Below are 70,578 nucleotides of genomic sequence, written 5' to 3'. Positions count from 1 at the left end.
TGAAAGCGATCTAGGCCCCTAAGTGGGTTTTGGTGGTTAATGACATAACACATGTGCGTTTAATCATGTAATTGAGCATGTGTGCAGGTGGTGAACATGTATAGGTGAATCAAGTGACGATATACGACCCTCAAAAAGGAAATGAAAAAGCGGAGTTCAGGACCAGGCCTTATGGATGACAACTACAGCGTTGGTGTACGATGTTTACATTGAGGCTCACTGCCCGGACAGAGTCAGGAGACAGTTCGGTCAAAGGCAGTTGTATCCTGTGCCGTCAGCATTGGATCGGGTCGAACGCCATGACCACAGGTAACAATTCATATACTATTTCAGTGACTATGCATTGTATGGTTAACTAATCATATTTGACTAAATTGTTTTCAATATTTAGTTTATCGAGGACTGGGCAACCCTTCTCCAACATGTGGGTGACAAGGGTGCAGCCTTGGGTCGATGCCTGGGACCAGGCAGAGGAGAACGTGGCGCTTGCGACCCCTGCACACACGGAGGCTTCGTACAGGGCGTACCTGAGCTAGTACCAGCCTCAGACTCGTTGCCGCTTGATATATGCTGACATGCAACCACAGCCGCATGTTGCGACAGCACAGGATGGGTACGCACGACATAGGGATGAAGCATTAGCTGGGGCGGTGAGTCAAAGTTATCATCGCTTTTCAAATACTTTGGATTACAGTGTTAATGTCTTTTTTTTTCTTGCTTGCAGTTTGAAATGTGCAGGTTGATGGACTTAGATGCCAGGGCGAATTTGATGAGGATTCGAGGGGGATCTATGATGGATAGGAATGAGCAAGAGTCGGCCTGGACCCGAGTTTCACAAAGAGCCCATTCCATGCTTGAAGCCTTTGGTAGCCGGACATCGTACGATGACTCGTACGGTTCGTCTCAAGCCTCGACCTCGTTTCCTTGTGGTCCCACACAGCAGCAGTCTTCCCAAGCACCTTATTGGTCTCAGCAGCATTATCCAGGTACGTGAGGATACTTACTAACTTCCTACTTCGAAGCCAACAATTAACTCTCAGTGCATACATGTGATGCACACCCACCTTACCAACCTCACGGAGGGACTCAGTTTAGTACCATGGTGAAAGCGATCTAGGCCCCTAAGTGGGTTTTGGTGGTTAATGACATAACACATGTGCGTTTAATCGTGTAATTGAGCATGTGTGCAGGTGGTGAACTTGTATAGGTGAATCAAGTGACGATATACGACCCTCAAAAAGGAAATGAAAAAGCGGAGTTCAAGTTTACTCGAGAAATTAGATTTTGAATTTGAAATTTGAGTATAGGAACGCCGTACTATCAAGAGGGACTTGGTTCAAGGGTTTTGATTTAGATCTTGTGCTCAAGAGAACCTATACAAACATTTGTGAGCCACAAAACAACTCAAAGGAGCCATAAACCGAAGTTTTTCCCTGCCTTACCCGGATACTCCGGGTATAGGGCCAGATACTCCGGACCCCATTGCCCGGAGTGTCCGGGTGCTGTTTCTGGGCTGAAAAATCAGGGTTGCCCGGAGTCTCCGGGCATATACCCGGAGTCTCCGGGTACCCTTTCGCCCAACGGCTACTTTTGGGCTGAAGACTATAAATACTCTCTCCATACCCCTTCAGCCCTCTCTCTTGCCCCTTTGGACGAACAGAACTAAAACCTAAGCCAAAGAGAGCTCCTTCACTCTCCCTTCTCCATTCTTGAGTGATTCCCTTGAGGGATTTGAGTGAGAAGCAAGCAAGAGCAAGGATTCAAGCGAGTGAGCCTCATTCCCATCTCTTGAGCGCTTGGTTTTGGTCAAGCCCGCGGATTCAAGTTTGCTACTCTTGGAGCCTTGTGCTCCTAGACGGCTAGGTGTGCTTGTGATTGCTCAACCAAGATTGTGAGCTGCACAAGAAGTTTGTAATCTTCATTCCTCGCCGAGGAATCCATAGGTTTGAGCTCGATCTACTCACTCACGAGTTTCTAGTGAACTTCGTTTGTTGGAAATCAACCTTAAGGAATCCCTGGTACTTTTTATCTAGCTCGATCTACTTTTCCTGCAGAGATAGTTGCTGTTTCGTTTCAGGTTGTTCAAACCCGGAGACTCCGGATATAGCTCCGGATACTCCGGACCACCAAACCCGGAGTATCCGGGCACATACCCGGAGTATCCGGGCTAGTCTGTGTCTGACTCTTTTGTTAAGTGTTTTTAAATTGCAGATTGCCTATTCACCCCCCTCTAGGCATCTTAAGATCCTTTCACATGGCACCAGCTGCAGGGATGTCATTTCAACCAACGTCGACAGCAGAAGGAACGCAAGGTAAATACCTAATCTGTAGCCCGAATTTATAATGTGCTTCTTATCTGTATGAATATTTTAAATAATTTGAACGGTTTACAGGATCGCACCACCAGCTTCCTGATATGGGTCATTCATCGTATCCACCACCACCAGGTACGTATGATGAATATATACCAAAATATATGACTTATAAGACGATGATTAAGATGTCTTAATTACTACTGTATAGGGCCCACACAGGATACCTTTGAGGCGAACTTCGAAGATTGGAGTCGGTTATTTTCTACACCTAACCCGCAGGCCGATACTATCTTCCAGACACCTGTGCCCACCGGACGTCCAGGTAGAGACGTAGGGCCTCCAGAGCGACACACCTACTCTACAGACCACGTCCACGCTGAGCGTAAAAGAGGTCGACATGGCCGGGGTGGCCGGGGTGGTTAGGATGTGCTTCTAGCTGTTTCTGTATTTTTGTTATGGATATGTCATCATGTTATACTTATTTCGTTCTCATACATCACCTATTTCGTTCTCATTTGCGTATGTGTGTGAATTGCTAGCTTATACTTTTCATATTCATATTCTTTACTAATGGTTTTTTATTTGTATCCATATCTAAAACACATTTAATGGGCACAGCGGGCAGGGCAATATGTCGGGGAGCCTGCCGCCCAGTGGAGTGGCGGCAGGGGGCCTGCCGCCCGGCAGGGGGGCGGCAGGCTCCCGCCAAGGGCGTCCGCGCAAATAAACTTTTTTTATTTACAAATAAGTCCCTACCGCCCTCCTGGGGGGCGGCAGGCCCCCTGCCGCCCCCAGGAGGGCGGTAGGGGTACAAAACTGTAAATTGTTATATTGAAAATATATTTTTGTAAAAAACGAAAATAAAAAATAAAAAAATAAAAAAAGCGCCCACCAGCGAACCCACTCGAGGCTACCACTCCGGCGACGGGCCCGAGGCCACCGGCTACGCGTCGACCGACATGGGCCGCGGCACGTACGAAGCGGGCCCTCGCGCGGTTGTTGTTTGTAGGTAGGCAGGCTAAGGCCTCGGCTGGCCCATTCGAATTACCTGCATGCTCGACGAATTAAACCGCGGGGGGGCCCGGCGGCGAGGCGCGACGGCGTCACGTGCCCGGCCGGCCGGCCGGCGCGCGCGCCAGCCGCCAGCACGGCGGCTGCTCCCCTCCCCCTGTCTGGGGCTGCAAGGGCGGCTGGACGTACAGGGCCGGATGAGCGCCACATGATCCGTCGCCAGAGTACCAATCATCCCTGGCTCCCGATCCAGAAATAAAAGGCGAGATCACTCGTGGCCTCGATGATCCAATGCGCGCAGTGAGTGGCGCCTGCTGCTCCGTCCATGATTCAAAAATGCATTAATGATGCGACGGGACGGAGGCACGCGTTGCAGTATATAGTATAGTCCTACAATAATCAAACAAACATACTAGCATAGGCAGCAGCAGCAGCAGCAGCTTGGCACCCAGTCGTCGGCGGCCGTGGTGACTTGGATCTGCGCGCGCATGGACGCGGCGTGCGCCGGCATGGCGCCTCGGCGCGGCACGTCGTCCGGCTACACTACTACACCTGGCGCCGGTCGGGCCGGGGACACGCCTCGTGTATGTGGTTAATTGGCTGGCGCATGGCTCCTCCCTGACATGCAGCTCCTGATCGATCGGTTCGTTCGTCCGTCGCCTGTACCTTGAATGCAACCCGAGTCCGGTGCAGACCAAGTGCAGATCCGATCTCTGAAATCTTAGACCCTGGAACAGTATTGCAGCTGGGCAGGCCGTTCCCGGGAGAGCCGCGCGCCGTCCGATCGATCTTCACCTCTACATCTTCCCGTCGACATGACTAAGGATTTCAGCAACCTGCTCCAAAGCTACGATCTGCAGAATGCGATTCAGATTCAAGATTGCAACGAACGCGGACACTCGCTCCCATTCTTGTCCTTTCGCAACGGCCAACTTCCACGGACATCCTACGATTAATAGCTACCGCACTCCTAGCTAGATCGGTGCACCAGCAGCACGTACGGTCATGACATACCATCCCTGACGCATACGTGCTACCAAACATGCTCTCCGTCCCCATCATCCATCAGGTCCACGCCAACCTTCGTGGTCACATCACTCTCATCAACCTTCGTCTCCTCTAACGACCAACAGGCAACAGTACACTGCTAAGCGCTGATAGGAGTGTATATATGGCAAAAAAAATGTGAGGTCAAGCAGTGGTATCAAAGAAACATATTGGGGTCAGGGAGGAGTGATTCGCCGAATGGCTTGGGCTAAACACGGAATTAAAGGTCCATCTACCTCGTCTTAATTCGGGCACACTGTGCGTCCTGCCTGTCCGATGCAAGTTCCAATCATGCAGTTCAGCTTGAGGGAGCCAGAACTCACTGGTCCACCGAAAACTGCCCATCTATCAATCTGCATCTGTACCATTCTCCAATAACTTGTAATGTTTTTCTTTTTCTGAAATTTTTCTTTATTCAGTAGTAATAAACTAAGGATAAAGTTGTTCTTGCGTGAATCTCAAACCCCATGACAGGATTTGTGGATAAGTAGTGCTCCCCCTCTAGGCACACACAAGTAGTGATCTTAATTTGTTGGGTTGTTGTTGAGCACAGACAAGTGGTGTTAACTTGTCGGATTGTTTGGACAAATATGTGATGTTAATTTATCTAGGCACATACATAGTTTTTTATTTATGTATCTAAATATAGCGTATATCTAGGTGCATAGCAAAAAAAAATGCATAGCAAAATTAAAATGACCTATAATTTGGGATGAAGCGAGCATAATTGTGACACCCTAGGTGTCTGCACAATAGAATTGCATTTATTTTATGCATCATGTGCTTATTTTACTTGATCAAGGACCTTATTGCAAAATTATAAGGTCAAATGTGTAATTACGATTTAATGTAAGGTCCTTTCTATAACTTAATTTGAATAGGATGGGTGAATATTGCTTTTGTGGAGGGTTTATTTGAAAAATTCAAGGTAATCATTACATGGCAGCAAACTTTACTTTTTAGTCCAGATTTAAAGTGAATTTGCCTCGAAAAAGACAAAAGTCCTTTGAATTCAAATCCTCTTTATGTTTTCAAAAATAACTCTTTAACCTTTGATCAAATAAATTTTTGCACAACATCAAAATTGTAGATCTTGAAAAAGTGAGCAACTTTCATGTTGGTCACTTTTCCATCTGAGCCCTAGATTAAAAGTTATCTTTGTGTTTACAGTAGAGTCCCTGGAATTTCTGAAATTGCAAACTAGTCCTCTGTCTTCCACCTCCTGCCTGCCTCTCTGTTCCTCTCATCGTCGGCGCTGAACCACGCCGCTCACCGCCGAAGGAGGGCCCCCGAGCCACCTCCTGCTTGCTGTGGACGCCCACGCGTCGCACCCGAGCCCTCACCGCCGCTTTTGCCTCGCGCCGTGTCCTCTCCTCTCCTTACCACGCAGCACCGAGCGCCCGCCGGCCGCCACCTCATCGCCGCCGTGCACAGCTCGGGGAAGAGCCCCAAAGCTCTTTCTTTCGCGCGCATCAAAACCAGGAGGACCCCTCCTTCTTTTCCCTTCGTTCGTTTGCCGATTCCCCAACCCCAGACCCCAGAACACCACCACCGCCATCCGCAGAACGCCGACGTGCTCAGACCGCCGTCGATCCGCCTCTCCAAGGTCAGTCTGCCCGCGCTGACCCCGCCATTAGCACCGCTCGAGCCTCGCGCAGCTCACTGGCCTCTTCTGGTCGCTTATCCTCCACCAGAACCCCCTCGCCGTCGAGCTCCACCGTTCTTCTCCGCTGCCGACCCTCCTGCTCGCGTCGCGCCACCGCTACAGCTCACCCCGACATCAATACCAGCCACCAGCAGGTGCGCACGGACTTGGTGAACCTCCCCAGCCCCTTCACCCTCGCCGCCGGCGAACCTAGCCGCCGATAAAGGCCGGCCATCCTTCCTCTGTCCTCCCCTGCGACCAAGGGCTTAGTTGTTAGAATTTAAAGAAACCCAAGGGGTTATCTGCATAGCCCGTGACTCAAGTGAATAGTGACACTAGGGACATTTTTGTTATTTTAGTTGCAAACTTTGAAATTCCATAGAAATTCGTAGAAAAATCAGAAAAATGCAAATCTAGATGTTTTGGAATCCTTGAGAGTAGCTCTATGCATTAGAATCATAATATGTTGGGTGTTAGTTGAGGGATTTTGCTGTAAAAATAGATTTGTGTTACTAGTGCTTAAATACTAGTTGTTTTTATCTTTTCCATAACTGATGTTTGATGTAATGTTATGCTGTAAAATTTTTATGGTAGAGTAATCATGTGATTTCAGGGTTACTATAAAAATTTCGTGGTCAGTTCTCATGTGTAGCTATAGCTATGATTTAATGCTTGTTAAGTGAGCTTTAATCATGATAAATAGTTCCCCAGCTTAGAAAATTCTGATAATTTCTGTAGAACACTCTGTTAGTTGTGTTTTCATGTCTGTAAAATTTAGGATCCATAATATTTATAGAACTTTCTGTATTAATTAGTTTTACCCTATGTGGTTTATTTTTGCCTAATTATTACTTTGTTTTTATGCCTAGATAAATTCTGAAAAATTTATGAGGTATTTATAAGCATATGAGGTCTGTTCTAAAAAATTTTGAGCTTCATAAGTATTGTAGTTTGTTCTGAAGAATTCAATCTTGTTCTAGGTGTTGTCTGAATAAATGAATTGTTCTAAATAAATGGCTGTATAGTTTGGTATGAAATTTGCAGGATAGATTACTATGTTTACCTTCTGTTTAATGTATTTTTTGCTGAATTTACTACTGAATGTGTGCTGAGTTAGGTATTTATTAGCAAACCATGAATTGCAAGCTATAGGAATCAACTACAACTTGTTTATGAAGTTAGTGAGCTTCTTTTGTGCTGTTGATCATGATGCCTTGTGTAGTTAGAAATGTTAGTTATCTACTCCATAAATGACTGCCCATGTGTGTGTTAATTTCGTTTGCTTTGTGTTAACCGCAGCTTCACCACATCGTGTGTATGTTTATAATACTGTTCTTGCATCACATATAGATACTACGGTGTTAGCTGACGGGACATACGAGTTGATCCCGGAGCCCGAAGAAGGTGATCCCGAAGCCCAGGTGAACACCGCTATATTGACTGAAGCCCCGGACCAAAGTCCGGAAGAGCCCAAGGCTAACCTAGCTAGCGACTACCGAGAAGACAAGCCCCGGACATAACCTATATTTCAAATTATTATAATTTATCGTTATTACTTACTTGTGCATTTATAGTTCTTAGGATTTGAATTGAAACCCTAGATGCATGATCCTAGGAACCTATGTACTGAACACTAGACCTGAGTTCGAATAATTACTAAGCTTATTGTCACAGAACAGTCCAAATAATACCAATCAAGTGCAATAATTAATATTTAAACTCAAACCAGAATTACTACACTCAACCAGTACACTCAGACCACCTGCTATAACCAGGATCGATTACACAGGAACTCTCGCCAAAAGACGAGCACAGATGATTACCGGCAACAAAAGCGTTCAAAGTCATTTACAACCTGAGTTTAGCAGAAGCACCAACTTAAACTACAATAAGTGTTTACAAGTCAGTTTTACACTTCAAACCTTATAGTTCAAACGCAGCGGAAAGTAAAATAGAGTTTAAAACAAGCTTCAAATACAATACGATAGATAACGTCGCAGACAAAGACGAGCTTCACACCTTGCCCACTGATGTGAGGCTCACCTGCTCGAACTTCATGGAGAAGATGGGACCCACTCGACCGAGCAACCCGGAGGAAGTGGTTGACCGATCCACGAGGCGTAGATCTCCTCGGAGTCCTCCGGAACGCATCCTGCTAAAAAATATATGGCAACAACAAGCCTGAGTATTTTAATACTCAGCAAGACTTACCCATCCATGGGTATACTTAACCCATTAACTAGACATGAAAGGCTTTTTGGCTTTGGAGTTTGTTTTGCTGAAAAGATACAAATGCTGGATCCTTACTTGCAATATTTTAGCTCAATTTAAGTTTATCAAGTACCAACTAGATTTGCCTAAACACCTAGAGCACGCATGGTTGATTGCATTATCCTTTCAGATTACCACAACCAAACATTCTCAGTTCAAACTCATTCCACTTCTTTACTACGATGTGACAGAGAGATCAAGGTTCTCATATCCGTGAGTCACGGCGAATCGATTCGATTTAACCTTGCAAGGTGGACCTAACACACACGTCACATATAGGCCCCGTCGTACCCTACGTGGCAACCCTTCACATATGCACACCGAGTAACCGAACTACCGTGCGACCCGGGACTGCTAGCCCCACCGATACCATCGAAGGGTCAGCCATGAGTTTGTATACTAGCTCCACTGGTGAAGACAGTATCAAGTCCGGCTACCGGTGCACATATAGTACTGAGCTTACCGGTTTCGACTACCTCCTACTTCCGGCATGTGGTTAGTACTGTTCAATCCTCGATCAGTAGTGCCAACAACGGTACGGTCCTCAATCGACACAGACGGAGGCTCACTTTCCAAAAACTTCCATATCCATAACCAATCCATCTCCGCCCGGTCTCCATTTTTCCTTTCTTTTTCTCAAAGATTCATTCTCCAGCAACTTTTCATAAGTAACAAGACCTAACTCTCGCGAGTGACAGGAATCACTCGGCTTCTACCGGGTTCCTAATTAGCAAAGCAGTTCTAACGGTGCCTGTATACTAGTAGAGACCCAGAGGTACTTAGGGAGAAACATGCATACTAGGGTTTCATTCAACTCCTAGAAAACTTAATGCACAATATTTAATTAATAAAATTGAATACTGAAAATAGAGGTTATGCTCCGGGGCTTGCCTTGGTTAGCGGGGTTAGCGACTTCTGGATCCGGCTCGACGGCTGCTTCGGTTTGCGGTTCTCCTGCTTGCGGCTCCTGGATCGGCTCAACGGCCAACTCGTAGACGGCTTCGCTCGTGACGTCTACACGTATGAAAAAGGATGCCATGCAATAATTAAACTAGTGCAATGAAATGACACAAGTGTTCATGATGCAACGATAACACCGAAAGAAAGATTATTTGGCAGCGCAAAAAGAAAAGATTGCGGCTAGGAGCGAAACACGTGCAAGAACTCAACTTGCCGACATGAATAAATCACAAAACTTTACTAGCATGAAAATACATTGATAACACATGCAAGAAAAATTTATTAACAATTATTAAGAAAGAAAACATTTACTTTGCTACTAACTACAATAAATCGAGCATAAATGGATTTTCAACACACACAAAGCTTTTACCCATGGAAATTTTTCAGTGAAATACACATACAAAAAGTAATTTACTGAACTAATTTCATAATTTTCAGAGCAATAGAACAACCGGTATTAAATAAACTAGGTTAAACACAAACTGAATTTTTATCAGGGGCAAAAGTGACATTTCCCAAGCACAAGTATTTTTCTTCTGAAGATCTCGATTTTAGAAATCTAACAAAATTTATTTTGCATTTTTAGGATTTCTCTGCATTTTTCTTACAATTTTTCCTTGCTTTCAGCTAATATATAGGAAAACAAAACAAAACAAAACACTTAAAGGGGGCTGACAGCCGGGCCCCACATGTAAGGGAGCCCAGGCTCGCCCCCCCCCTCCTCTGCTTTGCCCGCTCGGAACGTGGCCGGCACGCGGCCAGGCCTACCGCGGCGGCGGCGTGCCTCGCCGGCGGTGGCCGGCCAGCGGCTGGGCCGAGCCGCGGCCAAGGCGGCCCGAGGGTGCGGGGGCGCGCGCGCAGGGCTGGGGCGCAGGGGTGCGCACGGCGTCGGCGGCGGCGCACGCGGGCCGGAGCGATGGCACGGCGTCGGCGGCGGCGTTCCGCCAGCGCCGGAGCCTTTTGGCGGGACAGGCGGCGGGGTCATGGTCCGCGGGGGCTGGCGGCTGCAGTGCGCGCGGCAGCAGCTCGCGGGCCAGCGCAGGGCGGCCCCGCGGCGTGCGCGCAGTGGGGGCAGCGCGACCATGGCGGCGCGGCGGTGCTGCGGCGGCGGTGGCGCGAGATTCGGCCGGGGAAGGGGTCGGGAAGGGAGAGGAGAGCGCGACCGAGCTCACCAAGGGCTTGATTTGGGCGGAGATGGGGGTTCGACAGAGAGGGGCGGAGCTCGGGGATGACGGCAATGGCGGCACGGCTGTCGGGAGCTTGATTCGGCCGGCGTGCGGCACGAACGGGCTCAGGGAGGGGTGGTGGAGGTGGAGGGCGAGGTGGTGCGGCTTGGGGCGCGGAGAATCGAGCGGGGTGGCGAGGATGGCCGGCGTGGACGCCGGCGGAGGCCTGCACGGCTCTGCTCGGCACGGCTCGAGGACGAAGGAGAAGGAGGAGGAGAAAACGGACACGGCTTCGTGGGAGATAAGGACGGTGCGTGAGCACGGCGGACGAGGTTCGCCGACGGCCGACGCGTGGCGTTGCCGGCGACGACGCGGGGTCGCGGTATGGGCGCGCGTACGGCTTCACTGGAGAGCCCAGTAACCGAATTGAATTCGTTTGAAATGATTTTTGAGCCAAGTTTGACCACCCAAAACTCCAAACTTGATATGGGAACATGAAATTTGGCCAAAATAAAAGTTGTAGAGGGATAGAATGTCTACAAGTTTGCTTTTGGGCGAAAATTGATTCGAAGCTCGGATTAAGGTGAAAAACGAGATCGAACACGGCTAAACAATGTTTTACCACGCGAACTCGATTAACGCTAACGATGAGCTTAACTCCATCATTAGTGGGTTAAGCACATGATTAGCATCGCAATTAACACTGGGGTGTTACACTTATAGGCCCGGTAAAAGTCGAGTGATTTCCTGTCACTCGCGAGCTCTGTAGGAATTGCTTGTTTACTTTCTGCTATCAATATAAGGATGACGGACGGGGTCGTGTTCGATATCATGACCTTGTGTGAGACCCATCTGTGTTGATGAACTTGCTAAGGTCGCGGTGTGTGGTAGTGCTGGTTAAGTTTTTGAACGTACTAGTCACATGCCGTAAATATGGTACGCGGTAAGCCTAGTAGCCGATTAGACCGGGGAGTGGATATACCTTTCACTCTCTCTTAGAGATAGGTTTTATTTATGTTTATGTTGCGCAACACCGCGGCTACAAGGGACGAGGATGGTGCCCTGTAGACGGGGAGAGTGACCCTATCCACAAGACGGAAAGAAAGGTAAACGGTTGTTTGGGAATGACCCGACGGTGTTTCAAATGTGTGTGTTAGGTCTGCCTGGCCAGGTTAACAAATTCGATTTGAATCGTCCGGTTCTCACGGTTTGGGACTGATTGATCTCTTTGCCACACAGAGTAACAAGAGCAACATTATTATGATCAATCTTTATGTTTGCTTAAAGTTCTACCATGGTTGAATAGTAGTTGCTTACATAGAATGGTTAATCAACTAGAATCTTGGAAGCTAAAATTTGAAAGTAAGGACATACTCTTTATTGCTTTTCAGCAAAAGGAAAACCAGAGCCTCACAGAACCCTGCATAGTCTAGTTAGGTGGGCTATATATACCCGTTGACGGTTAAGTCTTGCTGAGTATTAGAATACTCAGCCTTGCTGTTGAAACCTTTTTCAGGTATGAGTTTTGAGGACCAGATCGCTAGTCTGTCTTGGCCCTGCTCTTTGCCTCCTGGCTGGTCTGTAGAATGGGATCCGTCTTCGGCCGGCAATGACCCTAACGAGTGATATCTTGCTTGGGCTGGCTTGGTATACTTTTGCGACGTGTTGTAGCCGCCGTGTTCTCTTTCCGCTGCTTTTCAAACTCTGAACTTAAAGTTATGGCTTGTATTACTGTTTTACTAAGTTTGGTTCTGTAATAATGCTTTGAACTGGTTTGTAATAATTAATGTGCTTGTGTTGTAAAATATGTGGTTGTAATATCTCTGGACTCGCCTTCGTGTGGGGTATGCTTGTTCGATCCGAGAACCGGTGGTTGTATCGGGACGTTATCCGACAGACCAAGAATTGTTCCGTTTGAAGTGAGTTTGTGTCGGTGTTGCCTTTATGGTGATGACCAGCGCATTTGAGCCGGGATAATTCAGGTGGTTCTGCCACAATAATACTATTTGAATCTTGGATCTTAATTCGTGGACCGGGTGTAGAATAGTGAGGCATTGTTCATACTGACCGCACATCAAAGCACCTTGCGCCCTATATGTCTATATACATTGTTGTCATAATAAAGAAAAAATACTGACTATAGTTTCTTTTCCACAACATACAATGTTTTTTTTGTTTTTTGTTTTTTTTGGAGGGGGTGGGGTGCAACAATTCAAATTCATTGCTTCACAGCAAAACATTGGATGATGGTCATGCCATATATATTTGCAGAACTGTATCCCAAAAATGATTATATTCATCTGATGAAAATGATGTGACAAGTTCATGGGAAATAGTACCATAATGTATTGCAACAAATAATGATATATAGTTTTTTCTTCTTTATTTATGACAAAATATGGCCCTAGTACTTGTAGGAATACCCTCGCTATTCCGAAAGCGACCCGCTAAATTATTCAAGCATTGAAGGGCACGTCCTTACGTATGGGCCATCTGATCCAATCATACATACAAATAAGCTAAGTCCTCTAGAGCTCTATCTAGCTAGCTGCTGGATCAAAGTGTGTGTACGCGTATAGGAGTATAATTTCCCATGAACTTGTCACCGTTTTAACTTTAAACAGACAGAAATACATGCATACTGACTGTCCTATATGGGTGCATGTGCAATGTGCATGCTTAGGAACTTTACAAGGCTAAGCTAGCTGGAACGCGGAAGCATATGGCCGGCCTACGCATAAGCACGCACCTCGTACATGCGCTTTGGGGTAAAGCACTGACGACGACTCTGCCTGGCTGCAGCGTGATCGATCTCGCCCTGTAAGAGTGAGAATCTTTCCTAGCTTGCTTGTGCAGTTTCTTTATAATTTGATATACATCATCACTACTTCGATCAGCATTGCAAATGTAGGTCACCTAAATTTTGAAAGGACTCTTTAGAGTAATTTACTGCTAACTTTTTCACATCTCTTAGACCTTGAGTATGTTTGGGTCCGCCAGCTAATTGGTATGTAATTAATTTTAGCTGGGATGGATCCAAACGGTACTAGCTAATGTACAGCTAGAACCCTTTCTACTCTCTCCATTTCAAATTGTGTATCATTTTAGCAAATCTAGATATATAAACATTATGTCTAGATATATAATAAAAGTTATGTATCTAAATTTGATAAAATGACCTACAATTTGAAACCGAAGGAGTAACTAGCTGGATACGGTAACTATCTAGCTAACTGGTCCAACCCAGCTAGTAATTTCAACCAGCTAGCTAGCTAATGGATTAGCCGGATGTACAAGTAGGTCCTTCATTTGCCTAAAATCTTGGAAAAATTCAATTGACGACAGAAGAAAAACCAACAATCACGAGTAGCAGTGAGGAATTATTGTTAGTGTTTTAGTGTTTAGGGTGGGCGGAGAGGGTGCGTGCTACCTGCCGGATTAGAAAGAGGATAATGGGAAGATTGCTGTACTAGCGGAAAAACCGGTCGGCGCTGGGAGGACAGGAAAACGAGATGGTCCTTTTTTACTGGCGGGCATTTCCCCCTCTTCTTTCGTTCCTAATAACTTGGATCATGCATGAATGCAATGCGACCCTTTCTTTTCGAAAGAAACGCAATGCAACCCGCTTTACATAGTAATAGTGTCGGTGTCTGAATAGCTTTCTATATATAAGCTAGCTAGGTCACCAAGAGACTCTCTGGTCAGTGGTAGCTGAGTCCTGTTCCTCCAGGTTGATAAGTTGTTGATCGGTTCCGATCCGACGCTAGCTCTATTCAAGGAGGAAGCATGGACTTGAATCAATCGTCGTGCCTGTAGGAGTCTAGCAGCAGGTGCATGCCTCGCCCATGTCGTCGTCGCCGTCGCAAATGACGTATGTGCTTAGTGCTTGCAACACAGAGTACTATCTATATGATTGCTCTCAACACGGTTGCTAGCTACTGGGTGCTGGCAGTATAGGCTCACAGCTGGTGTATGGTAGTAGGCAAGAAACTAAATGGGGAAAAAAATAAAAATCTCAGCAGGGTTAACATTCTAAACTAATCGGTTTGAGCCATGTGGTGATCACTATCCCTCGTTTGCGCGCTTGTCCTCATCGCATTTACCGGGGCATGATTAGCCCCCACGCCGACGTGTCCGGCCAGGCAGATCCGAAGCGTGCTCGCGACTGGTCGCCGTGCAGCACTAACTAGCTAAGCTTTGCTTGCCGCGAGGCCACCGGCGGCCGCAAATGGATCGGAACTGGAAGCGACGGGGCGCGTGGAGGGACGTGCGTGCGTGCCAGTCAATCAACGCGCTGTGTCCAGAGAGAGGTCGGTAGATTGACAGAGAAGGCACGCACTCGCGCCAACGCTGGAAAGCTTTCCATTTCGATCGCGCGCGAGGGACGACGACACGTACGAGAGGCGGAGCTCGGAAACGGCGGCGGCGGTCATGGCACTGCCGGGCGGTGATGGCGTGGTCCCCGGTCGACGACGGGCGTAGCAGTTGTCGCGCTAGTGGAGCCGGATCGAGACGTATGTACGTGATCATCATCATCGCCGGCTACGCGCATCGGTCGGGTCGCCGTGCACGTACGCGGCCACGTCGCGCGCCGCCACCGCCACCACCACCGCGCGCGCGCGACCAGCTGGGCCTGGATCACCATCGGCGCTAGCTCGCCCCGTATCTATCCGTCCGTCCGTCCGTGCGCGCGCGCGGCGGTGGGGCTGACGGTGGCGTAGACGTCACTACTGGAGAATGGAGAGATAGCTAGCTTCGCGTCGTGGTCTCGCCGCCGCCGCCGCCGCTATACCCGGCCGGCCGCTTCCGCGGGGAATGCGGGCACGGCGGCGAAGCTAGATAAGCAGCCGCAGGCAGGTTAGCGTACGCACGTGCAAACGGTGCAAGCTGTTGGCTGTTGCATGTTGCGATAGCGGCCGCTGTCGCATTCCATCCCTTCTTCGTCCGCTTCCGCTCGTCGGTGAATCTGCAGAGGAGCCTTCTTATTCGGTCGCACGTCTTCAACGCGGGGATGTCGCCTGAATCCTGATATGGATATACGCAGCTAGCTAGCTAGTAGGCGTTTACAGATATACTCATTGTCGCGAGCAGCAGCACGCGCCATCTGTCGAGGTTGGGTTGATGTTGATCACTGGATACATACGGAGTACCACGCGAGGCGGACGTCACGAACGACGAAGCTCATCGGAACAGGCTGCGCCGCCGCTGCCGCTGCGGGCGCGCCGGTCCAGCCAAACCCGCGCCGGCCCTCCGACCACCGTCGTGCCGCGACGCGATTCAAGTCAATCCCCGCCGTCCTCCTCCCCACCTGACACGGACAAATTGCTGCTCAGCTCGGTCCCCCGAGAATTTCACAGCGGCGGCCGGCGGCGGCAGGGTGGACGCCGGCCGGCCGGCCGCGTGGCCTCGGGTTCGTACGCTGGGCCAGTCAAACCCACTGCACCCCTCGTCCCCTCCTCGCTGATTCAATCCTCGCCACACTAGCATTTAAGTCCCGCCACCAGCAAGCCGACGCCCCCGATCGGTCAGACGGTCACCCATAGGTCATCACTCATCAGGGCAGCGCGCGCGCCCCGCCGATCCGGCCGCCCGCGCCGCCCAACCACCCGCCGCCGCCCGCAGATTTTCACCGCCTCGTCTCGCCCAACCGGCCGCCGGCCGGCGGAGGCGGAGGGGGGCCGAGACGCGCGCGAGGTCCCTCGCGCTCCGGAACACGCGGTTTCGGGACGGGCTGTCACCGGCGTAGGAGTACGTGTCGCGGGGCGGGCAGCGGAGTGTGCGCCGCATGCGCGGCCGCTGGCGTTCGTGCGCGGGGCCCGCCGGTCATTTCTCGCCCACCTGGAAAGCAGAGGTCGCGAGAGACGACCCCGCGCAGCCTCGCCTCGCCTGCCTGCGCGCGCAGATCGCCAGTGGCTGACCGGCCAGACGCAACGCCACGCAAGAATAAAGAGGACAGAGAGAGAGAGAGAGTCCTCCCCGGCCCAAGGAAGAGAGACAGCGAGACCGAGTCCCCCAAACACTTGTACGCGCGGCGCGCGCCAGGCACTGGAAAATCGCAGCAGAGAGGGAGGGGGCGGCGCGCGCGCGCGCTCTGGCGCTGGCCATGAGCCGGGGCTGCGCCCGGCCGGCACCCGACAGCCGCCGCGCCGCCGGTCTGCTCCTCCTCCTCCTCCTGCTGGGAGTCTCCGTCGGCGGGCGCGGGAGCGGCGCCGCCGCGGAGGTTGAGGAGGAGGAGGCGGCGGTGGACTACGGCGCGGCGCTGTCCAAGAGCCTGCTCTACTTCGAGGCGCAGCGGTCGGGGCGGCTGCCGCACAACCAGCGGGTGCGGTGGCGGGGCCACTCGGGCCTCACCGACGGGCTGCAGCAGGGGGTGGACCTCGTCGGCGGCTACTACGACGCGGGCGACCACGTCAAGTTCGGCCTGCCCATGGCCTTCACCGTCACCATGCTCTCCTGGGGCGCCATCGAGTTCGGGGACGACGTCGCGGCCGCCGGCGAGTGGGGCCACGCGCTCGAGGCCATCAAGTGGGGCACCGACTACTTCGTCAAGGCGCACACCGAGCCCTTCGTCTACTGGGCAGAGGTACCTCCTCTCCTCCTGCTGCTCCCGCTGCTTCCACTCTCTTGCCACTTCGAGGCACGATCCATGGATCGGTCGAAAGGGATTTACTGCTGACCGCTGCCGGGACATGCAGCAGCCAGTCATTGACCTCCTTCCTGACTGCTGGAATTTACTGCTGCTTGCTGCCGGGACCGGGACGCGATCCATGGCGGCCATTAATAGCTAGCATAGCATGACCCGAGCCGTGTCTTTGCTTGCGGCTGACAGGTGGGCGACGGCGACACGGACCACTACTGCTGGCAGCGCCCCGAGGACATGACGACGTCGCGGCAGGCGTACCGCATCGACAGGGACAACCCCGGCTCCGACCTCGCCGGCGAGACCGCCGCGGCGCTCGCCGCCGCCTCCATCGTCTTCCGCCGCTCCAACCCGCATTACTCCCACCTCCTCCTGCACCACGCCCAGCAGGTGAGCTGATCGACCGCTCAATTGGTTGGGTTGCCCTGTCTCGACCAGCCAGCCCTGGTATCTCACGTACGTGCTGCGCCTGTATCTGTACGGCGGCGTTACGGTGGCAGCTCTTCGAGTTCGGCGACCGGTACCGGGGCACGTACGACAGCAGCATCGCGGAGGTGCGGAGCTACTACGCGTCCGTGAGCGGGTACCGCGACGAGCTGCTGTGGGCGGCGCTGTGGCTGCACCGCGCCACGGGGCGCGCCGAGTACCTCCGCTACGCCGCCGACCGGGCCGACGACTTCGGCGGCGTCGGCTGGGCCATGACCGAGTTAAGCTGGGACGTCAAGTACGCCGGCGTCCAGGTGCTCGCCGCCAAGGTACGCGCGACCGACTAGTCTCTCCGATCACGAGCTGGCTGCTGATTTGAAATCGATCGAAACCTTCTGCGAGCGCGCGCCCATAACTAGTTTTTTTTTACTGATGATGATTTCTCACTGACACGGTGGCATGACGGTAGAATTCGGCCATTGCGTGCACCGGCTGGTGTCCGGGCGGGCCTGTCGGCCCTCTTTTCCACGCCGTTCGAAAAGTTGGAGCACGTAAGGCAGAGGCAGAGGATCCGACGTCCGGTTCTCTCTCTCTCTCTCCCCTACGTCAAGCCCCCCTGCTTTTTCCAATTGTTAATCATCATCGCTGGTGCCCTCAAAAGACTAGAGAATTTTCCTTTCAATTTGAAAAGAATACTTTTTAAAAAACAAAGCCCGCGTTTAGATCGTGGGTTACGACACTGTAGCATGTTTCGTTTTTATTTGGTAATTAATGTCCAATCATGGATTAATTAACGTCGTTAGATTCATCTCGTGGTAATCAGTCAGACTGTGTAATTAGTTATTTTTTTAACTACATTTAATACTTCATGCATGTGTTGAAAAATTCGATGTGACGGAAAAGTTTGGGAATTTTTTGGGAACTAAACGCGGCCAAAGGGTTTAAGTTTCGTGTCGGGCAACCCACGGAACAATTCTTCCTTGAGGACTCGGTATGTTTCGAATCGCTATTAGAAAATGTGCTGAGTAGTTGTAGTAAACAAGGTTCTAAATAGCGGGTTAAAGGGTTTAGCGGCTGGATTCTAAAAATAGTTAATAGCAGGCTAAATGAGGCTATAGTGGGCTATAGCGGTTAAATTACACGTAAGTTCAAATAGCGGCACCATACATAAATAGCTACAGCGATCTATAGCGGAAGTTATAGCGAGAGATTTAAAACTTTGATAGTAAATTGCGTTGGGTGCCGGTGGGTGAGCCGCGCAACCAAGCGTCAGTATGCCCGGCCGTGCGGAGCAGAACCTGTTCATCCCCGTGCCCGTCCTAGGTGAACCAGCACCTAGACTGATCTGGAACTCCTAGGTAACTTCCCACGAGGATCCACGCACCTTTTTTTTAGTTACCACGACAGGGCACGGTTAGCCGCCTCCGCCGCCGCTGAGCGAGCAGCACGCACATCTCAGTTCCGGCGACGGATCATGGGTGGGGTGCTCTTGCTTAACAGCGAGGGGAGTTAATGCCGCCACATGGCGTTATACTTTCCTGTCCCCTGAAAGAAACCCCAGTAGGATCCACACTCCGGTTCCGCTCAGCTATCACACCTCCCTTGGCCCTTGCAGCAGCAGCAGCTGCGAGTTCTCATATCCAAAAAGAAGAAGAAAGAACTCCGAATTAGCTTAGCCCGGCGATCAGGGAGGCGAAGCCATGCCCGTCCACGAAAACTGTTGGGGCTGACGGCGACACGGGGGGAGAGAGAGGGGCGAGATGGGTCCACGAACGGAACGCATCGTCTCGACCGACGGATGCTCTGGACCAAGCCCGCTTTCCCCATCGGCTGACCTACCTTCCTGCTGCAATGATGCGGGCGGAGAAGCCTTGTGTGTGTACTGTGTCCCCGATGCTCCTGGCTCCTGATCCTGAGAGCGGCGTAGGTAGCTGCTGATCCGGCTCCGGCCGGCCACATGGCCGGGCATCTGATCAGGGGGTGGGAGCCTTTCGCGCTGAAAGCTGCGGCCGAGTGCTAATTCAGACGAGGCCTTTCTCAATCCCGTCCGCGTCAGGGTTCCCCTGCTGCTGTAGCGCTGGCCAGCGCACAAAGTCCTCAAACTAGCAGCTGTTTACCCAGCGAGATAAAACTCCCGGCAGAGGGGTGAAGGTGCAGACTTAGCTTCTAAGACATGGCGGCACCGATCCCCTTTTGACGAAGTTCAGTTAGTAAAGACATGGCTCCGATCCCTTTTGACAAAGTTCAGTCAGTAAAAGGAGTACGTCGTCAGAGCCACAGAACCCAATCATCTCGCTTTACACGAGCTACTCGGACCGCGAAGTTGCAAACGCAGATGATCAAGATCAACCACCCCGAAAGCAACGTCGCGAGAGATGCGAAGCAGGACGAGCAGCACGCAGCAAGTAGCTCCCCCTGCCTCAGCGACCCGCCGACCCGGCCCCAACCGGGGAATCCCGGCTCTCTTTTTTAGGCACATGTCATGTCATGTGCCCCCCCGGACATCCGTTCTACGGGTTCCAGATCATCAGTACGTCATGGCCGTGGTGTTTGTATAATACCTGACCCTGGTGACCAGCGAGCCGTTGAGCGCTTCGCTTGGACGACCGACCTGCCCACGCCACGCCAGCTGCGAAAATTCTTCCGGGGTGAGCTGATCGAGCGCGCAATGCCCCCCAACCCAAGAACCACGGGACGGCCAGCCTCGCTGACACCTCACGGCCTCTCGCCCAGTTGTAAACCACTAGGACTAGCGGCAGTTGGTCGAGCGGCGTACGGGGTGGCCCCGCGCGGCACGTGGCCGCGCGCCTCGTCGACGTGTCCGCCGCGGTAGCCGCCGCCGGGCACCGGCCGCGGCCGAGGTCGTCACGTCACGCGCGTCCTTCCTCCTCCTCGATGGCAATAAAGGTCAGGAGCGACCGAGCGCGGTCGCTGCATGCGTCCATCCGAGCTAGCCGCGCTTCAGACTGTTCCGGCGATGGGCGCGACACGGAGGGGGCCCGGTTGCGGTTTTTCCTCCGCGCCGGGACAAAACGGGCACGAGAAAATCGGGAACCCCTCCTCCTCCCGCAAACTACTAGCTGCTACTACCTTGTTTTGTTCCCTTTCGTGGATGGAGGGGTTGCCCGTCCCGGCTAGCGCGCCTGCTGCTGTGGCTGTCTGCCGGTCGAGGCCGAAATAGGCGGCCGGAGACACTCCCGGGAACATGCCGGCCAAAATGGCACGTCCAGTCCATACACTGGCCGGGGGGTGGGTGGGGATCGGAGCTCGCTTCGAGCATCGTCACCTAGCTTAAGGATCCGGCGAAACTTGGCCGCGCGCGCATGGTCTGGTCCGGCGTGACGTGCGGTCTGCTGGTCGGCTCGGCCCGGCGTGCCTGCCCGTTTTCGCGTTTAAGGGTTGTGCTCGGCCTTTCTCCCTCCATGGACTACACGGCTCCATCTTCCTGTACGCGTACGTGACGCGCGCGGGCTCGGCGCGACGTGCACGTACGGTGTGGTATGTAGATGGAGCGGCGCCGCTTGCTGCGCCCCGATCGAGGACGACGTGCGCGCGTCGTGCTCGTCGCAGACTCGCAGCTCCGGTTGCGCGGCCTTGGCGTAGAGCGAGCAAGGTCGTGGGCCGATCGCCTTCTCATCACTGTCCCGAGAGGAGATCGTGGAGCAGTAGTGGAGGGGAGCTGGGAGAGAGTGATGCGCTGGCACTCCCGCTCCATGAGCTAGCTCTGCTGCTGGGTCCACACTCCGGAATCAATAAAATAATATATAGGCTATATAGCCACCACTAATTTTCCGTTATATATATATATATGTATATATATATATGGAAACCGTAGGGGAAAGGGAGCTTTGAAATGCTGCTTTCTCGGGAGGTTCCAATTCACGGCCCACCTGTGTGTTCTAGATAGATATTGACACACCAGATGTTGTTGACGTTTTAGTTTGGACTTGATGGGCAATATATGCTTAAAAATACACCAGTTTCTGAGTCCTGAGTACCGGTACCGTATCAGAAAAAATTTTGTCGGAAAAAGCTTTTCAAATGCGGGTTTATAGGAATAATGTTTTCACCAATGGCCAACTTGTGTTCTAGACATTGACATTTGAAAAGAATCTGCATAGACCAGAGATGTTGATTTTTAGTCTGGACTTGATCGACAACATGCACAAATACACACCAGTTTCGTGTTTCATCCCCCCCTCTTCTTGTATATTTCTGAGAAATTGGGTGCTCATGTAGGAGCCATTCCTTGCACACTTAGCTTGCTCTGACAGCTGCGCATCTATAGTTGAATTTTTGCTGCACAAATAAATAAATGCCGTGAAGAAACAAAACAAGAGGCGTGTAAATAATTTATTTATCTGTTATTAGTTCCACAACTTATACGTACAGCAGGCAACTAAAGTTTTTTTTAGTAGGACTCATTTTGCAAGCAATTAGTGATGCCTCGTAGGAGCAGTACGATTAACCGCAATTAATAATCCGACCCGTCCACGGATCGGATGGATGGTCCAAGCAGCAAATGTCGCCATCAAAGTGGTTGTTGGGCTAATAACATTCTTTAGCGTAGGCTTTACTGTTGCCGTGTGAACGATCCCACACAGGCACACACATACAAATTAATTGGTGATGCCCAGAAGGAAACGGGACAAAATATCCAGTCTCCTCAAGTGAACGTTCATGGTCATGGCATACAGCTAGCGGACCATTTCTCTTTCACCTTTATTTTCGCGAGCTCCACTGGTAGTGACGTCCACATTTATCTCCAGAGCCTTGGCGTGTGCCCAACCATGCATGCATTATTTCTTGAAAGAAGCATCCGTGGCTCCATCAGGGGTAGCTAGATGCATTTAGGGTTCCATAGCCTGATAATGGTGGATTGCAGTGATTTATCTAGATCAAGTACTACTAAGTTCATCCCAGCTAAAAAAATTATGTAGAAGTGTGTGAAAAGTTTTGGAAAGCTCGTCTTTTAGCCCTTCATTCCATAATATAAAGGTGCGGTTTGACTTAGCAACAAAATCATAGTAACACAAAAGTACTTTTAAATGCCAATCATCAAACGATACTCTTTTTTTTTGTAAAATAAATTTTCCATTGCGGTTAGGATAGGCTCATTGCTCAGGTCAAAGATTAATAAAAGGCCCATGTCGACTTCTTATATTTTGGGATATATTTGATGATGGATGTAATATACTATAGTATAGTGTTATATGAGTCTTTGAAAAACAATGAAAAAAATCCAATGGGTTCAGAAAACCTAGCAAAAAATACTACTCCCTCCGTTTCAAATTATAAGTCATTCCAAAAATCTTGGAGAGTCAAACCATTTCAAAGTTTGACCAAAATTATAGAGAGGAATATAAAGATTTGTGACATCAAATAAGTGCACTATAAAAATATAGCTAATAAAGAATCTAATGATACTTAATTGTTATCATAAATATTATAATTTTGTCATATAAATTTGGTAAAACTTGAAAAACTTTGACTCTCCAAGTTTTTTGGAACGACTTATAATTTGGAACGGAGGGAGTATAATAGTATTAGTAAAAATTAATAAAAAATTGAATATGTTGCACTCCAAACTGGCATTCATTTTGCACCAAAAGCTGGCGGGGCGGGATCGCGAGCTTTATATCCGGGCAGCGACGTGGCAGCTGCTGTGGCTGCGTCGGTACGACAGCTGTCCCGCAACCCAGGGCCCCACCGGTCGGTGAGCAGAGTTCGTACGTGGCCCCGCCGCGCGGCACCATGAGAGGGGTCTTGTTTGGATCGTGCTATACTTCCTAGTGCACACAAGCCGGGAAAAGAATCTCGCATGTATGGAGTACTAAATGAAGTCTATTTGTAAAATCTTTTTAGAGATATGTGTAACTTTTCGCGACGAATTTAATGACAATAATTAATTAGTGATTGGATACAGTGATGCTACAGTAACCATACTCTAATCATTGATTAATTATCGTCATTAAATTCATCGTGAAAAGTTATGCCCATCTCTAAAGAGATTTTGCAAATAGACTTCATTTAGCCCGTAATGCAGGAGAGATTCTCTTCTAGAATAATAGAATAGGTAAACCAAACACCGCCAGGATGGCTGGAGTCAGAGCTCAGAGGCTGCTGCATTGGCGCCGGAAAAGCGACGCCGGCCAGCGAGTCGAGCCACCGTGCATGTAGCCCGTCGCCTCCCGCACCGACAGCATCCCTTGGCCGGAATCAATGGAGATCGTCGTGGACCGACTCGCCTGTTTTATCGGAACTATCAAGCTGGATCGCAGTTCTTCCAAGTACGCGGCAGCAAAGCCTGAAGCATTTAAGCATTTAACGAGTCCGATCCCTTTCGATTCAGTTTTTTTAACACGATTAATGCCTGAATCAGACTGAAAGATCGATCGACGGCTGGGGTTGCGCTGTCGGTGTTGATTGGACGCTCTGGTCAATCGATACACAGTTCGCACACATGGGCAGCACCGCCGTCGTGCTGCGTCGCCCCACTGACAGTGATGCCCATGCATGCTGTTGGTGTTGCATTGCATCATCTCCGTGTCACGATCGTGTCCAGTTACCTACCTACTTAATTAGCACTAGCAGTAATCCCTTTTGAGAATGTAATCCTACTGGTGAGCAAGTTTTTAACCTGTTTCTATATGATCCATGGATCCAACAACAGCTGCTGCTGGAGGGCGACCCGCAAGCCCTGCCGCACCGCGCGGTGCTGGAGCAGTACAAGGCGAAGGCGGAGCACTACCTGTGCGCGTGCCTGGGCCTCAACGGCGGCGGCAACGGCAGCGACAACGTGGAGCGGAGCCCCGGCGGGATGCTCTACGTGCGCCAGTGGAACAACCTCCAGTACGTCTCCAGCGCCGCCTTCCTCCTCACCGCCTACTCCCGCTACCTCTCCCCGGCGGGGCTCCTCCTCCGCTGCCCGCGCGGGGCGGCGGCGCCGGCCGACCTGCTGGCCCTGGCGCGCTCGCAGGCGGACTACATCCTGGGCCGCAACCCGCTGCGGCTCAGCTACATGGTCGGCTACGGCCGCCGGTTCCCGGTCCGCGTGCACCACCGCGGCGCCTCCATCGTCGCGCACAAGGCCAACAGCCGCTTCATCGGCTGCATGCAGGGGTTCGACGACTGGTTCGGCCGGGGGCGGGCCAACCCCAACGTCCTCGCCGGCGCCATCGTCGGCGGGCCCAACTCCCGGGACGAGTTCCGGGACGACCGCGGGAACTACATGCAGACCGAGGCCTGCACGTACAACACCGCGCCCATGGTCGGCGTCTTCGCCAGGCTCCACCGCCTGGCCACGGCGGAGGAGGGGTGCCGGAGGGGGACGATGGCTGATGATGAGGCTGAGTGTAGATAAAAGAAGGGGGATGGTTTCGGTGGTGTCCATGGCGGGGAAATTCTTTTTTCTTTCTCGTAATAAGCTTAATTATTATTACTAGCTTCCATAAAATTAAAGTTTTTGAAGTGTTAATATGGGAAAGATAAAGAAAGAGAGAGTTTTGAGTAGTGAAAGAAAGGACAGGAATCATAGTGGAGGAAATAAGAGGAGGAGAAAAAAGGTGTGCAAAATTACCTGTATGTTTTATGTAGGTGTCACAGAACTGAAAAGAAGTGTAATGTTTACTGGAGAACAGTAAATACATAGTCACATAGACAATTACATGCTTCTTACTGTATGTTTTTTTTGAGCATGCATCTTATTGCTGTATGTTTCTTTTTGTTCGTGAGCTGGTCTTTTTTTTTTCTTTGCAGGCGTTTCTGAATGTGGAGGAGATTTACTTTGTTCCTTGTGCTTGCCCACATGTGATCTGAAGAAATTTGCATTGGTTATTTCGGTCGCTTTGTTGAATCCTCGGCTTCTCCACGGCTCCACCATCTTTTTTTTTTGAGGAACTCCACCATCTGCTGATCTGCATGTGTGCATTACGTTTGTTTGGAGGCTAGCTAGCATGGGCCGCTCGGGTACCGCCCTTCCCCATTGCATTTATTTGGGCGCGGTTTTTTTATTTTTATATTTTTTATTTCCGTTTTTTATAAAAAAATATATTTTCGATTTGGAAATTTACAGAAATATACCCCGGCCGCCCCGCTGCCGGGCGGCCGGGACCCCGGCAGCCGGGCGGCAGGGGCTTATCCGCAAAAAAAAGACGAAAAAAATTGCAGACAGGTCCCTGGGGCCGGTCGCCCGGCTGCCGGCTGCCTGGGGCTTATAAAAAAAATTGCACAGTAGATTAGCAATCAGTTCAATTATTATTAGGAGTGATTAGTGTTACATTTAGGTGCAGTTACTTGTAGTGATTAGCGTTGATATAATACATTTAGTGTTAGATTTAGTATTAGAAAATACTAGAAAATTGTTAGAGAAGTATTAGAAAATAAAAAAAATGCAAGATAATATTAGAAAATTGTAGAAAATGTTAGAAAATTGTAGGAAATTATAGAAAATGTTAGAAATTTTTTAGAAAATGTTAGAAAATAGTTTAGCAATCAGTTTAATTATTATTAGGAGTGATTAGTGGTACATTTAGGTGTAGTTACTGATAATGATTAGCGTTGATATAGTATATTTGCAATCTGATTGCTCACTTGTGATTGCCAGGGCTCAACACCAAGGCATCCTCAGGATCCACCTACATTCCATGGAATAAGGTGACGGAAACAGTCCCCCAAGGAGTCCAGGTGCTTATGTGTTTTTGTGGATCTTTGTGCAAACTAATGAAATCAAGGGTTTTGGGGGACGACTTTGGCAAGAGATTCTTCATGTGCGAGAATTACGAGTACGACCCGCCCAAGCATTACGGCAAGGACCGAGCAAAGGTACTACAAAACACTATCAGAGTTTGTCACTTTCAGATCTAGTAATGACTTCTAACATGATTTGGGGAAAGACTCCACCGCCTCTATGTGATTTCGTGCAGTGGTTAGACACCGAGCAATCTCAGCAGGATAAGGACCACGTGGAGCGTCAAGTAAGGTGGGCTGCACAAAGGTGGCAACGAATGCTGCATGAAGAACAGATGGAGGAGAAGCGCAAGAAAACCAGAAAAAGATTCAAAAGAACAGATAATAGCATTACGGATGCTATTATCTTGATTTTCTTTTCTGCAATCCCATCTGGTCAACCATTAACAGACCATCAAGCAAAACACAGAACAATTCAAATAAAGCTTTGAAAATATCGATATACATATAGATAGGCCCAGTGGCTGGCCCAAGCGAGCAATATAATTGAACCAACCTACACATTTAGAACTACAACCAAGAAATGTTACTACACAAATACCTTCGTAATATTACATGCTATAATCTGGTGCAAATACATATCCATACATAACGAAATGTAATTATCACATACAGGTCGGAATACATATCTGTCGTGGGCCTTTGGGGTACCCACAGCCGGGTGGCGGAACGCACCCGCCTATTTTCCGAGGGGGAGTACTCGGGGAAGTGCTAAGCTATTAGGCCGATCTAGCTTGGAGGCAAGAACGCAAGAACACACGGATTTAGAGTGGTTCGGGCCGCCGGAGCGTAATACCCTACGTCCACTATGTGGTGTATTGCGCTAGGTATGAATGAGTCTATCCTCTGCCCAGCCCGGGCTTCCCCTGGCTTGAGTCCTTTTCTAACGGGCGTCTCCCTTTTATAGAGCAAAGGAGGACGCGTACACAGGCGTTGGACCCCGACAGGTGGGCCCAACAAGGATGTACACTATACTGGAAAGATACTAATGGTGCTACAGTAGTTGGGGATCTCTTCTCGGATACGCTTACTCGTCCTGTAGACTCTCTGACCGAGGGGGTCTTTATTTGTCCCATCGGCGAGGCGCCCGTTGGAGCAATGTAGCTTGCGGCGTAGTCTGTCGAGGCTACCGTGTAGGTGCCTTAATGGGCGAAGCCGAGCCGTCGTATCCAACTGGAATAATAGGCTGACAGACGCGGAGTAGGCGGCACCAGCGACTGCTCTGTGCTCCTTGGTAATACGCAACCAACAGTGCAACATGGCCAAAGCTGCCTCGGGCTTTGCTATGGCAGTGCGCACTCCCGCCTACTGCATTGAATGCGGTAGGTAGGCGAGCCTTCCCGGGGAAGCGTCTCGGCGCGCGTGCGTGCCGCCACCTGCGGACACGTGGCGGCTCCGGACCCCCCGGGTGGGGTGTCTGTTTTCTCCCTACTGAGGGGTCCGGATAGTATGTGGGGGTCCGGGACCCCGTGGGGGGTCCGGGGCCCCCAGCTGTTTGGCCCTGAGTGCTTTCTTCTCCGGGACACGTGGCGACACCGGACCTGCCACGAGCAGGAAGCGGGTTCGGTGCCGTTGGTCTGGTGAGATGGAGCCGGATCCCAGGGGTCCGGCTGCCCAGCTCCTTAGGGCGTAGTTACTGATAACTACACGAGTCTTGACATGGCAAGAGGGGGTACCCCAGTCCTGGGTTACCGACAGATGTGGCCCCCGGGCCCACCTTGGGAGAGGTACGAACCCGCAGGTGGGGCCATTATCGTGACGCAATGCTGATTGCATTGTCGTGCCCATGTCGAGAGCGGGTGCTCCGGACCCTTTTAAGGTCGTAGCACTTATCGCCAGGTTCAGGTACTAGAGTGCTTTCCATAGGGTGGCGAGGGTGTAGGCTTATGGTTCGGAACTGGGCTAAGCAGACCTCGAGCTGCCCAAGGAGCAAGCACCACATCCTGGACCCGGCCTCAAGCGACCGTGGCTGTAACACCCCTGTGTTAATCGTCTCGCTAATCATGAGTTAACTCGGTAAGTGTGGACTCAAATTCGTCGTTAACGCTAATCGTGTTTGCATAGTAAACATCTACTTAGTTATGTTCGATCTCGTTTTTGTCCTTGATCGGAGCTTCGAATCAACTTTCGCCCAAAACGAAAGTTGTAGATCTTCTTTTTCTCTATAACTTTTGTTTTGGCCAAATTTCATGTTCCCATATGAAATTTGGAGTTTCAACTGTTCAAATTCGAGCCAAAATCATTCAAACGAGTAAACAGTGCTTCTCCTGCTCGTCACTGTGAACCCGATGCCCATACCGCCGCTGTGGTCGCCGGCGAGCGCGTCCACGCGTCGGCAATCGCGCCCGGCGCCGCTCTTCTCCTCTCACGGATGCCTCGAAGCTTCCCGGGCCGTCCTAATCCTCCTTCCTCCTTCCTCTGAGCTAGGTCGAGCTCGAGCGAGCAGAACCGAGCGAAATCGTCGTCGCTCGTCGCTCCGGCCAACCCTCGCCGCCCCACCTCAATCCGTCGCACTCCGAGCTGCGCGACCTCACCCCGAAGCTCCTCCATCCATCCACGAGCGCGGCCGTGCCCTACCCCGGCCGAAGTCAAGCCCCAGACGCCGTCCGCCATTGCTGTCTTCGTCAAGCTCCGCCCTGAGCTTCGCCCCTCTCGTCGACGACCACCTTCCGGCCATCCTCCGTCCAAAATCGATCCCCGGTAAGCTTCCCCGCGGCCTGCTCGAGCTTCTCGACTTTTTCCCCAACCGAATCCACGATGCGCCGCCACCGTTTGGCCGCCGCGCCACCGCGGAACGCGCCGCCGCCTCTGCGCGCCCGCCGCCGGCTCTCCCTGGGCGCCGCCCCTCGCCATTGACGCGCGCCCTAGGGCCGCCGTGCCTTTCCGGAGCTCAAGCCGCCCGCCCCCGCCACCGGCCGGCCCGGGCCAGGCCGGAACGCGGCCGCCGCCGCGCGTCCTGCCCGGCGCCGCCGTGGGCCGCCGCGCCCTGCCCTGCGCCGCCCTACGCGTGCGCCTGCGCCTGCCTCGCCGCCCTGCCCCCGGCCGCCTGGGGCCTCGGCCCGGCCGCCGCTGCGCCGCCGGTCAGCCTCGCCGGCGGGGAGCGCCGCCGCGGGCTGCCCAGCCAGCATCGGCCGCCCGTGCGGGAAGAACAGAGGATTGGGAGGGACAGGAGCTGGGCCGGGCTCCCTGACGGGTGGGCCCCGACGGTCAGCCCCCCTCCCTTTTATGTTTTATCTTTTGTTTTTATTTCTTATTTTCGGCTAAAAGTTCCTAAATGCATATAAATTCGTAGAAAAGTGGTAAAAATGCAAAATAAATTTTGTTAGGTTTCTAAAATCACAAGCTTCTGAGAAAAAATACTTGTGCATGTGAAATACCACTTTTGCTCTGCTGAAAAATTCAGTTTGCGTTTAAGGTAGTTTATTTTGTACCACTTTTTCTGTTGCTCTAAAAATTATGGGAAATTCGCAGTGGATTACTCATTTCATGTTTAGTCCATTGTAAAAGTTTCTTGGCTTGTTGCTATGCGCTTTTGGGTAGATCTATTTGTACTTCGTTTGCTTACTAGGGTTAGTTAATTGTTTCATGCATGCAAAGCAAATTCATGTTAATCCATGCTAACCTAAGTCGTTTTAGTAGTTGTTTTCGAAGGAAACACTTCAGGCTAAATGTTTAAACTTGTTTTCGCATCATAAGCTCTTATGCATTACTCTGTATCCTAACTGTTGCATGGCATATTTTATTCGTGTAGACGCCACGAACGACGCTGTCCACGAGCTAGTTGCTGAGCCGGTCCAGGAGCCACGAGCAGGAGCGCAGCAGGAGGACGCCGTTGAGCACGCCCCCGGAGACCTAGTTAACCCCGCTGACCTGCAAGGCAAGCCCCGGAGCATAACCATAATTTAAAATTATTCAATGTTTATTTAAGTATTGTGCATTTATGTTCTAGGAGTTGAATGGAACCATAGTATGCATGTTTTCCCTAGGTACCGTGGGCCTATACTAGTATGCAGGTGTCGATAGAAATGCTTTGCTAAATAGGATTCCGGTAGAAGTCGAGTGATTGCTGTCACTCGCGAGTTTAGGATCTTGATCCCTTAGCTTTGGCTTGGAAATGTGTTGATGAGTAAAAAGAATTGGAGACCGGGCGGGAATGAGTTGGATTAGGTGAGAAAATGAACTCCCGCCTGTGTCGATTGAGGACCGTACCGTTGTTGGCCCTGATGACCGAGTTTGAACAGTACTAACCACATACCGGAAGTAGGAGGTAGTCGAAACCGGTAAGCTGTGTACCACATTACAGCGGTGATTTGAATTCCGCCATGCTACGCTGGGCGTGGGAGTTGGCGGGTGTTGGATAGGATGCCGCCTCCGGGTTCTCCGGGAGTTCACCGCGAGGGGCCCATCACCTGGGTTTTAGCAGGCATAGTTCAGATGCCGTGGTAATGTGGGAACAGTTGACGCGCATGGCCCGGCGGGGCTAACATGTGTCGTGTGAGTTAGGTCCACCTTGCAAGGTTAAATCGGATCGATTCGCCGTCTCTCTCGGTTAAGAGAACCTTGGTCACTGCGTCACATCGTAGTAAGAAGTGAAATAAGTATTGAAAGGTAGCGATGGAATGTTGTATCTGTTGTTCTAAAAGATAATCTGTTCTACCATGTGTGTTTTAGATGAATAGGCGAACTTAGTAATACTTGGTATACTAAATGGAGCTAAAATATTGAAAGTAAGGATTCACTTCTAGCAGCTTTTCAGCAAAAGAACTTCAGAGCCAAAAAGCTTTGCATGTCTAGGTAATGGGCTAAGTATACCCAGAGTCGGGTAAGCCTTGCTGAGTATTAGTATACTCAGGGTTGTTGTTGTAACCCCTCTGAGCAGGTTGTGTCCCGGCGGACTTCGAGGAGATCTGTGCGTCCTGGATTGGACAGCCGCTTCCTCCAGGTTGGACCGTCGAGTGGGCCCCGTCTTCCCCGTGAAGATTGGGCAGGTTAGCGTCACATCGGTGGGTAGGATGTGGAGCTCACCTTTTATCGTCGTCGTAGCTATCGTATTGTATTTCGAACTCAGTTTTAAACTTCCGCTGTGCGTTTGAACTCTGTTGGTTGTATTTAAGACTTTTATGTAAAACTGGTGTTGTAAATTAATTTGAAGATTTCTTTATGCTGGTAACACCTGTGCTCGTCTTCGTACAGGTCTAAGTGCAATTGTGATCCTGGAGTACAGTAGTTTAATCGGGATTTTACCCGACAGCCTGTCAGGTTACACCGTTTTAAGTGCACAGTAACTTGATTAAGTATTAAGATGATGGTTAGTGCATTTAAGCCGGTTTAATTTGGACGGTGCTGCTACAGCTGGCATCAGAGCTCTAAATTGCACTGGGGTGATTACCTTGCAACGATTTCGGGTTTTTCGAAAAGTTGACGCTAGATGCGCTAAGGAATAGAATAGATAGTTCGTATGCCCTAAATATGTTATATAAGTTAGGTGGCAACTAAGTATCTATTTTATTCCAGCACTTTCAGCTTTTACTTTTTGTTAAACCTTACTTCTGTAACGACGCACCTACGTTGAGGTAAGCAAGGTAAGCATTCTGGTAGTCCTTAGAATAGCCCACGTGTTTCATACGTGCGCGGGTCCCGTATGTTGAGCATACGAGGAGGTGATAAGGCTCAATTCAAACGAGCCTGTCACTATCTGCCGCCTGATATGGAGTGCGGATTTCATGCCGTGTGATTGTGATCACGGCCATTTCGTAAGGCAATGTTACGAGATGTAAACCTGTCATGCGGTTGGCCATGACCGTGACCCTTGGGACACGTCTACCCTTGGATGTCCCGTAAGGCGAGTGTACGGGAAGTGAATACGTTGTTATGACGTATGCAGCGCTGCCCATTCAGCGTTGAACGTCTGGGTGCCATCTCTATAGTGGATGGTAATGTATGTGTGAATATGTGGGAAACTGCATATGCGTTACCCGTGTGGCGTAGGACACATGGGGGCCGTTCGTGTGTGCTGGCACGAAGGGTCCAGAAATGGATAATTATATCTGTCTCTGTGTTCTTTTGCAGGAAACTAACCACGTTAAGCGCGTTATAAACTCCTTGATCGTAGGAACGACTAGTCTATATATAGGGAGAGTACGTAAATGTGTCACCGATTGTCCTCGTATACCATATTTGGTATTTGTTTGGGTGAGAAACGCTAGAACGTGGCATGCATCTTGCATCTTGCATTCTTGAGTTGTTGTTTGTCTTGTTACTTCGGTTGCGCTTCACAAAATTTATTTGGATCACCATGTTTTTACTGTGTGTTCTTAAAAATTTTATTTGTGTTGTCTTGCCAGTTTAAATCTGTTCTTTTAAAAATCTGTGACTCACGTTAGCGCTATGTGTTCTTACAGATGGCTAGCTTCACGCACGTGATCGTGGACGCTGAGGGTTGGGCGCACTCCAATGCCCTCCACACCGGCCACTTTCCTCGTCTGCTGTGGCAGATGCTCAGGGCGTTTGACTACATTGAGCCCCCACAGTACTCCGGACACGAGTCTAGCTTGCTGGGCACCGAGCGCTGTCAGATGATTGTGAAGATTCCTGCTTGCCCCGCTCGCTTGGATTGGGACTCGTGGCAGCTCACTGTCTATGGTAGGAAGCTGGCAGACTCCTGGGAGATTGCAGCTAGGAAGGCTATTGAGGAGTTCTCAGAGAAGCATAATGCAGAGGTGATAGATACTCCTTACAGTGTGTTTCCTCTGAGGGATGAGACTACTCAGGCCTATACAGATCGGGTGAACCGCAACCTGAACATCATGATGCCCGACTATAGCGTCAGGACAGTACTCTCGTTCAGCTACTCCTCAGCTTTGAGCAACATGTATGAGCAGCTTCGTGAGGAGAATGCGATATGCAGGAGCAAGGCTCGAGAGGCTCACCTCCATGAGCAGCACATGATTGGTACCCAGGACAAGATCAAGACCCTGAAGGCCAAGTCCAGAGCGAGGAAGATCAGGATTCAGGAGTTGCAGGAGGAGTTAGAGAACAGGACTCAGATGGTGCAGCACCTTGAGGGGCAGCTTCAGCAGGCCCAGGAGTGGATTGAGGACGCCCAGGCTCAGGTGCAGGCAGCAACAGAGATGGAGGCTGATGCAGCAGAGGAGGAGCCAGAAGAAGAAGAAGAGGAAGAGGACCCTGAGGAGATCGAGGGAGTGTCTGGAGTCGAGTCGGGACCTGGGACTCCGTGAGGACGCAGCGGGATAGTGTTGATTCTCCCCTTGCAGTGTAGCCTAACTGTAGGATAGTTGGGTAGAATGACCAACATAGTGCTCTAGGCTAACCTTGGGTTGAGAATTCTTTTGTGGCTCAGTAGTTCGAGTCATGTAGGATAACTCCTCGCTAGTATGGTGTGTAGCCGGGTCGGGCAAGACCTTTCTTTTAGTAGTGGTGTGTTGTAGGGTCGTTTGTGAACCCTTCTCCCATGTTAGTTTGATGCCGTAGCACGGCTTGGTTTGTACTGAACCTTGTTCCAGCTTAAGCAGCGTGGCTGCTTAATGTAAAATTTACTTTCTTGGTGATCTTTTCTGTCAGTGTGTGAAATTTCAGCTATGAGTTGCGCTTCGACTGTCTTCAAATCTGAAATTTTTGTTGAGCGATGTTTAGTATTGCATACGTTAGAGCTACTCTGGACGAAACTTGTTGAGTTGATGCGCTTTCAACCAAAGCAAGTTAGTTTATCTTCCCTCGGTGAACCATATCGCGAGGGGAAGGATTCATGCTGTGTGTTCATATTATATATGCACATTATTTATTTGCATGAATTAGTCCTGATAGCGAAATGGCTAACCAGGGGAATGATTATTTTTGCAGATGGGTGATAATCATGACAATGACAATCATGAGGCACTGCCCCAACAACCTCCCTCTTTGGCTCAAGCTGTTGCAGCTCTTATCGCTGACCGCAACGAGCAGACGGAGTTGATAAGGCAACTGGTGCAAGCCCAGGTCAATGCCGGCAGAGGTCGACATGCTCCCCCGCTAGCACCAGCAGAAACTGACTATGTCGGTTTTCTGGCCACCCAGCCACCTCTGTTCCACAAGGCCGATGATCCCCTTGAGGCTGATGCCTGGATTCGCACCATTGAGGATAAGTTCAGTATCCTCAATTGCACAGAGATGGACAAAGCCGCCTTTGCGGCGCAACAGCTGCGGGGACCTGCGAAAATATGGTGGGTAAATCACAAGGCTCTACTTCCCGCTGGTACACGTCTCACTTGGGATGAGTTTGTGGCAGCGTTTAAAGCTCACCACATCCCTACGAGCTTAATGAGGCGAAAGATGGCAGAGTTCCTAGCCCTGAAACAAGGGACCAACACTGTGCTCCAATATGCCCAGACCTTCAATCAGCTATCCCAGTACGGCGGTTTTCATGTGGATACTGATGAGAAGAAACAGGATTGCTTCAGAAGGGGACTCAGCACAAAGCTTCAGGACAAGCTAGCTCTCACCGCATGCAACAACTTTACTGATCTAGTTAATAAAGCTATCACTCAGGAAGATGCCACACTGGCGCACAAAGCTGACAAGAAGAGAAAGGCACCTGCTGGATCCTCCAGCAATGCACCCCAGAGGTATAAGCTGGGTCAGACAGGGAATCAGCAGGCTTCAAACCGTCCTCCACAGCAGGGCCGTTGGGTCGCTAGGCCACCCCAGCAACAGCAGCAGTGGGCACCCCGTTTTCCAATACAGCAGCAGAGGCCCCTAATGCTACAAGCTCCACGCCCCAACAACTACCCCTGTTACAATTGTGGTAACCTGGGGCACTTTGCACGAGACTGCCGTCTGCCACCTCGGCAGAATATCTACAAGACTCCAGCACTGAGTCAAGGTTCCAGCCAGAAAGATCAGAAAAAGAAGGTTGTACCTGCCAAGACTGGTCGTGTGAACTACACCACTCTGGAGGAAGTCCCGGAGGGCACTCAAGTGATGGCGGGTACGTTCTCCGTTAATCACTGCCCTGTTACTGTGCTATTTGATTCTGGAGCATCTCATAATTTTATCAGTGAAGCATGTGTGGCACGACTTCACTTACAAGTAACATGCTTAGAGAGACCATACATTATTCAGACACCTGGCACCCGGTTAAATGCTGGCCAAGTAGTTCGAAATATTCCCCTTACCTTGGGTGGGAAAAATTTTCCACTCACTCCCATTGTTCTTCCAAGTCAAGGGATAGATATCATACTTGGAATGAATTGGATGAAGAAGCATGGCGTTATCATCAATACCTCTTCTCGTATCCTTCAGTTCAACTCTTCCATGTATGGTTCTATGGACATTCATCTTTCCCAGCATGCAATTCCAGCCACTGTTATATATCATCTTGAGGGAAAAGTTCTAGAAATAATTCCGGTGGTTTGTGAATACCCCGATGTGTTTCCGGAGGACTTGCCTGGCATGCCTCCCGATCGAGATATTGAGTTTGTCATTGAGTTACAACCTGGCACAGCGCCTATATCTCGAAGGCCATATCGAATGACTCCGAATGAGTTAGCTGAATTAAAAATCCAGTTACAAGAGTTGCTGGATAAAGGCTATATCCGACCGAGCACCTCACCTTGGGGTTGCCCGGCTCTATTCGTAAAGAAGAAAGATCACGGACTGAGGCTATGTGTGGATTATCGACCTCTGAATGCAGTGACCATCAAAAACAAATATCCACTTCCTCGTATTGATATTCTTTTTGATCAACTAGCCGGAGCTAAGGTATTCTCAAAAATAGATCTATGATCTGGTTATCATCAAATCAAAATCAGACCGGTGGATATACCAAAAACAGCTTTCTCTACTCGTTATGGTTTATACGAGTATTTGGTAATGTCTTTCGGATTAACCAATGCTCCCGCTTATTTCATGTACCTCATGAATTCGGTATTCATGCCGGAGTTAGACAAGTTCGTCGTGGTCGTCATTGATGATATCTTGATCTACTCCAAGAATGAGGAAGAACATGCTCATCATCTTCACATAGTACTTCAGCGTCTGAGAGAGCACCAGCTTTATGCCAAACTCAGCAAGTGTGACTTCTGGCTGAAAGAAGTGCCATTCCTCGGTCATGTCATATCTGCTGAGGGCATCTCTGTGGATCCCAGTAAAGTACAGGATGTACTCGATTGGGAAGCCCCAACTTCAGTTCCTGAAATTCGCAGTTTCTTGGGTTTAGCTGGGTATTATCGTCGGTTCATCCCAGAATTCTCCAGAATTGCGAAGCCAATGACTGAACTTCTGAAAAAGGGTGTTAAATTCTATTGGAGTGCTCAATGTGAGGAAGCTTTCCAGAAATTGAAAACACTTCTCACTTCTGCTCCAATCTTGGCCCAGCCTGATACTACAAAACCTTTCGATGTCTACTGTGATGCCTCAGGCACAGGACTTGGCTGTGTCTTGATGCAGGAGAACAGAGTGATTGCTTATGCTTCTCGATCACTCAAGCGTCATGAAGAAAACTATCCCACTCATGATCTTGAATTAGCAGCTGTGGTCCATGCTCTGAAGATCTGGCGACACTATCTTTTAGGTTCATTGTGCAATATTTATACCGATCACAAGAGTCTCAAATATCTGTTCACTCAAGCTGATTTGAACATGCGTCAAAGAAGATGGCTTGAGTTGATTAAAGATTATGAGCTCGAAGTGCATTATCATCCTGGCAAGGCAAATGTTGTGGCCGATGCGCTAAGTCGCAAAACTCACTGTCATTGCATCTCAGCTATACCATTAAGCGAATCTCTTTGCTATGAAATGGAAAAGCTGAATTTAAGTATTGTACCACATGGCACATTGACTCATCTAGAGCTTACTCCTACTCTTCGTGATCTCATCATAGCGGCACAAAAGCAAGATAAGGGGGTGAAGGAAATTCAGAGAAGACTATCAGAAAGAGACCCTAAAGTGAATTGCTTCCACCAGGATGCTGAGAATGTATTATGGTTCAAGCACCGACTAGTGGTGCCTAAGAATTTTGAGCTTAGAAAACAGATCCTTGACGAAGCCCATACTTCACGACTATCAATTCATCCGGGTAGCAACAAGATGTACCAAGACCTGAAGCAACGATTTTGGTGGACTCGGATGAAAAGAGAAATAGCCAAGTATGTGTCAGAATGTGATATCTGTCGGAGGGTTAAAGCCAGTCATCTCAAACCAGCTTGGACTCTTCAACCCTTGAGTATACCTGAATGGAAATGGGAAGACATTAGTATGGACTTTATAGTTGGCCTGCCTCGAACTCAAAAGGGTTACGATTCTATTTGGGTTGTGGTCGACAGGCTAACCAAGTCAGCACATTTTCTTCCAGTCAGTACTCGTTATTCCACAAAAAGATATGCTGAGTTATATGTTGAGCGTATCTTATGCCTGCATGGTATACCCAAGACTATCATCTCTGATCGTGGTAGCCAATTCACTGCTCGTTTTTGGGAACAATTGCATACTTGCTTAGAAACTCGGGTGATTCGCAGCTCTGCTTACCACCCTCAAACAGATGGCCAAACTGAGAGAATAAATCAAATATTAGAGGATATGCTTCGTGCTTGCATCTTGACCTACCCACAGAAATGGGATCAATGTTTGCCATTAGCTGAATTTTCTAATAACAATAGTTATCAAGAAAGCATCAAAATGGCGCCATTCGAAGCACTGTATGGTCGTCGATGCCGTACACCTCTCAATTGGTCGGAAACCGGAGAAAGAACTATCTTTGGGCCCGACATGGTACAAGAGGCCGAAGAACAAGTTCGTCTTATCCAAGCCAACTTAAAGATTGCACAATCTCGACAGAAGAGCTACGCAGATAAAAGAAGAGATCCACTCGTCTTTAAGGTCGGTGATCACGTCTATCTGAAAGTATCACCATGGAAAGGCGTGCAAAGATTTGGAATTAAAGGGAAGTTAGCTCCCCGATACATCGGTCCATATCCAATTGTGGAACGATGCGGTCCTGTGGCTTATCGGTTGGATCTTCTAGCAAATCTTTCTGCAGTTCATAACATCTTCCATGTGTCGCAACTCAGACTGTGCCTTAGAGTTCCGACGGAAGCGGTTGAAAGCGACTCGATTCAAATAGAGTCTGATCTCACTTATTCTGAACATCCTATCAAGATTATTGATCGCAAGGATCGAGTTACACGTCGCACAACCAACCGATTCTACAAAGTTCAATGGAGTAATCACTCCGAAGATGAAGCTACTTGGGAGAAGGAGGAATTTCTGAAATCCAAGTATCCGGAGTTTTTAAACGCTCATCCAGGTACTACATCTTCGAACCCTTTCCGCCTGTTTGAATTCTCTCATGCTTGAATCTCGGGACGAGATTCTTTTAAGGGGGGAAGGCTGTAACACCCCTGTGTTAATCGTCTCGCTAATCATGAGTTAACTCGCTAAGTGTGGACTCAAATTCGTCGTTAACGCTAATCGTGTTTGCATAGTAAACATCTACTTAGTTATGTTCGATCTCGTTTTTGTCCTTGATCGGAGCTTCGAATCAACTTTCGCCCAAAACGAAAGTTGTAGATCTTCTTTTTCTCTACAACTTTTGTTTTGGCCAAATTTCATGTTCCCATATGAAATTTGGAGTTTCAACTGTTCAAATTCGAGCCAAAATCATTCAAACGAGTAAACAGTGCTTCTCCTGCTCGTCACTGTGAACCCGATGCCCATACCGCCGCTGTGGTCGCCGGCGAGCGCGTCCACGCGTCGGCAATCGCGCCCGGCGCCGCTCTTCTCCTCTCACGGACGCCTCGAAGCTTCCCGGGCCGTCCTAATCCTCCTTCCTCCTTCCTCTGAGCTAGGTCGAGCTCGAGCGAGCAGAACCGAGCGAAATCGTCGTCGCTCGTCGCTCCGGCCAACCCTCGCCGCCCCACCTCAATCCGTCGCACTCCGAGCTGCGCGACCTCGCCCCGAAGCTCCTCCATCCATCCACGAGCGCGGCCGTGCCCTACCCCGGCCGAAGTCAAGCCCCAGACGCCGTCCGCCATTGCTGTCTTCGTCAAGCTCCGCCCCGAGCTTCGCCCCTCTCGTCGACGACCACCTTTCGGCCATCCTCCGTCCAAAATCGATCCCCGGTAAGCTTCCCCGCGGCCTGCTCGAGCTTCTCGACTTTTTCCCAAACCGAATCCACGCTGCGCCGCCGCCGTTTGGCCGCCGCGCCGCCGCGGAACGCGCCGCCGCCTCTGCGCGCCCGCCGCCGGCTCTCCCTGGGTGCCGCCCCTCGCCATTGACGCGCGCCCTAGGGCCGCCGTGCCTTTCCGGAGCTCAAGCCGCCCGCCCCCGCCACCGGCCGGCCCGGGCCAGGCCGGAACGCGGCCGCCGCTGCGCGTCCTGCCCGGCGCCGCCGCGGGCCGCCGCGCCCTGCCCTGCACCGCCCTACGCGTGCGCCTGCGCCTGCCTCGCCGCCCTGCCCCCGGCCGCCTGGGGCCTCGGCCCGGCCGCCGCTGCGCCGCCGGTCAGCCTCGCCGGCGGGGAGCGCCGCCGCGGGCTGCCCAGCCAGCACCGGCCGCCCGTGCGGGCAGAACAGAGGATTGGGGGGGACGGGAGCTGGGCCGGGCTCCCTGACGGGTGGGCCCCGGCGGTCAGCCCCCCTCCCTTTTATGTTTTATCTTTTGTGTTTATTTCTTATTTTCGGCTGAAAGTTCCTAAATGCATATAAATTCGTAGAAAAGTGGTAAAAATGCAAAATAAATTTTGTTAGGTTTCTAAAATCACAAGCTTCTGAGAAAAAATACTTGTGCATGTGAAATACCACTTTTGCTCTGCTGAAAAATTCAGTTTGCGTTTAAGGTAGTTTATTTTGTACCACTTTTTCTGTTGCTCTAAAAATTATGGGAAATTCGCAGTGGATTACTCATTTCATGTTTAGTCCACTGTAAAAGTTTCTTGGCTTGTTGCTATGCGCTTTTGGGTAGATCTATTTGTACGTCGTTTGCTTACTAGGGTTAGTTAATTGTTTCATGCATGCAAAGCAAATTCATGTTAATCCATGCTAACCTAAGTCGTTTTAGTAGTTGTTTTCGAAGGAAACACTTCAGGCTAAATGTTTAAACTTGTTTTCGCATCATAAGCTCTTATGCATTACTCTATATCCTAACTGTTGCATGGCATATTTTATTCGTGTAGACGCCACGAACGACGCTGTCCACGAGCTAGTTGCTGAGCCGGTCCAGGAGCCACGAGCAGGAGCGCAGCAGGAGGACGCCGTTGAGCACGCCCCCGGAGACCTAGTTAACCCCGCTGACCTGCAAGGCAAGCCCCGGAGCATAACCATAATTTAAAATTATTCAATGTTTATTTAAGTATTGTGCATTTATGTTCTAGGAGTTGAATGGAACCATAGTATGCATGTTTTCCCTAGGTACCGTGGGCCTATACTAGTATGCAGGTGTCGATAGAAATGCTTTGCTAAATAGGATTCCGGTAGAAGTCGAGTGATTGCTGTCACTCGCGAGTTTAGGATCTTGATCCCTTAGCTTTGGCTTGGAAATGTGTTGATGAGTAAAAAGAATTGGAGACCGGGCGGGAATGAGTTGGATTAGGTGAGAAAATGAACTCCCGCCTGTGTCGATTGAGGACCGTACCGTTGTTGGCCCTGATGACCGAGTTTGAACAGTACTAACCACATACCGGAAGTAGGAGGTAGTCGAAACCGGTAAGCTGTGTACCACATTACAGCGGTGATTTGAATTCCGCCATGCTACGCTGGGCGTGGGAGTTGGCGGGTGTTGGAAAGGATGCCGCCTCCGGGTTCTCCGGGAGTTCACCGCGAGGGGCCCATCACCTGGGTTTTAGCAGGCATAGTTCAGATGCCGTGGTAATGTGGGAACAGTTGACGCGCATGGCCCGGCGGGGCTAACATGTGTCGTGTGAGTTAGGTCCACCTTGCAAGGTTAAATCGGATCGATTCGCCGTCTCTCTCGGTTAAGAGAACCTTGGTCACTGCGTCACATCGTAGTAAGAAGTGAAATAAGTATTAAAAGGTAGCGATGGAATGTTGTATCTGTTGTTCTAAAAGATAATCTGTTCTACCATGTGTGTTTTAGATGAATAGGCGAACTTAGTAATACTTGGTATACTAAATGGAGCTAAAATATTGAAAGTAAAGATTCACTTCTAGCAGCTTTTCAGCAAAAGAACTTCAGAGCCAAAAAGCTTTGCATGTCTAGGTAATGGGCTAAGTATACCCAGAGTCGGGTAAGCCTTGCTGAGTATTAGTATACTCAGGGTTGTTGTTGTAACCCCTCTGAGCAGGTTGTGTCCCGGCGGACTTCGAGGAGATCTGTGCGTCCTGGATTGGACAGCCGCTTCCTCCAGGTTGGACCGTCGAGTGGGCCCCGTCTTCCCCGTGAAGATTGGGCAGGTTAGCGTCACATCGGTGGGCAGGATGTGGAGCTCACCTTTTATCGTCGTCGTAGCTATCGTATTGTATTTCGAACTCAGTTTTAAACTTCCGCTGTGCGTTTGAACTCTGTTGGTTGTATTTAAGACTTTTATGTAAAACTGGTGTTGTAAATTAATTTGAAGATTTCTTTATGCTGGTAACACCTGTGCTCGTCTTCGTACGGGTCTAAGTGCAATTGTGATCCTGGAGTACAGTAGTTTAATCGGGATTTTACCCGACAGCCTGTCAGGTTACACCGTTTTAAGTGCACAGTAACTTGATTAAGTATTAAGATGATGGTTAGTGCATTTAAGCCGGTTTAATTTGGACGGTGCTGCTACAGTGACGAGCGGTCTCCGCCGGAGCGGGCCACCGGAGTGGACTTCGAGCGACCGTGGCGAGCGGTCTCCGCCGGAGCGGGCCACCGGAGTGGACTTGGAGCGACTATGGCGAGCGGTCTCCGCCGGAGCGGGCCACCGGAGTGGACTTGGAGCGACCGTGGCGAGCGGTCTCCGCCGGAGCGGGCCACCGGAGTGGACTTGGAGCGACCGTGGCGAGCGGTCTCCGCCGGAGCGGGCCACCGGAGTGGACTTGGAGCGTTGTCATCGATCCGTCGAGATATGTATCCGGACCTAGCGGTATGGCACTGGAAACCAAGCCTTATACTAGAAAAGAGCCCGGGAATCCTAGGAATAGCAGCCTCGGATACTAGGGGACTCGTAATAGGGTAGAGAAGCACGTAGGCTTAGGGTATATTACCATGCTAAGCCACGCAGAGCTTCTCTTCCCCAGGATACGGGCACCACTTCTCCCGAGCAGGTCCCTACGGGTCCGAACTGCCTTCCAGCTAGAAGGGGTATTCCAACCTGTCCACTAGCCATCAACTCTATTTGGATCATTAGCAAGGAATGCAAACTGATCAGGCGAGTGCTGTTAGGTTAATGTAAAGATAAGGCTGAGGAAGCAAATCTCCTTTATTTCTTGGCTAGTGGTGTACATCAGAGATCGGGATTATGAGGGCGGACCTCTACCGCTCTGGACCACTTGTTGGTGTTGCCTGATGAAGCTAGAGGTCGGGTTTACAAGGGCGGACCTTTACCGTTCTGGACCACACGTAGGCACCATGTTATTACAAAGGAGAAATACATTCAATCCTATCTAATATAAACCTTCAGCCGTCGCCCTGTGAGGCATGCTCGTCCCTGGTCGGAGTGGAACTGCCACCTTGGAAATTCCTCAGTTCTTAGGGGCGAAGGTGGTCTGAACGTGCCTATACAGCATCATCCAGCATCACCTCGGGAGCTTGCGGGGCCCTTCCCAGCACAAGAACTGTTCCACGCTCAGATAGCATGAGAACAAATTCTTTGGCTTTGAATGGGAGTGGCCCTGCCGCTGCCGTCGGAAGCCAGCCCGATGATTGCTCACCACGAGCTGGGTGCTCATTTGGATGAGCACGGAGCGTGGAGAAGGGCGGTCGTTCGCCGGCTCGACCTTGGTGCTGGCATTAGGCCCCTGCGCCTGGTGGCGGAATCCTGTCTGCAGCAGCACCAAGAGAGACTCGATCCTGGCGAGGGAGGAGACGACGGTAAACTTCCCCTGGGCCACAGTGGTCGGCTCCAGGATTCACATTGAGAGAAAGCCTTGAGCCGACGCCATGTCATCGCAGGGGAGTCCTGGTGGTTGCTTGAGAGAAAACCTTGAGCCGACGCGGGAGGTGTTGTAGGGTGGCGCACAGCGGGCGTCTCCGCGGCGCGCCACTGCGCCGGCTCTGAGGTGTCACAGTGGCGACGCACAGCAGGCGCTGCTGCCGCGCGCCGCCACACCGAGGGCGTTGCTGCCTCGGCGCTGTGACATGCGGCATAGGTGCCGCCATGCCTCTCTTCATCTTCTTGTCGCCGTTGCAGAGGATGAGCTCAGCCTCAGAAGCCTGGAGATCTAGCCAACACTTGCTCCTCCCCACGGATGGCGCCAAATGTCGTGGGCCTTTGGGGGGCTCCCTTTTATAGAGCAAAGGAGGACGCGTACACAGGCGTTGGACCCCGTCAGGTGGGCCCAACAAGGATGTACACTATACTGGAAAGATACTAATGGTGCTACAGTAGTTGGGGATCTCTTCTCGGATACGCTTCCTCGTCCTGTAGACTCTCTGACCGAGGGGGGTCTTTATTTGTCCCATCGGCGAGGCGCCCGTTGGAGCAATGTAGCTTGCGGCGTAGTCTGTCGAGGCTACCGTGTAGGTGCCTTAATGGGCGAAGCCGAGCCGTCGTATCCAACTAGAATAGTAGGCTGACATACGCGGAGTAGGCGGCGCCAGCGACTGCTCTGTGCTCCTTGGTAATACGCAACCAACAGTGCAACATGGCCAAAGCTGCCTCGGGCTTTGCTATGGCAGTGCGCACTCCCGCCAACTGCATTGAATGAAGTAGGTAGGCGAGCCTTCCCGGGTAAGCGTCTCGGCGCGCGCGCGTGCCGCCACCTGCGGACACGTGGCGGCTCCGGACCCCCCGGGTGGGGTGTCTGTTTTCTCCCTGCTGAGGGGTCCGGATAGTATGTGGGGGTCCGGGACCCCGTGGGGGGTCCGGGGGCCCCCCAGCCGTTTGGCCCTGAGTGCTTTCTTCTCCGGGACACGTGGCGACACCGGACCTGCCCCGAGCAGGAAGCGGGTTCGGTGCCGTTGGTCTGGTGAGATGGAGCCGGATTGTGGCGGAACCACCCAAAACTACTGGGCCCGGGTGCACTGATCTTCGTTGCTAAGCAACTCTGACCCAAATTGGCACTCACCGGTAGTTCCTCGAGTGAAGCCTCGATAAAAGCCACGCTCTTCCAGGATCAGCAGACAACACTCACACGAAGGTGAGCCCAGAGATTACAACACAGAACATTTCATACATCTCAGAGTTTGCAGCGGAAAAGAAATTTATTACAAACCATGTTCAGAGTAGCAAAGTACTACAGAAGTATGAACTACACAAATTATTCAAGTGTCATAGTCTCAGCGGAAGCAATAAAACATCTAACGAAAGGAAGTGACGTATCGATAAAGCCCGTACGAAAAGCGTCACTCAGTGGGAGGGTGGTCAGCACCAGCTGAAGGGCCATCCCACTTAACAGACCAGCCCGGAGGCAAGGTACACGACCAAGTAAGACTCGCAACAGATCTTCAAAGTTTGTACCTGAAAAACAGTGCCACAAGCAAGGCTGAGTATACTAATACTCAGCAAGACTGACCCGTCTCCGGATATATCATAGTCCAATAACTAGACATGCAAGGCTTTTTGGTTGGTGGGGTTTGTTTTGCCAAAAAAATGCCACTAAGAGTTGGTCCTTATTTTTAGATTTTATCTAGCCATCTTCTAGTTAGATTAACCATTCTAAGTTTGCATCCAACTCTACACAAACATGGTAGAGCACTCATTTAATCAACCAGCAGTATTATCATCATCATGTTCCACTTGTTACTCTATGTGACCGAAATCATTAAGCAGTCTCATGCCGTGAGAGGCGGATGATTCCGAATCGAATTTCAACCTGGCCAGGGGAACCTAGACCACACGTATGGGAACCAAGTCACCCACACAACATTTCCCCTTTCTTTCCAGTCCGTGGATCCGGAACACCCTCCCCGACTACAGAGCCCGACGTCTCTGCACCTGTACGTCCGGACAAAAATAAAACCTACTTCTACCAAGAGGGTGCGAGATCGTTCCACTCGCTGGTCTAATCAGGTACTTCAGCTTACCGATTACCATATTTCTCGGTATGTGGCTAGTACTTTCAAACGCTTAACGAAATGAGCCACACACCGCGACCTTAACCATTTTTGACTACACCAGCGGGGTATCACAACTACACAACCCCGCCCGTTGTCCTTATATTTCAGCAGGAATTAAAGTCAGTCAACTCCTATAATCTCGCGAAAGGCAGGAAACCTCTCGACTTTTACCGTACCTAGTTAGCGGGGCAACTAGTCGATAAAAAAAATCCGGGTAACAAACATAGGTACCTAGGGATCATGCACATAAGGTTTTCGATCAACTCCTAGAAAACGTAAATGCACAATAAAATTATTACAACATATACAAAAATAGTAAGATGAATATAATGCGTAAAATAATGGGATTATGCACCGGGGCTTGCCTTCTTGGGCACTGTTCAAAAGTAGCCTTGGGCTTTTCCGAACATTGGTTCGGGTCTTGATTCAAGTCAGTATAAATAAGAGAAACACTCTCCGGAGTGGTAGTATTCGCGGGCACCAACTCGTAATCACCGTCGAGTAGATTTACCGTTTCTATATGCATGCAGAAATGATATTGTTACAACATGATATAAACATATTTCCTTCCTTCACTATAAAGTCGTAGTCCAGTATAGCATGTGTTTGTTGTGGTGGTCTTGGTTAACTTTATTTTCTGGGCAATCGTTTATAGAGTAGTTCTTAAATTCACTTTACTTCATAAAAGAGCTGTGTGGTTTGGTTTTTTTGATTTTTATCATTACAACATAGCATGCTTTCACTATTTCATAACAACAAATTTATTCATGAGCTAGTGATGAAAAATTAAGTAGCACAGATCAGATACTCTAACATCTATGGTATAGTTTTCAGCATCTAATCATAAGACAATTAACCATAACAAAGCATGTAAGTAGATTACTCTAGTTGCTTAACCTTTTTGCATAGAAAGTTTGACATGGTTTCTGGTGCTAAAAATTTTATGGGAGCATCTACCAAGCATCTACTCAGTACTGTAATTTTTCCAGATTTTATTCACTTATACAGCTGAGGTAATAAAAAGAACAAAAACAACAAGCCATTAAATAAGATTAATTCACCAGAGAGTTGTGCTAGGGATATGATTCTCAAATTTTTACCAGAGCCTATTCACGAGCTAAACATACTCCAGGAAAATTATCGAGCTTTATAACCACCAGATAAATTAGTTATACATTTAACTTAACATGATTTAGCAGAAATTTCTCAAGGTGCATTTAATCAGTACTGCATATGAAATTTTTATTACAGATATAACATACTGTAAACAAGATCATATCCAAAAATCAAGATCAGTTATGGTATAGATTACTCAGAACAAAAATAGTAAATCTAGCCCTAAGATGCTAAGCATGATTATTCACCAAAGCAAAACTCAGGAACTGCACTTCAAAATTTTTAGACAGGAACAGAAAGCTAAAAAGAGACTTCAGAAATAAATATAGATTTTTCTGAGCATAAAAACTATATATTAAGAATTAAGATGATTAAACAAGCATAAATCATGGTATATAGCAAATGAACTCTAATAAATCTGAAATTTAGGTATTAACAGTGTTTAGGTTTCACATTCATGCAGCAAAAATTTCAGAGCAAGTTCCTTTGCATATTTTCTAGTATTAATTCGAGAAAGTCAACAATAGATTAGAGAATCTTGATTGTTCCAACATGATAACTGTTTTGGTTGGATGTCATCTTTTTACTGTGATCTTAATATTCCATTAGTGCTAACATATCCAAAAATCAAGGTCATTTGCTGAGTAGAACTTCATGAACATGCATAAGGTGATTTTCTTATTCTTTTTCTCAGATTAAAATAAAAGCAAAATATGAACATGTGACTGTAACAAAAGTTGTATTTCTTGTTATAAGGATTCCATAACATTTTAGTTTGCATTTTTGTGATTTCTATACGATTTTCTAGGCATTTTTAAAGTTTGCTGTTTTGAGTTCATTTGTAACTTTTCATTTGGACCCCTGGAACTTTTGTTTCTTCTCCAGGGAGGTCCCTGGAGGAAGTCAGGAACAGAGGAGGGTACGGGCGCGGCGTTTCCCGGTGAGGGGCTCGCCGGCGGCGAGGTCCAGGTGGGGGAGGAGTGAGAGGAGGTCGTGCTCTACCGATTTGAGGGTCTTGGTGGCGACGAGGATGACCGGAGGGGAGGGCTCCGCGGTGAGGGGCGGCCGGCGGAGGTTCTGGTCCGGCGCGGCGGTGCTCCGGCGGGTTCTAGCGGCGTTCAACCGGGTGTACAACACTAGTGAGAGGCGAGGAAGGTTTTGGTGGCGTCCAAACAAGCAATGCGGTTCGGGGATGGCCTGGCCACGGCGAGCTCGAGCTTGCCATCGGCAATGGCGGGCGGCGAATGGGGAAATGGGGTCTGGGCGCGCGAGGGGGCTAATGGCTCGTTTTATAGGCGGCAAGGAGAGGGAGGGCGAACTGGGAGCGAGTTTGCTGGGGAAGGGTCGCCCGGGGGAGGCGCGCACGGCCGTGGCAGCTCGGCCGGCCGTCGCCGTGGCGAGCGCACAGATGGCGGGTGCGCGTGGCGAGCCCAAATGGTGCCAAGAGGGGGCGGTTTTGGGAAGACCAGGGGCGCACGAGGTGGTTTGGTCCTGGGGCTCGGCACCTGTCCGTCCAGGTGGCCGGCGCCGGCGTACGGCGTCGCAGGTGGACGAGGTGCAGGGAGATGGAGGTGGAAGAAACGGTCAGTGGCAGTTTCGTAATTAGACCAAAGTTCCAAAACCCAGTTCTGTAATTTCAATTTTTCTCCCTCTTATTGGCTCCAAACGAAAAAGTGTTGAATACCACTTTTGCTAATATCTTCGAGATCTACAACTTTAGTGTTATGCACTTTTTCATTAGAGCAATGGTTTGAGAGTTATTTAATTATTTCCAAAAACTGCCATTTAAGGTACTTATCATTTCATGTGAATTTTGGCACTTTTACTCCTAGGCTTCAACTAGGTTTTTGTTTATCATGACATGGTGAATATGCCTATTCATTTTCATAGGCTTCCTTGCATTGGTTTGAAGTTATTTTAACTTCCTTAACACTAGAAATAGAACTCCTATTTATTTGATTTGTTTAAATCTTGAATTTGCCAAAAAGTCTTTTAAATTAAACTATGTGTCACAAAAATATGAGTGTGTCTTTATTCTATATTTTTGTGACCAGTTGAGCATGAAAGTTCAAGAATATTAAAGGAACAAGTTTTATATCCACACCTACTCATATACAAGGATGTATTCTTATTTTCTATAAATATTTATTATTATTGTGTGCTAAAGGAATGTTTATGGTCCCTTGTTCAAAATTTCAGTTTGTTCACAACTCCAATTTGTCATTTAAGGAAGAACTAGATATTTTCTTACTAGACCTCCGAAGTAAGTATGTTTTATGTCTTCTTTTCCTTAAAGAAATTTCAAGATTTCAAACTACTTATGCGTTGAATATTTGTGGCCTTATTTTACTATTTTGTTTGTACTAGTGGCTCTTCATAAATAAAAGAATGATTCCATTAATCATTTCAACTGATGGTTTTCCAGTTTAAATTTGATTTGCATAGAAAGTTTATAGATCCTTATGAAAGGTTTATTTTGTCGCCTTATTACCACACATGTTAAGTCAAGTTTAGAAGGGTACCAATTATTGTTTTTCAAACACATTGCACTCAAACACATGCACACATACATTTACACACAAGTTTGCAAGAACTAGACATAGGGTTCTTATTTAAGTTTTCTTAGCTCATTTGTGTGTGAAGTTATGTCAATTGCCTGGCTTTGGTTAAACTGACACCAGAGGTGTCACACGGATCCCAGGGGTCCGGCTGCCCAGCTCCTTAGGGCGTAGTTACTGATAACTACACGAGTCTTGACATGGCAAGAGGGGGTACCCCAGTCCTGGGGTACCGACAATATCCATACATCTGGTTCAAATACATATGCACACATAACGAAATCTAGACGCGACGGGCTCCAAAATCCGGAGGCAATCCATCGGTGGGATTTCCAGAAGGTCCAACCTCAGCACCAGCATTATCTTCTTGCATTTTAGGGCACTTCTTATAAGTGTGACCATCTGCTCCACACAGGTTGCATCTTTTTTTCTTCTTTCCTGCCTCAGACTCATCCATTCCGTTACAGATACGAAGTGTCTGCCGTCGACCTAGCCCTCTCCTAGCATCTGGATTGGGAATGTACATTGGAGAGATATTTAGTGTAGTGAATGATTCCAGACTGCCTATGCCATATATCTCATGGCCCCAAGTGTGCACAGCGGTTTCTTTTTTGTAATATTGTGAAACAAAAACCCTAGGATCCAACCCAGATTCTGAACATGCCGCAATGACATGGGAGCATGGTAAGTGAAGAAGCTGTGGCTTCTTGCATCTGCAAAAAACCTTGCCTTCCGGTGATATCAAGCAATCCTGAACGACCCTTTGTCTGCGGACACCCTGCCCTGTCCTGTCCTTGCATGAAATCTCAAACCTTTGATCCTTTGTGCCCATGGAGACCACTCTATGATATTAGGCCTTTTCAATCTTTTCTTTCATGTAGTTAGTGACCCTATTACAAAAAATCACACCTGGATCATTAAATAAGACAACAGCTGCCTGGTACCGCTCTCTGAAGTACCTTGTGCATCTGTATATGATGAATTCAACTATGCCAACAAGAGGAAATCCACGAACATGACGCGTTACCATATTGTAACACTCTGCGTGGTTGGTTGTCTCGATCCCATATCGACGACCACTAGTATCGTATAGAATTGACCACTTCTCCTTATGTGCATCCTTAATCCACTGTGTGAAAGTTCCGCCGCCGGAACGTCTCCGGCTGGAGGTTGAGGCCTGTCCCTTTAGCAGCTCGGCGCACATGTTATCTATCACCTGCCACAATGCATCAAACCACCTACTCACAACATCTGGCCATAGAGGAGGCTGTCCTCGACTTCCTTCATGTAGTTGCCTTATTGCTGTTAGAAGACCAGCATGTCTGTCACTGATGAGGCAAACATCAGCTCTTCCAGCAACAACGTGAATCTTCACACGTTCAAGGAACCAGTACCAGCTCTCTGTGTTCTCATTCTCAACAAAAGCAAAGGCGATGGGAACCACCTGCTTGTTGCAATCAACTCCAATCGCTGTCAGTATTGTCCCCTTATATCTTCCTGTCAAGAATGTGCCGTCAATACATAGAACAGGAAGACAATACATAAATGCCCTCAGACATGCACCAAGGCAGAAGAAAGCACGAAGCAGGAACCCAGGTCCCACATCTAAACTCGGTATAATGTAGGTATCAGCCGCGCTTCCAGGATTTCTTTGCACAATTGCTGACAGCATGTGAGGCAAGTTATCATATGATGCCTCATATGTGCCAAATCTCATCTCAAACACCTTTTGTTTTGCCCGCCAAGCCTTTGCAAAGCTGATTTTGTATTGAAAACGGTCGTTGATGTCCCTAATTATCAATTTTCGCTCATAATCAATTTTGTCCAGAATCACCCCATACATCTTCTTGGCAACAAAAGTGGATGTGATGTTACGGTGAGTTTGAGCAACAACAGTTAATCTACATGTATGTGGTGTAACAATTGAACACTCCCAGTGTGTCTTGTACTTGCCCTTGTAGGCATGTACTCGCCATGTACAATCGCTATTGACACACTTCACCTCATATTCTTTGCTGCTAGACTTCACAACTCTGAATTCCTTCCTCAACGATATAGCCCAAAGCTTCACAGCATCTTTCACAGCTTCAATGCTAGGATACTTTACCCCCTGCACAATCTCATTCTCTCTGTATTCGTACTCATTACTCCTAATATCCTGTATCACTAGATTTCCAAAACCCTTGCCTCTCCATTCACCTAGCAACGGGTAGTCCTCATCGTCTGATGAGTCCCCACATTCTTCCATCATTCGAGCCTCTTGGTCTTCATTCTGTACAGTTTTCACAATTCCAGGTATCCGCTCACCGTCATCAGCTAAACCTTGCGTCTCAGGTTGAATGACATGCACATTCTGATCTTCTTTTTCTCCTACCTGATCAGCTATACCTTGCGGCTCAGGTTCTGTGACATGCATGTTCTGATCTTCATTTTCTTGTTCCACTGCTTGGTTCATATGAGATGATGTACTTGTTGATCCTTCACCGAAATGGGCTGCCTTCTGGTGAATCTGAATTAGCATTGCAAGAGGCCACCCGTGGTCAAGAGCTGCTTGCATGTAAGTCCGCCATTCTTCGGTGTTTGCTATAAGCATCAACTCCCAGAAATCCCCTTCAGTTCCCCAATTTGTCACAGTCTGAACGGTTAGGAAATGAGTCTTTGGATTCACATTGAATATCTCGTGAAGCTATTTGCGTATGGAACCAAAACTCCTCTCTAAGAGTTTATCTATTCCGCACTCTCTTCGTTCAAAAGCTGATAGATCTACTCCATACGCATCATGAGAAATATATCCGTCACCATAATGAACTTGAAAACGAAGCTTACTCGACATATCTGGACACAGAATTATGATATTAAATTGATTGCTAATCTACTGTTTCAACAAAAATAATTGCTCGCCATATCTGGACACACAATCATGCTATTTGTAAAGCGTAGAAGAATTTTGGTTACCTGCAGTCGCCGGCTCGAAAATCCGGCAGGGCTTCGCCTCTCTCTCTCCCTCCCTCTCTTTTCTTTTTTTCTAGAATTGTAGTGATGCAAATGAGGGGTGGGGGACCAGCCAACTCTTATATAAGGGTGGGAGAGCCGGTCGCCCAGCAGCCGGGCGGCCAGTGGGGGCCGGCTGCCCCGCAGCCGGGCGACCGGCCCCAGGGACCTGTCTGCAATTTTTTTTCGTCTTTTTTTTGCGGATAAGCCCCTGCCACCCGGCTGCCGGGCGGCTAGGTCCCGGCCGCCCGGCAGCGGGGAGGCCGGGATATATTTTTGTAAATTTCCAAATCGAAAATATATTTTTGTAAAAAAGGGAAATAAAAAATATAAAAATAAAAAACCGCTATTTGGGCCTAGCACATTCTGAATTCAGTCCACCGGGCTACAACAGCTTTTTGACTTGGGCTTTTCTTTGAAATAGTTTGGACTGGGCTTGCTCAATGGATCTTGGGACCTTCTTCGTACTTTAGATTTTGGTTGATGGACCAGAATTTGGTCAATCAAAATGCATAACAAGACAAAAGTGGATTCAGTTTTCATAAAACAATGTGTTTGTGCCCCAACTATTAGCCAGCAAATAAAAATGCAGTTCGAAAGTATTTTTTTTGGGTGTACTGCTTTCATGAGTTGCACCATCCATTACCTGTTTAGCTTTGGAATGATGAATGAGTTCGTTGTATTCTTCATGCCTTCGCATTTCAGTACAATTTTGAGCAAAGGCCGTGTTTAGTTCTCCTTAAAATTTCAAAAAAATTTCAGCACTACAATAATTTCGTACGTTTGACCATTAATTAGAAGTCTTAAGTGCGGATAACTGACAAAACTCATTCCATAACCCCGGGTGTAATTTCGAGACGAATCTTTTAAGTCTAATTAGGCCATGATTGGACAACATCGTGCTACTGTAAATAATCTCTAATGATGGATTAATTAGGCTCGTTAGATTCGTCTCGCGATTTATAACCCATTCGTGTAAAAAGTTTTATAAATAAATTTCATTTAGTACTTCTAAATGTCAAGATTCTGTTTCCAAAATTTTTGGAAAACGAAACTAAACACAGCCAAAATTTTTGAATTCCTTTGAGCAAATCAGGCCGTCCAAACTCCAGACTCCAGAGTCCAGACACCCTTTAAACTGCTCGTACGGTCGTACTGACTACTGACTCTAGTCACAGGGACACGCTGACCCCTCACCGGCCGAACCCAACCGCAAAGTTGGCACCGCGCCTCCGGACGCGAGCGGCGACCCAGCAACCGCCGGCGCCGCCTCCCGCCCTGCCTTCGCCTCCGGCCGCGTCACCGGCGGCGTCCCCGACGGCGTCACATGAGTACATGACCAGGAACCACGCCCCGAAGTCGCTCGCCGTCCTCCTCCGCGCCCGCATGCACCCGGACGCCCTCCCCTCCCCGCCGCCGCAACTGTCCCCTACTCCGCCGCCCCCTGACCCCGACACCGCCGCCCCTCCCGCGGCTTCCGTCCGCCACTGGCTCCATGCCGCCGCCTCCGCCACCTCCCCGCCCCCCGCGACTCTCGACAGCTTCTCCGATGGGTACCGCTCCCTCGACCGCGTCGGGCGCCGGGAGGTCCTCCGCTCCCTCGCCACCGACTACGACGTGCCCCGCACGCGCGTCCGCGACCTCATGAGACAGTACATGAGCGTCGCCTCCGCCGCGGCGGCAGTCGGGGATGGCGCGGAGGCGGAGGAGGGGAAGGAGGGTGCTGCAGCGGCGTTGTACCGGATGGAGCGGGGTCTCCGGGAGGCGCTCCGGCCCCGGTACGCCGTCTTCCTCGAGGCCATGAACGCGCAGCCCGGAGGGCTCAAGCTCCTCGCCGTGCTCCGCGCAGACCTCCTGGCCTTGCTGGGGTGAGATTGATTGCTATCAACACTGCTATTGCCATGCTTTTCTGTTGTTGTGATGAGAAACTTGGGGATTTAATTAAGGCCTTGGCGATCCCAATGTGCAACGCAGGGAGGAGAACGCTCCAGCACTGCGCGCCCTGGACTCGTACTTGAAGGAGAAACTGGTTACTTGGCTCAGCCCTGCGGCGCTGACGCTCCACCAGATAACATGGGATGATCCTGCCTCCTTGCTAGAGAAGATTGTGGCATATGAAGTTTGTGGCCGACTCCCTGTTGAATTTTGATTTGGTGCATCCTGAATTGTTAGTTTGGTGTTCCAACTGATGCTTTTGTCTCCATTTATTTAGGCAGTGCACCCAATCAGGAATCTGATAGACTTGAAGAGAAGATTGGGTGTAGGCCGCCGTTGCTTTGGCTACTTCCATCCAGCAATACCAGGTCAGATTGACTCTTTACTTGCTATTGTGACTTTCAGCTTGCTGCACTTCTAGAGTATTACTGCCTACTTTGATGCTGCAGCCGAATCTAGCTTTTCAAGTTCCAAATAACTCTGCAAGCGTGCCTAGTCAGTTGTGTGTATCTAGTTTTGTACCATAAGGGTGAAAGAAATGTATGACACCAATTATATAGTAGTTGTGAAGACGTTAAGTGCAGCAATTAGCTATTTGCTGGATGACTTTTCCTAAATTGCAGTTACTTTCTCTGAGTGCTTTTGTTGCCTTTATTAACATTAGGGGAGCCCCTGATTTTCATCGAAGTTGCTTTACACAAAGATATGGCTGCATCTATACAGGTATTAAACTGTCATAGCTGTATTTGGCTAAATTAGTATTCCTCTTCGCCACACCTTATGTTTATTGTGTCATACAAGGAGGTCTTGTGGGATGAACCCCCGACTCCTGAATCTGAAGCCAGCTGTGCACTGTTTTATTCAATATCGTCTACCCAGGTAAACAAAGTCGCTAAAAATAACAAATTTAGTTCCATGATGGACACTAGTGTAGCCACAAACTGGTGCCTAGACGTCTAGAACTGATCATCCATTAATATTGCCAGCCTGGCTTATCAGGTATTAATCTGGGGAAGTTTCTTCTCAAGCGTGTGATTGATATGTTGAGAAGAGATATGCCTTCAGTACAGGTAACACTTCAAATATGTATTGACTGATCATCACCATTATATGCACATCTTTGTTCTTATTTTCATCCTGTACCGATCACTACGAATGAAATAGCTTTGTGCGTCTATGAATGCCTGTTGATTGCTTCACTTAAAAGTGCAGTGCATACAGTTTCTTCACCAGACTTACTAAGCTCATGTCAAGCTGTAGCTACGTTTACAGATACACCAAACATCATATACTTCTTTTTTTATGCTTCATGCAGATTTTTGCAACACTGAGCCCAATCCCTGGTTTCATGCAATGGCTTCGTGCTAAACTGGCCTCCCAAATAAAATTAGCCGAGACAGAATCGCAAGAGGGGAATTCATTAGAAGGAGCTAGCTCTACTTTCAGAGAGTCCATTCTTCTTCCTGATGAAGAGAAGATGATTCATGATGCCATGTATGTTCCATTCCAAGATAATGTTGCTAATTCACATGTTTCCAGTGCAGTTCTTGTTTTATACTCTCTCCACTTTCAATATATGGAAATTAGGACAGGCTAATTTGTTTAAAAAAATAAAGCAACTATCTTGTCCGAAATGTCAAATATCTAGATATGCAAGCTAATTAGTTAAAAATGAACTAACCAGCTTGTCCTAAAATTCATATATTTGAAAGTTGAAACCTGTTTTCTGAATTTTTATATTTAAAAAAATAGAAAGAGGGTAAAAGTCTGAAAATTGCTTCATAATGATCATCTGTATTGTTACTATCACTGCAGTGAACAAACTCATGGGAAACAAGGAATTGAACTATTGCAAGATATACTGAAAACAAGTCAGTGGGTAAAATCAGAAAAATTATCTGCTGCACTGAAATCTCCTCTGATGCGTTTGTGTGCAAGGTATGCAAAAACATTGTTTCCTCTGTTTGTGCACTAGTTCATTTTCTGAGTAAGTGGAATGCCATATGTAAATTGCAACTGTTGATAGTCTTTTGTTATAATGTATAGGTATCTTGCCAGTGAGAAAATCCGAGGAAAAGCTCTAGATGCTGTTGCAAATTTTCACTTGCAAAATGGAGCAGTAAGTAAGCCAGCATCACAAATTCAGTTTTTAATCTTAAATCCTGAGGAGCATGTGTGGTTTTGTTGAGTTTAGAAGCAGAAACTTATGTCTGGTTTACCTATGCCGGGAACAAATCAAATATTTTTCCAAGAATCATGTTATAATACTGTAGTTTTTTTTTACTGATGTAAGCCCTTTTGTGCTATTTTTATTCATAAATTTGGGCCTAATTGTAAGAGGATTAGCTATTTGAAATAATTTGGTGGCTTCATACAGCAACACTGGCTAATTTGGCAGATGATTGAGAGAATAAACTGGATGGCTGATCAATCAGAGAAGGGCGTTCAACAGAGTGGAGGTATCATGGTCAATTATCTTTACAGGTATGCTTCTATTGGGCTACTGGTGATGCTAATACGTATGGATGAGTTTCATGGACAACGTGTTCTAAGTGTATGATAACTTACAGGTTAGAGAATATAGAAGAGTATGCACTGTCATATTCGGGCAAAGGGCTTGTCCATTGTTCACCTAGCCTGTCCCAGTATCTTGAGGTAACTGTTACCAGCGTGTGATCTATACGGATATATATATTTTAAAAGTGACCTGCCCCTTTTTAGTTTTTACCACTTTTGTTTCATTTTTCATGTTGCCTTCTGTTTCTCAGTCACTGACATTCTTCTGTAACAGCCAAAGGATACGTGAAACTGAATATTCCAGGCACAATGTTTCCACCAAGGTATATCAGCCATTGGATACTTGGATCAAGAAGAAGGATAGTATACGGTCCTTCCTCTATTCATTGTGAACGTAGCGGATTCATATGACATGTCTTATAGTTTTATAGTTTGTAAGAGGGTAGATGGCTGTGAGATAGCGGGGATGATGTAACGGAAATAATGCACATTATGTCTGCTTACTGCGTAAGAATACCAGGAGGAAAAAGAGCGTTTAGACTTTAGATAGCTGGGATCAGGCTGGTTCAGGCCTTCTGGGTCTCCTGTATATTCATGCACACTTTTTTTTTTTGGCACTGCTCTGCGTATGGTCTGGTGAACCATGTTGGCTTCTGCAGAGGCAAATTGCAATATGCATCGTCCAGTATTCGCACTGAGCCACTGGTGTCTGCAGCTCTGCACACCCGCTGCTACTTGGGAGAGGGGGAGAGAATGTTCCACCCGCGGGAACTTCTCCTTCCCCGTCGATCCTTCTTCGAGAGCGTTCAGGAGAGCACGATCGGAGTCGAACTTTCCTCTCGATTCGTTGGAGAGATCGTCGGCCAAACTACGGTTTGTCCCGATTCAATTCAAGTGGAGATCGGCGGGTGATCAGAAGACGCCTTCTAAAGGTGATTTGAGCGGGAAACTTGCTGCGGATCGTGAGCGCGTCTCTCTGCCGGTGGATCCCCACAAGACTGGATTCGGTAAGCATCCGGTCACCACCAAGGTGTGGTCACCCACGCCATGTCAGATTTGGAAAGGGGTGCTGGGCGTTGATCCTGGTTGCAGGACACGCGGCAACATCGTGAACAATGATGAAGGAATCGGGGGCGGTGCTGGAATCCAGCCCGAGGTCAACATCCCTTCGAAACGAGGGGATCTAGACAACCCTGATCTAGTTCGTCCTTCCTTCGATTCCTCTTGCATAGCTAGATTCGTGGGTTACTTTCACAAATCCCATCCAGTTCCCTCCACCAAATCGTATGCCCAAGCGCTTCAGACTCAATCACCAGTGATGAGCAACAAAGGCGGTTTCGGAGGAGGAGGTTTCGGTCGGGGATCGGGTCGTGATGGGGCCAGAACCAATGTTTGGCAGCGGATTCAGGGGCGCGGTAGTGGGCAGAGATCGGCTGACGAAGGACGAGACCAAGGCAATCAGAAGAATTCGGGATCTAATGAACAGGGCGGATCTGATGGTGCTAAGAGAAACCCTAGGTCAGATGAGGAGGAAAACGCCCGTGGAGGATCTTCCTCCTCGGCCTGGGATCGTGCTGCTGGGTTTGCTACTTCCAAGGAAGATCAGAAGCTGGGCGCTGGCAAGGGGACTGAAGATGGCAAAACTGCTACATCAGAGGTACATACTAACAGACCTCCTCAAGCAAAATCGGGTTGCTCTGTGTGCGGGATGAGAAATCACTCTACCGAGGATTGTAGAAGGAAGGAATTCTGTGAGATGTGTGGTTTTGCTAATCACAACACACTTGATTGCAAGAGGGAACCGCTGTGGAACATGGGTCCTGAATTGTGTGCTGCTCAGGTCCCGGATCAGAGTTTTTTTTTCATATTGATGAACACATAGACCAGAAAACTTCACGTAATCGTTCTAGCACTGCAATTATCACGGTTGTTCGGGGACAGCTAACTGCCAAACAGATCGAGTTGGAGTTCCGCAACATCATCAGTCATGAATACTGGAAATGGTCTGCAAAAGTTTTAGCTAAGAACAAATTTGCTATGAGATTTCCAAATTCCAAGATGATGCATGATTATAGTAAATTCAAGCTGGGGGTGAAAGATGGAGATGAACCGATGGTTATTGAACCATGGAAATCATCAATGGGGGCCAAGGGCCAATTACAGTAGGCATGGTTTAAAGTGAGTGGCATTCCTATTGATCAGCGTGGTCTTCGTACTATTGCCAAAATTGGGGGCTTAGTGGGTAAGATAATCTCCATTGATGAACAAACCAGATTCAGGCATGACTATGTTAGAGTCAAAATTGCTTGTAGGGACATCAGGCAGGTACCTCCCTCAGCTGAGTCTAATCTTGGGCTGTTCATTTATGATTTCTTCTTTGAGCTAGAAGACACTGAATCACAAGAGCCAATTCCCTTGAACACTGCTACTAAGGTTGGTGATCATGATGAACACCCTAGTTCCAAGAAAATGAGGACAGAGGAGTCCCTCAGATCTGAACCAAACAAAGGGAAGAGTACAGAAGAGCACACCCATGGACTTGGCAGTGGGAAAGGGGTTCAATCAGAGACTAACCATCTATCCAGAAAATTTGGATCTGCTCCTGGTAAATTACCATCCTATGGAAATCTGAAGTCAAAATCATCATTCAATGAGAAAGAATCTAGGTCTATCAATATGGTGGATGACAACACTCCCATACCACTTGATGATGAGATGATCCCAGCTGCTATTTATGAGCCCAACAATAACACTGAGAGAGAAGGTCTCATGGAGAACAGTGATGATAGTGAGGGATTTGCAGAACAAGTGAACAAAATGTTCAACAAGACAGGAGAGTCATCCATATATAGAAAATCTCTATGGAGGGTCTCTAGCTTGTCTAAACAAGATGTGGACATGGTGAACCAACACATCTTTGAGAATGCAAAAAGACAGAACTCTACTATCACAATCTCAGAAATTAAGGATGCTTCTAGTAAGCCTGTGGATACTAATGCTACTCTGGGTAACAATGTTCAGCAGCCTATGAAAGTCATGATGCATCCCTGTGATATCCTCAGAAAAGAAAGAGAAGAAAGAAGGACAAGTGACAGGATCCAGAAGAACTTGTTGGGACATCTGAATCAGAATCCTGGCAATAACAACAAGAAAAGAACTTCTGAAGGTACTACCTCAATATACTCTAATTCCTTTTCTGCTCTTAATAATGATTCTATTGTTGAAAAAGGTAATCTTATGGGTGTTAATTTGGGTGTGGAAGACTTTGATTCTATAGATATGCTTAAGGACCTTGAAAATGCTAGGTTTTCTCTTCAGGAAAAACTGAAATCTTCTAATTCCTCTGAAACTAATGATACCCAGGATTTGAGTGCATCTCAAAATAACCAATCAAATGATCAGACCCTTTTAGATTGGATAGAGGAGGATAACTCTGAGGAGGATGATTTCATTCTGGTTCAATCTAAAAGACATAAAAGGTCTGTGAGAAGGTTGACCCTCTCTGGGAAGAAACCATAGAGAAAAGGTTCCAAGGAAAATCCTTGCACAAAAACAAAATGTGGGGATGCAAAGTTGGGAAACTCAACTTTGGATTCACCAAAGACCCCAAAACAGAAAAAACTAAGAAATGAAAGGTCTGATCTAGAACTGCAGAGGCATTAAAAAATCTGGTGCCTCTGCATTTCTTAGAAACCTCATCTCTGAGCACAAATTTCATTTTATTGGATTAAAAAAACAATGCAAGAGGAAATTGATGACAGAACTCTCAGGTTGATAGACCCCTCAGGCTCCTACCTCTGGAAATGGATTCCTTCTAGTGGTAGGTCTTGGGGGATACTAAGTGGAGTATAGATTGACAAATTTGATATTGGTTCCTTCCTTGAAGGAAAATACATTTTACAACTGAATCTTTATGATAAGGAGAAGAAAGTGAAGTGGAACTTTCTCAATATTTATGGTGCCCCTCATGAGGAAAATAAGATGGACTTCCTTGCTGAACTAGCCAATTTCTGTAGCAAAAATAAAGACCCTTTTCTTGCAGCTGGGGACTTTAACATTATCAGATTTACTTCTGAAAAAAACAAGTGTGGTAGGTTGAGTAGGAGCTCTCATGTCTTTAACTTTGTCATTGCTGCGAATGAGCTGATAGATGTCAGAATGTTAGGTGGAAAGTTCACCTGGTCAAATAATCAAGAAAATCCAACTCTGGAAAGGTTAGATAGATTTTTGATAGCTAAAGAATGAGATGACACTTATCCCAGGGTGGTAGTCTATAAACTTCCAGGGGAAGTTTCTGATCATAACCCTTTGATTCTAACTACTGAAGAGAACAAACAAGTGAACAAACGTTCTTTTAGTTTTGAGTTATCCTGGCTTAAACATCCCGACTTTCTCACATTTGTGCAAGAACTTTGGTCAAAACCCTGTCATGCCAGTTCTGCACTAGGATTGGTTCAAAATAAACTGAAAAGATTCAAGCAATATTTGAAATGGTGGGGATTCAATATCCAAGGACAGCAAAAGAAAAGGAAAAATGATATACATACTGAACTGTTGGCTCTAGAGGTGGTTGAGGAAGAATCTGGTTTATCATTGGATCAATTACAAAAGATGGTTTCTCTGAAAAGTGAGCTTATGCAGATTTTGGGAGATAAAGAATTATATTGGTTTAAGAGATCCCATGATAAGTGGCTCCATAAATGGGATTTGAATACTAAATATTTTCAAAGGATTGCTAATGCAAGAAAAAAAGAAGAACACCATCATATATTTAAAAGATGGAGACTCTACTATTGAGGGGGATGATGATCTTATCCAGCATGCCACTTCATATTATAAGGAATTATTTGGTCCAGCTGTAGGAAATATCTTTCAAATTGATCCTGACCTTTGGGAAGATATGGAGAAAGTCACAACTGATGAAAATGATGAGTTGACCAAACCATTTACTGAGGAGGAAGTTAAGAATGCTCTGTTTCAAATGGAAAAAAACAAAGCTGCTGGTCCTGACTCTATCCCTGTGGAGTTCTATCAAAATTGTTGGGATATTGTTAAACATGATATTATGGAGATCTTCCATGCATTTCATTAAGGTTCCATGAATGTAAGCAGAATCAATTATGGTATCATTACTCTACTACCCAAAATACAAGAAGCTGAGAAAATCCAACAATTCAGACCTATTTGTTTGTTGAACTGTCTATACAAACTCATTACTAAGGTTCTTGCTCTGAGGCTTGAGAAGGTAGCATCTAGATTGATTCTCACCACCCAATCTGCTTTTCTGAAAAATCGTAACATAATGAATGGAGTACTAGCTTTGCATGAGATTCTTCATGAAACCAAGAGAAGAAAGGAGGTAGGAGTTATTTTGAAGCTGGATTTCGAAAAGGCATGTGACAAGGTGAATTGGTCTTTCCTATTTGAAGTTCTAAAGCTGAGTGGTTTCTCTGGGAAGTGGTGCACCTGGATGCAGCAGGTGGTTACAGGTGGGACTGTCAGTGTCAAGTTAAATGACAAAGTGGGTCCTTATTTTGTCAGCTCCAAAGGAGTTAGACAAGGGGACCCACTCTCTCCCATACTCTTCAATGTGGCTGCTGATTGCTTAGCCAGGATGGTTAGGAAAGCCCAAAGGGCAAACCTGATAACTGGCCTGACTGAAAATTTAATTCCTGGAGTTGTGATTCTGCTACACTATGCAGATGACACCATTGTATGTTTACAAAATGATATGACCAAAGCTAGGAACATGAAGTTACTTTTATACTTTTATGAAATGATGTCTGGACTCAAAATTAATTTCTCTAAACGTGAGACAATTATGATTCATGGTGATGATTCTCTTAACACACAATATGCAGACCTCTTTAACTGTCAAATTGACAGTTTTCCTTTAAAATATTTGGGGGTTCCAGTTAGTCCTGGGAGGCTACATATTAAGGATTGGCTTCCTTTAGTAGAAAAAAATGAGAAAAAGCTTGCTTCTTGGAAAGACAGTTCTTTATCCATAGCTGGCAGAGTGACTTTAATCAACTCTTGCTTGTCTACCACTTTCATATACCATATGTCAATGTACTTATTCTCTAAGACTATTGTGAATTCCCTGGAAAAACAAAGAAGAAGTTTTCTGTGGCAGGAAGGTGGAAGAAAAAGGAAATATCACCTAGTCAAATGGCTAACAGTCTGCAAAAGTAAAAAGAAAGGTGGGTTAGGGGTAAAAACATTTATAGAATGAATATCAGCTTGCTATGCAAGTGGTGGTGGAGGCTGGAAATGGAACAGGGCCTCTGGCATGAGATTGTGAAAGCCAAATATCTTTCATCTGACTGTAAAATGGAAGGTGAATGATTCCCCGGTGTGGAAAGACTTGTTACAAATCAGACATATATACTTAAGAGGTAGATCTATCAAAACAAGAAATGGTGCTAATACTCTGCTTTGGAAAGATGTCTGGTTAGACTCTCAACCCTTGTGCATTCTACAACCTGTTTTGTTTGATTTGTGTTCTGACAAAAATATTACTGTTCTTAACTTTATACAAAAGCTTGGGCAAATTCAGTTTCAGAGATGGTTGTCTTCCACTCTTTTTGAACAATAGATTGAAACAGTTGATAAAGTTTTCTCTTATCCTTTCATCAACCATGATGATGATATTAGATGGTCGTGGAATAGGAAGAGTGGCATTTTTACCACAAAAACTACCTATGATTGGTTGTCACATGGAGACAGTGGGTTCCATTTTAAGCATATTTGGAAAGCTAAATTCCTTACAAGATCAAAATCTTCATGTGGTTATTGGAGCAAGATGCAATTCTAACAAAAGATAATATGCTCAAACGAAATTGGTTGGGTGACCCAACATGCTACTTCTGTTCTAAATCAGAATCTCGTGATCATCTTTTCTTTCGATGTTATGTTTCCAAAGTGGTGTGGGGAACGGTGGGCACCTGTTTAGGTGATGATAACGTCCCAAGAGATTTAACACAGTATTATAGTTGGATCAAAATTTGGTTACCAAATGGTGGTTTGGTTCACACTTTTGCCTAGCGGTAATATGTTGGGCTATCTGGAAGAGCCGGAATAGAGCCTGTTTTGACAAGAAAATAATTAAACATCATGCTGAAATTCTAATCCAAGCATGTGCTTTTATGAAATATTGGGCAGGTCTTTACAAGGGTGAGTTCCAGGAACAGCTACTGGATGGGGTAAAGGCGTTGCTCTCCTATGCACAAAGAGTGCTTGCTCAACAAAGTCCTTCAATGTTACTCCCTCAGCTCCCTGCTCCCCCCGGGGATACTGAAGATTCTGAAGATGATGAAGTTTGAAGCAGATGATCTCTTTTCCTCCTCTCTTCGACTTACAGGCGTTGTGAGCACGTTTACCCCTGGTCTTAGCTTTTGCTTCTGTTTCTTGAACGCTGTTGCCTGTAAACCTTAAACTCGGTTGTGTCCTAGGAATCCTAGGTCCGCAGTCTGCGTTATCTATACTGTTGGCTGAAACTTAGCCAGTTGATCTTTGTGTCTTTTCTGTATTGTCTTGAATCTCCTTCTGGGAGTGGACGGTTGTATTTCCGTTTCAATAATGGAAATGGGGAAGTTCCTCGATTCGAAAAAATTGGTGTATCCGGGACGTGTCACCGTCTTAAACGACTTATATTTGTATAATCAGAGGTGGTACGTGTATAACCTGTTGAAATTGTTCGTAAGTGCAAGTTAAAGAAACTCAAATGACAATCCCCGTTAGCTTTGTACTAGAAGTCCTCGCTGCACGGCTGAAAGCAGAGCCGTGCAAGTTGCATCATCATTATCTGGGAACGAGGGATGAAGGGATTGGGTCTGCCAACTATCAGAACTCGAAAGATCCGAATAGGCTTCGCTGAAGCTCAAGAGAGCTTATATGGTGTTCCAAGCAATTTTCTTTCAATCGAAAATTAGAAAAAACTAAACATGATCTAATTATAAAAACTAATTACACGAACGGATGAAAAATCACAAGACAAATCTATTAAACATAATTAGTCTGTCATTAGAGATTGTTTACTGTAGCACGACATTATCTAATGATGATCTAATTAGATTTAAAAGATTCATCTTACAATTATATCCGGAGGTTATGGAATGGATTCTGTCAGTTATCCACAATTAATACTCTTTACGAAGTTAGTGTAGCGCTAATATTTTTTTTTTTTTGCAATCCGTCGTATGAGCCACGGCTTCACAGGGCGCAACGCAGCATCTCCCAGTTGCTCATCGGCAACAAGTCAACCCAACGACCTCAGCTCACCCTCAGGTCAGGTGACCAGAGCACCTCACGCTCACGCCTCCCGCCTCCCCAAGCACTCCAGTGCTCCATTCTCCATCGGCGATGCCGACGGACACCCCGGCGCCGCCGCAGCGCGCGGCGTCGCTGTCCGACGACGACCGCCTGCTCGTCGCGCACTGCGCCGAGCTCTCCTTCCCTTCCACCCCCGCCCCGCCCGCCGCCTCCGCCTCCTCCCGCTCCTTCCAGGTGCACCACGCGTCCCACCCCTACCCCTGCGCCGCCTTCGCCTTCGCGCCCTCCTGGTCCGCCGCCGACTGGGCCGCGCCCTCCTCCGCGGAGGGCGCCCGCCAGCCGTTCGGGGACGCGGAGGTGGACCCGGCGCTGTTCCCGTCGCTCCGCGCCGTCGGGAGCGGCGTCCCCGCGCGCGCCAACGCCGCCTTCCTCGCCGCCTTCCGCGGCCTGCTCGACGGATCGCCGCTCCAGTCCGAGGTCAGTGAATCAAGCGCCGGCTTGGTACCCAGTAGCTTGATGTGACTCTTTGTGCCGAGATCTCGTTGCTGCTACAGGAAATGATACGTCCCTTGGACCAAGGAAAAACGAAATTATTTGTATCAATTATAGAAGTTGCTTCCACTTATAGCATGAAATGCGTCGGTTGAATTCAAGTTGTGTTAGCTGCAAGGAAGGTTCATTTGCTGCCGTTGCTGTTGTATTTGAGTATCAAAACTGTGTTCATGTATGTGTTTGTTTCAGCTTCTCAGCCAATTAAAATTATGTGGACGCTGCAGTTGCATTGGCCTATGTGGATTTTGCGTGGTTGTCTAATTAAAGTGGTGGGGTTGTGGATCAGGGATAGAGCATGGAAATGTGGAGGGAGTGCTTGATTTCAACTTGTTTATTTTGCGTGCTCTAGTGGTCGGTGGATGTTGCCATGAGTGTCTTTTTTTGCTGCTTGCTGACCTGATGTTTCTTTTGCAAAGTTTTCAATTCACCCTTTTTTGTTGGAAAAAGAAATGAAAAATACTTTTTAGACTGTACAAAATGGTGGTATTGCTGGAAAACATGACACTATTTTAGCAAGTATTCATTCTTCACAGTGCTTTGTGGTTATTTACGTGTTGAATTGAGCTTATTAAGTACTGTAGGGGAGGCGACGAGAGTTCAGGGAAGTAAAAAAAAAACCTTACTGGCAATACTTGTTATGGAGCTAAAATGTAGGTTCATCCAATCGCTACCTTTCAGCCCCAGCCTTCCAGCATTACTGGTGAATTTTTTTTCATGATCGATGATATTGTGTTATTTTGGACAATAAATTGAGTAGCAATTCATGCACTCTTCCTTTTTCTTTTGGACAATTATCATAGCCTTCAGCCCTTCATAGTCTTGATTCCAGTGATATTACTTTGGTATCATAATATACAGAATTATACTGCTTAAATTGGTTATCTTGAGATGTTAACTAAGATGTAAATACTAGATAGATGTAGCATTTCACTCTGTTTTTCACCTAAACAAACAAAAGATAACTTTCCCTTGAAATACAGGTATCGAGAGCTGTGGCTGAAGAGAAACGTATAGTATTCACAGGCCATTCATCAGGAGGTTCGATAGCCACCCTTGCTGCTATATGGTTTCTTGAGAAGTGCACCAGACAGGGAAGTGTTAATCAAGCACACCCATTCTGTGTGACCTTCGGGGCTCCTCTTGTTGGAGACAATATCTTCAACCATGCTGTTAGAAGAGAGGGCTGGTCGCAATGTATTTTGCATTTCCTTCTTCCGCTAGACATTGTCCCACGTATACCATTGATTCCACTTGCATCCTTCATAGAAGAAATTCAAGCTGTTCTGGATTGGTTGTCTCCTCAGACACCAAACAACTCACCTGCTGGGAGGTCTCTTGTCATACCTGAGTACTATGAAACTTTACTCAGAAGCACACTATCTATTGCCAGCTATGAGGCCTGTTCTTTCATGGGATGCACTAGCTCAATCCTTGGAACATTAACTTCCTTCATTGACCTCTCCCCTTACAGACCCTGTGGGACATATTATTTTTTCACAAGTAGTGAACAGCTGATTGTTCTCACAAATTCAGATGCTGTACTGCAGTTGTTATTTTACTGCCTTCAGCTGGATCCCCAGCAGCAATTGCTTGATGCTGCTGCTAGAAGTTTAAGTGCTCACTGGCAGTATGAACCAATTAAACAGTGCATGCCGGATATAGTTTGCGTGGATTACCTGGGAGCTATCTCATCAACTGCTCCTGGGAGGCAGACAGACCGAGCAGCAATTGGAAACATTGAATTGGTAAGCCACCATTTCCAAAAAAATTTCTATGCACATATCTCTTCACTATGTTTGGCATTTCCGTCACAATAGTGAACATGTGTTCATCCTCAGTGAAGTCATTCTTGACAAAGAAATTGCAAACCACTGAAGTTGGATTTCATCATGTGCTATATTGTAACCCAACACAAAAGCATTTCCCATCCTGTTCTTAAATTGTAATTATCTGCAATGTTTATTCTGTAATTGTTGTCATGTTCAAATAAACAATCTTCAGTGACTTTCTATTTCCAGATTCTATATTCTTCTAATGTAAAATAGCCTCTTTTTTAATCACAGAGCAAGGAAGCTATACTGCACCTTTCTGCAGCTGCGCAATGGGAGAAGCAAAGACAGAGAAACCAAACGAAGATTGACGAAAGCTGCCAAAAGATCCAGGAAGCCCTCAGATCCCTGAACGACTACAAAAGAACATGCGAACTCCGCGGCGTAAGCTACTATGATTCCTTCAAGCTCCAACGGGAGCTGCACGACTTCAACGCCAACGTGCGGAGGCTGGAGCTGGCTGGCCTCTGGGACGAGATCATCGAGATGCTGCGGAGGCGCGAACTGCCGGACGGCTTCGAGGCGCGTGAGGAGTGGGTGCGCCTGGGCACGCTGTTCCGCCGCCTGGTCGAGCCGCTGGACATCGCCAACTACTACCGGCACTCCAAGAACGAGGACACCGGCTCCTACCTCTCCAAGGGGCGTCCGCGGCGGTACAAGTACACCCAGAAGTGGCACGAGCAGCTGCAGCGCGCCCCCGCCGGGTCCAGCCTCGAGTCCTGCTTCTGGGCGGTGATCGAGGAGCTCCAGGCCGAGATGGTCGACGGCAGGGCGTTCGAGGACCTGAGGGATAGGGTGGTCAAGCTCGAGAGCGACGCGCATGGATGGTATAGCACTGGAAGTCTGGGCAAGGACGTGTTTCTGGGGAGCTCGTCTTTTGTGGCGTGGTGGAGGACGCTCCCCGAGCAGCACAGGTCGGCGTCCTGCATCGCCAAACTTGTGTCCTTGTAAGGGGATTTTCACTGACGAGGTAGCTGTTCCTCAACTTCAACAGCTGCAGATGTATATTGTAGCAGACCTCAGTCAGATCAATGGAAATTAAGTATGCGGCTCGGCATGCACGTATATGTTACAATAAGCAGACCAACGGGTGCTTGTGCTTGAGAGTTGAGACATGCTATGCATTGTGTGACTTTCGAAAAATGCAGTGTGTGACAGACCCGTCGAGTTAAAACGCTTAATTAAGCATAACCGCCATCATTTGAACACATCAGACGCATTAGCTTAATTAAGTATAACTTGACAGGCTGTTTCCAACCCACAGTCCGATCGAAACACACCAGAAGTCTCGCACGAAGGCGAGCACAGAAGGTACCAGCATGATAAAAACTTACAAAAATAGTAAATAATATCAAGGCTTTTACAAAACCGCTTTAAATTTAAAATTTACGAAAAAAAGATAGCAGCGGAGAAGAATCTAACTTAAAGAGTATTTTTACTAGAGAATAAATGAAACAAACTAAATAAGTCGAGGACTACTTAGACGTGAAGACAATGCGCCACATCGAGCCCACCGATGTGAAACCTAGTTAGCTCCTATACCTGAAATAGGGTAAACAACAAATCATGAGCAACTAATACTCAGCAAGACTTACCCGACCAGTGGGTATAACTTAGCTCACATATCTAGACATGCAAGGCTTTCTGGCTGGTGGTTAATTTTGCAGAAAAAGCTTCTAAAATGAGTCCTTATTTTTTTTCCATTTTTAGCTCCAAATTATATATGCTAAAATCATCAACTAGTATTTGCACCTGCTAAGCAATTGTAACAAACATAGTGTAATCATTCATGATAATTATTTCCAATCATCACTTAAATTCCATATAGCATTACTAGGTATTGCGATCAAGATGCTCATATCCGAGAGCGACTGACGGCGAATCGATCCACTTTAACCTTGCAAGGTGAACCTAACCAACACGGCACGCGTATACCCCGTCGGACCACACACACCAACCATTCCCCTCCCCGCCTCGAACTACAGGAACCAGCCCAACGACATATGGTCAGCCGAGCTCAACGTGAGACCACCAAAAGTACACATATGCATCCCCAATTCTCCGCGACTACTCGACCACCCCAGGAGTTGGGTGCGAGTTCCTGTACTTTCGAAGCAAGTCAGTACTCGGCTTATCGGTTTCGACTACCTCCTACTCCCGGCATGCAGCTAGTACAATTCAAACTCGATTACAGGGCCAGACAACGAATGGTCCTTAACCGACACAGACGGGGCTAGCCTTTCCCCGCCCAGTCTCCAATTTCTTTTCCTTCTCCAACCTATTCCAATATTCCATATACTCAAAATAACGAGATATCCTATATCTCGCGAGTGATCAGAAATCACTCGACTTCTATCGAGATCTTATTAAGCATATCATTTCTATCGTCCTATACATACTAGTATAACTCCAGGGAACCTAGGGATCATGCAACTAGAGTTCCAAACAATTCCTAAACCTAATGCACAAGTAATAGAAACATATATATGTGTCATAAATTTGAAATAATAGGATGTGCACCGGGGCTTGCCTTCGGGTAACACTAAGTTAGTGTTAAAGCTATCAAGGCCTTGGGCCCTTCCGACCTTGGGCCGGGTCTTCGGTTGCTTCTTAGGGTCCTTCCTTCTTCTGGAGATATCCGCCAAACACCGTCTTGTGGTTCGACTCCACACCGCGTGCTTCACGTCCACACGTCGTACATCTAGCGTATTTAAGTGAGGTGCAATGATGCATATGTACGAATGCATGGATAATGCAATAAAAAGTGGAGCAACACAAGCACAAGGTCGATATTGTCTAACTATAAACAACTACACCGGCGGAGGTTAATTAAACCTTACATGAGTCTACACAAAGTTAACCCAACTGGTTTTGTATTTTTAGAATTCTCCTAACTCCAACTATGCATTTATAAACTATAAAAACATTTTATCTAGCACCATTAAAAATTACATGTAAAAATGATCAAACAACACACTTTATAGTTCTATCCTACCGAGCATGAAAATATAAAGCTAATAAACCTAGTTTTACATTCACCACCGTTCAGATTCGAGACCAAAAATCCGGAGTATCCGGGCATGTACCCGGAGTATCCAGGACAACATTTCCGGAGTATCCGGGCACCTTCTCAGAGTATCCGGACTCCCAAATCCGGAGTTTCCGGGCCTATACCCGGAGTTTCCCCCGGAGTGTTCCAAGTCCGGAGTATCCGGACCCGACAGCATTTTCACCCCAAAAACTGAAATCTTGATTTTGGCAAAACCTATCCACCAAAATCAAAACCCTTTTAGATCCTAGTTGAGGGATGCATATAGAGTTGATTGACCAAAAGAAATCACTTAGAACCTCCTAGAAACATAGATCGGACTGGCACAAGTT

General features: G+C 47.9%; 4 protein-coding genes and 1 pseudogene across 6 annotated transcripts; 4 read left to right on the top strand and 1 right to left on the bottom strand.

The window, feature by feature from the left end:
* Positions 1-10,016: 10,016 nt before the first annotated feature.
* On the bottom strand, positions 10,017-14,851 carry LOC120695332 (formin-like protein 5). The gene is made up of 2 exons (XM_039978610.1): positions 14,758-14,851; positions 10,017-10,708 (listed from the first exon to the last, which is right to left on the bottom strand). Exons 1-2 carry the CDS (start codon positions 14,849-14,851, stop codon positions 10,017-10,019), a joined length of 786 nt encoding a protein of 261 aa, XP_039834544.1.
* Positions 14,852-16,320: 1,469 nt separating this feature from the next.
* LOC120678846 lies at positions 16,321-25,156 on the top strand (annotated as a pseudogene).
* A 160-nt stretch (positions 25,157-25,316) lies between these two features.
* Positions 25,317-26,676, top strand: LOC120678852. Its single transcript, XM_039960258.1, has 3 exons — positions 25,317-25,452; positions 26,090-26,307; positions 26,379-26,676. The coding sequence occupies exons 1-3, from the start codon at positions 25,440-25,442 to the stop codon at positions 26,661-26,663; spliced, it is 516 nt and encodes a 171-aa protein (XP_039816192.1). The 5' UTR covers positions 25,317-25,439; the 3' UTR covers positions 26,664-26,676.
* Positions 26,677-53,303: 26,627 nt separating this feature from the next.
* On the top strand, positions 53,304-57,240 carry LOC120678835 (malonyl-CoA decarboxylase, mitochondrial-like). Of its 3 annotated transcripts, none has more exons than XM_039960231.1 (12): positions 53,304-53,958; positions 54,065-54,209; positions 54,303-54,393; positions 54,690-54,748; positions 54,827-54,904; positions 55,012-55,095; positions 55,341-55,519; positions 55,841-55,963; positions 56,072-56,144; positions 56,403-56,509; positions 56,596-56,680; positions 56,817-57,240. In XM_039960231.1, exons 1-12 carry the CDS (start codon positions 53,426-53,428, stop codon positions 56,829-56,831), a joined length of 1,572 nt encoding a protein of 523 aa, XP_039816165.1. In that variant the 5' UTR covers positions 53,304-53,425; the 3' UTR covers positions 56,832-57,240. The 3 variants fall into 3 exon arrangements, 2 of the variants coding, with proteins under 2 accessions (XP_039816165.1, XP_039816172.1); XM_039960238.1 differs by having other exon boundaries at positions 53,426-53,958; positions 56,424-56,509; XR_005676844.1 differs by lacking the exon at positions 56,817-57,240 and having other exon boundaries at positions 56,072-56,148; positions 56,424-56,509; positions 56,596-56,639.
* Positions 57,241-64,805: 7,565 nt separating this feature from the next.
* On the top strand, positions 64,806-68,278 carry LOC120678830 (protein EDS1L-like). Its single transcript, XM_039960220.1, has 3 exons — positions 64,806-65,293; positions 66,349-67,113; positions 67,432-68,278. The coding sequence occupies exons 1-3, from the start codon at positions 64,907-64,909 to the stop codon at positions 68,146-68,148; spliced, it is 1,869 nt and encodes a 622-aa protein (XP_039816154.1). The 5' UTR covers positions 64,806-64,906; the 3' UTR covers positions 68,149-68,278.
* The last annotated feature ends 2,300 nt before the right edge of the window (positions 68,279-70,578 follow it).

This window comes from Panicum virgatum, chromosome 2K (assembly GCF_016808335.1).
Source record: "Panicum virgatum strain AP13 chromosome 2K, P.virgatum_v5, whole genome shotgun sequence".
Taxonomy (NCBI): Eukaryota; Viridiplantae; Streptophyta; class Magnoliopsida; order Poales; family Poaceae; genus Panicum; species Panicum virgatum.
Note: the sequence above shows the minus strand (reverse complement) of the source record. Positions and strands in the feature narration are given on the sequence as shown.

Excerpts from the sequence above, each read along its gene's own strand:
- LOC120678830 (XM_039960220.1), top strand. The coding sequence starts at position 64,907 with ATGCCGACGGACACCCCGGCGCCGCCGCAGCGCGCGGCGTCGCTGTCC. Across the intron at positions 65,294-66,348 it reads GATCGCCGCTCCAGTCCGAG|GTATCGAGAGCTGTGGCTGA; the intron begins GTCAGTGAATCA and ends CTTGAAATACAG. Across the intron at positions 67,114-67,431 it reads CAATTGGAAACATTGAATTG|AGCAAGGAAGCTATACTGCA; the intron begins GTAAGCCACCAT and ends TTTTAATCACAG.
- LOC120678852 (XM_039960258.1), top strand. Across the intron at positions 26,308-26,378 it reads ACGGCAAGGACCGAGCAAAG|ACTCCACCGCCTCTATGTGA; the intron begins GTACTACAAAAC and ends ATTTGGGGAAAG.
- LOC120695332 (XM_039978610.1), bottom strand. The coding sequence starts at position 14,851 with ATGACCGCCGCCGCCGTTTCCGAGCTCCGCCTCTCGTACGTGTCGTCG. Across the intron at positions 10,709-14,757 it reads GCTTTCCAGCGTTGGCGCGA|CCGTGTCCGTTTTCTCCTCC; the intron begins GTGCGTGCCTTC and ends TCTCCCACGAAG.
- LOC120678835 (XM_039960231.1), top strand. The coding sequence starts at position 53,426 with ATGACCAGGAACCACGCCCCGAAGTCGCTCGCCGTCCTCCTCCGCGCC. Across the intron at positions 55,096-55,340 it reads GAGATATGCCTTCAGTACAG|ATTTTTGCAACACTGAGCCC; the intron begins GTAACACTTCAA and ends TGCTTCATGCAG. Across the intron at positions 55,520-55,840 it reads AAGATGATTCATGATGCCAT|TGAACAAACTCATGGGAAAC; the intron begins GTATGTTCCATT and ends CTATCACTGCAG.